This window comes from Mesocricetus auratus, unplaced genomic scaffold (genome assembly GCF_017639785.1).
Source record: "Mesocricetus auratus isolate SY011 unplaced genomic scaffold, BCM_Maur_2.0 Super-Scaffold_100020, whole genome shotgun sequence".
Taxonomy (NCBI): Eukaryota; Metazoa; Chordata; class Mammalia; order Rodentia; family Cricetidae; genus Mesocricetus; species Mesocricetus auratus.
In genome coordinates this window covers 5,387,873-5,459,961 of record NW_024429201.1, presented here as the reverse complement: position 1 = coordinate 5,459,961, position 72,089 = coordinate 5,387,873, and positions in this window count along the sequence as shown.

Genomic DNA, 72,089 nt, shown 5'->3' with positions numbered 1-72,089 from the left:
GTAGGAAAGTCCTTGCCAGGGCAAGTGTGTGTGTGGCCATTAAGACTGCACATGGTTATACTTCCGGGTTTCAGATGAAGGCAAAATAGGCAAGGACATGTGGGATGTGCTAGTCTCTGAATGAAAGAGGGCCTGAGGCTTCTATTCTCCTGGGGTGCACATGCCTGGCCCTTCTTGGTTTCTCCTGGACCCTTTTATGAGTATTATTAAACCTGCTGGACCTAACATATCTTTCTTTTTGAGGAACAGCTCTTAGCTAGAGTACATAGAATCTCCTCATTGTCTTGCTAACCCTCAAAGTGTTAACTTCCAAACAATCTCCTGGGCTTAATGCACATAGGATGAGGAAAACTGTGTTAGCCTGGTGTCAGTATGCTGTGCTGGACACATTCCTTAATGTGTGTCAACTCTGCAGCTCACTCAACTTTTCCAGATGTGGCTGGCTGGGCTGCGGAGCTGGTGACACTGCAGATGGATGGCCATGGCCCCATTGCTGGAGGATGAACATGGCACCTTTGATGTGACGGGGTGACTTTTCTCATCTCTTAGCCAGAAGGAAAAGCTATTTTCTTCAGTGGAGTTCTCTGCATTCCCACCTCATACAGGAGCTGAGATCTCAGGCTTCTCTGGCTGTGTAGCCAGCAGTCTCTGGGAGGCAGAATGAATATTAAGGAGGGCTTTCAGAAAGGGCTTTCTTAAAAGGCTATATCTACACACACACACACAGAAAAAAATAGCTCCATTTTACCTGCTTCATTAACTTGTGTTGTAATCACACAATATAAGGCATCCACGTCCCTTGCCACCGTGTATCTGTTACATTCCCCTGTCCTGCACACAGAAGTGTCCAAGTGTGATCTCTCCTTTCTACTACAACAGGAAATTATGACTGAAATCCAAAGAGGAGAACAATGTCTTTAGTCTCCCTCTTTCTGACAAAAAGACATTGTACAATGGGGGATGTGTAGAATTTTCTTCTTCAGTAGTATAAGGTGGGCTTAAGGCTTTTTTGTTTTTAGTTAGGGGTATATCATAGGACTTTATTAAGATGGACTTAATTGCAAGGAAGCTTCTTGCCTTATTCAAAACCCACGAGGTTCACATAGTCACACAAATTAAAAACAAATGGCATGTTCAAAACTGCAGGGAAATCATCGTAATGCCCAGGTGGAGAAGGCTGGGAAATGAGTCTGCACATTTATTTCAAGCTGTTAAAGAGTCTGTGGGCCACACTGGGGCCCTTGCGTGTGAGAAGTCAAAGTGTTCCTCCCCACGACCCTCCTCTGTGTGGTGGGAGGAAACAGCTCATCTGGGGCCTTTGCATACTTCTCCAGCTGCTCTCAGCACTCACTCAGTACTGATAGGCAATTCACTTCCTTCTCCTCTCTGGGACCTCTGAACACAACAGAAATATCCAGCTATGGTTCTGCCTACCGTACTAGCAGTGGTGTTGTACCCCTTCAGGATCAAGAGGGATTTGTAAAAGACCCCTGTGACTCAAGGACAAGGTTGGGACATGGGAGCTGAGGATGTGGCTCTCAATTAGCAGAGTGCTTGCCCATGCATGCAAAAGGCGCCAGGGTCAATCTTCAGGACCACATAAATGAGGAGTGGTGGTACATACCTATAATCCTAGAACAAAGGAGGTACAGGCAAGAGGATCAAAGGTCCAAGGTTATCCTTGGCTACATAGTGAGTTTGAGACCAGTCAAGACCATGAAGTCCTAGCTCTCACAAACAAGTAGGGAGGAAAGGAAAACAACAGTAAGGATGTCTGAAAGGTCATAAGGAAGGATGCTATGAACTTTCTACCTAAAAATACCTACAATACACATAAATTGGTATGTAAATATACATGTAGCATTTAAATGAAATTTTCCCATCTGAGCTAACAATGCTCCTCCCAAGAGCCAAAGACTATTTGACAAAAGCCCAACACTGGGCATGGGAAGCTCTCTCTGAGTTGTTGGTCAAGGTTACCCAAACACACCTGAAACATTATAAGCTATTGTCCTTGGTTGCCACCCCAACCTCCTAAAAGCAAGTCCCTATTGCTGAAGACACCATGCACTTCAGACACAGGACCTAGAGAACTGTCAGCTGGATCTAACCTGGAAGCCTTCTCCCTGAGGACTAGCTTTTATGGTACCAGAAGGTGCCACACAAACTTCCAAAGAGGGAAGCAATCAACAATTATGGCCAGCTATGACACTTGTGAACCACAGCAACAACTTGCACAGTCCGATAATCCTAAGGGTGTAGTAGTGGCATACATACCTCGGTAACCAACAGTTCTCTAATTGGACTTAAGATCACTCAACAAGAGGGAAGCCAGGCCTGGCCCAAGAAACCTAGCCAACTACCTAGAGCTAGTGAAGCTCTTGGAGGAGAATCTACAATCATGCTTTGCTGAACCAGCATAATCTCTAACTACAACTAAATATTTCTTCTTATACTCACAGGTCAGTGTAGTTCTTACCTCTCCTCAAGGAAATTTCTCCTTGCAACTGACAGAGACCATTACAGCAAACCACAGTCAAGCAAAATGCAGAATTGTGGAGCCTAGCTCCAACCAATACGTCTACAAGACACTCCCACACCTAAGGTTTGGGGAATGTTGTAGAAGAGGGGGTGGAAAGATTGGAAGAGGGAGTTTGCTGGGAGCTTGTGTCTCCTAGGAATGTCTAGAGCTACACTCATTAAAGTCTCCATATGACTACCTATACCCAAGGAGATTAAGGACAATAGACGTGCTCATGGAGATGGGGAGGGGGACACACATGAGGCCTCGGTCAATATAGGCAACTAAGGAAACTATAAGCAACTAAGGAAAACTAAGAGTGGAAGAAAGAGTCTTCCCCTCAGAAAAGAACGCCAACTCAGCCCTGAAAACATACATGCAAGTAACATTATACAGAAGGTTGTATTTAATTTAGGGGTTTGTATATGAGTGTGTGTGTGTGTGTGTGTGTGTGTGTGTGTGTGTGTGTGTGTGTAAAACAGAAATTAATGAAAAAGAGCCATGAATTTGGGGAAAAAACAAGGAGGAGTATATGGGAAGGTTTGATGGAGGAAAGGTAAGAGGAATTGATGTAATTATATTATAGTCTCAAAAAATAAAAGAAATAAACTGTGACATCACATTAGTCTTGGTTTGAAGTATAGTCCATTATTGACTATTTGGGAGCATTATTGAACTTTGGTTTTCCCATCTGGAAAACAGGATTAATGCTCACTTTGCCAAGACACGGTGAGCAAAGACCACACATGTAAAGCCACAGCATAATTCTTGCCACATAACCCACTCCCTGTCTTCATAGCCATTTGTAATAGCACAACGGAGTTTTCTTTTAGTTCCATACAAAATGCATGATCTGGTTTTTAAACAGGAGTGTGTTCATTCAGAAGGTATAGCGAGAGGCAACTGTAAGGCTCCTGCTGTCAACGTGACAGAAATCTAGATTATTTCAGTTCTCCTCTCAGAGTCACAATAATTAAGATCTTCCTCTGTCAGCTTGGGATAGAGCCATTATAGAGAGCTTGCCCACCATGTGCAGGGTTCAATCCCCAGCACCGCACTCACACATTCACAAAGAGCAACCCACCTCCATATTATGACTGATTGATTTCACAAGATGAATTTTTAAAAGTAATCTGTGTTTTATTAGAAAATACCCTGTCCATCATAGATATCCTTTAAAACTCACTGCTCGTTGCCACTGCAGCTTGCTTCTATTCTTTTCTGACCTTCACAGGAGCTCTAATCTGAAAAAGCAAAGGGTTAAGAACAAATGGAAAATGTGGGGGACAAAGTTATAAAGCCAGAGTCCATTGAAAATTTGACTGGAAGAAGTCTTGTAAAATTTGTGTGCCCACAAAAGAGCTAGATGTGTACAGCTTTTTGGCTGATAAAACTCATAGGAAAATGCATAGTGTCCTCACACACCTGCCTGTTCACATGCATAGGCTCCACCACGATCAACATTCTCCACCAGAGTGATACATCTGGCTGGACCTGTACTGGCACATCAGAATCATTCATAGTTCATGACTGGCATTGGGGTTCCACTTCCTACGACTCTGAAAAAATATGTCACCACACAGATCTACCATTAGAGTACCATATAGAGTGTTTTCATTGTCCCGTAAATCCTCTGCGTTCTGCCTGACCCCCCAACTCCACATCGTTCACCATCTCCATACTTCTGCATTTTTCAAAACTGTCAGAGTTGCAGTAATGGATAGCCTATTTGATGGCCTCTTTTTGTTTAGTAGTGGGCATTTAAGGCTCTATCTTTTTATGGCTGGGTAGGTCACTTCTTTGTAGTATGGGATATTATCCCATTATCTGGATGCTAACAAGTTTGGGCACTTATGAACAACACTTCTCCAATTATCTGGAGACAGGTTGTTTGGGAATATAACATTCCAATTCTTTGGAGTAAATACCAGGGAACACACTGGTTAAGCATATGGTAAGCATGTGTTTAATTTCATCAGAACCCATCAAACTGTCTTCCAGCGTATCTGTAGTGCTTTTGAAATGCCATGGGAAATGTTGGATGGTTCCCATCACTCCACATCCATGGCAGTGATGATGTTGTTTGTGTTGCAGATTTGGTCAAGTTAATGCGTGTATAGTGGCATCTTTTTTTTTAATTGCATCTCCCTAATGGCATGTGATGTGGAGTATCTCTTTTTTTACATTTATCTGTTATTCATATATGCACTTTAGTGAGCATCCATAGAGGTCTTTGGCCCTTTTATTTTTTAAACCAAATTGTTTTTCTTGTTGAGTTTTGCTGTGCTATGTTTTCATGAAGGTTAATATGTTTTTAAATCTCTTTTGAGATTTCTTCTTTGACCCATATTATTTACAAATCTGTGTACACGTTGCATGTTTGCGTATTTTTTCCCAGTTTCTATCAAGTTGATTTTCATTGTGACCTGAGAGCACACATTATATGATGTTTGTTCTTCCAATCTATTAGGCCAGCAAGATGTTAGGCTCATTGGGTAAAGGTGCTTGATGCCAAACCTGACAACTTGAACTTAATTTCTTCAACCCACGTGATTGAGGGAAAGACATGACTCCATCATGTTGTCCTCTGTTCTTTTTGGGCAAAGTTTTTTCCAAGTCTTTTAGGTGTTGAGTCCAATTGATTGAAATGTTACTGAGTTGGAGAATATTCTTAGTGATTTTTATACCACCTAATTTGTCTGTTTCAGAGAAGTATTGAAGTCTTGACGCATACATGTTTTGAGACTTTAGCTTTGTGGCCCAGGTTGGCCATGAACTTAGGATCTCGAGTGCTGGAATTGCAGATGTACACTGTCATATCTGACTCCCCCCCCCTCAGTTAAAAATAATTACTTGTTTTAATTTTACGTGTTTGGGTGTTTTGCATGTACTTATATGCACTGTGTACATGCAATTCCCACAGTAGCATTCCGGTGTCAAACGCTTGCTGGTCCTTTTTTAACTCTTGTTCCTCTTTGCTGTTTTAGGGGACCCACCATCCAGCTCCCAAATAAATACTCTGAGACTTATTCTTACCAGACTTTGGCTTGTTTCTTGCCTGCTTTTCTTACGTTAAATTATTCCATCTATCTTTGCCTCCCTCTGAACTTTTATCTTTCTCTATTCTATATACCTTTCTTTACTTCTTATTCCATGGATAGCTCTGTAGCTGGGTAGCTGGCCCCTGGAGTCCTCATCTCCTCTTTTTCTTGCTCCTCGATCTCTCTTCCTCTGTATTCTCTCTGCCTGCCAACCCCACCTATCCCTCTCTTGCCTAACTATTTGCCATTCAGCTCTTTATTAGACCAATCTGGTGTTTTAAATAGGCAAAGCATTAACACAGCTTCACAGAGTTAAACAAATGCAACATGAAAGAATGCAACACATCTTTGTATTGTTAAACAAATGTTCCACAGCATAAACAAATGCAGCACATCTTCAACTAATATTCTCCAGCAGATGGTGCCAGATCCTCTGGAACCAGAGTTACAGATGGTTCTTAACCTCCACATGGATGCTGAGAACTGAACAGGGTCCTCTGGAAGAGCAGCCTGTGCTCCTAACCACTGAGAAATCTCTATAGCCTGCCCCCTTGCTTTTGAAGAATAATTTCACAGGATACAGAATTATAGGTGTGCTTTTCTTTTCATCTCTCCCTCTACATTTTAAATATTTTAGTATGCCCTCTTCTTTCCTTCATGGTTACTGAGGATAAGTCAGATATAATGTTCATCTTTGTTTCTCTGTAGGAGGGGATTTTTGTACTTTGTCTTCTTTCAGAATTTTTTTTCTTTTTCGTTGATTTTCTGTAGCTTGAAAAATGTGGCTGTTAGTATTTGTTTTGCTGGATGCTCTCTGAACACTCGGGTTCTGTTTTAACTAATGTCTGACCTTTATTTCGGGGGAAATCTGAATCATTATTGTTTCAAACATTTCTTCCCTTCTTTCTTTATCCTTCTTCTGGTATCCCTATAACATGTATTTATACCTTTTGGAGTTGTCCTTGGATACCCTGTCATTCTCCCCCCCAAAAAAAACCCAATCTTTTATTCTCTTTGTTGTTAAGTTCTGGAGATTTCTGTTGAGATATCCTTAAATCCAGGGCTTCTTTCCCCAGTCATGCCCTGTTACTAATAAACCCATCAAAGTCATTCTTCATTTCTGGTACAGTGTTTTTGATCACTATCATTTCTTTCTGGTTCATTTTTAGGATTTCCATTGCTCTGTTTACACTACTCATCTGTTTCTGCATGTTCCCTACTTGATCCATTAAGACCCTTGGCATGTCACTCCTAGCTGTTTCAAATCCCCAGCCTGGCAAATCCAACATGCCTGCCACATCTGATTGTGATGCTTGCTCTTCTTCAAATGGTTTATTTTGCCTTCTGGCATGCCTTGCAACTGTTTTCTTGATAGCTGAAGATGGTGTACTGTGGAAGGAGAACTATCAAGAACAGACTTCTAGCCATGTGGTGAGGAGAAGGCCAGGTGGGAGCCCCACGGCCTTCGGTTGTGTCTCAGTCTTTTGTGGGCTCTGTGCCTGTGCACTGCAGACTCTCTTGCTCTGTCATTCTCACGGGTGACAAAGCAGGACTGTTGGGCATCTCCTCTTCCCTTGTCAGCTATCTCTCGTGATACCCAAGCAAGTGGATCCTGTTATGTTTCTCCTGAAGATACACCTATTGACAACAGAGAGGCATGGCATATGACAAAAGGGTTTGTTTTCCCTTCCACCTGCTACAATTACAAGGGGATTTTTTTTCCTTCACTGTTTACTGTGGGAACCTGGTCTAGCTCCTAAAGGTAAATTATACAAGATTTCTAAGTCATACAGTCAAGATACACACACACACACACACACACACACACACACACACACACACACACGTGTTTGTGTTTCCAAAATGGCATTTTTGCTTTTTTACCCTCAAACAGTAATATTTCCAGTTGCTCTGCATCCTTGCCAGAAATTGGTATTATCATCTCTTTTAATTTAATTTTTATCGATATCTCATTGTGGCTGAAGTGTGTACTACTCTCTGACAAACGACCTGGGACATTTTGTTTGCCATGGGCATGGTCTCTCTGACCAAATTCCTGCTTAGATCTTTCATGTTTAACTTTCCCTTCATATGGAGACATGGCGTGTATATGCATGTATATCAAATGTCAATTGTATCTTGCAAGTACGTTTTCCAGCGTGTGAGATATCTTTCTTCATCTTCTGAACAACATCATTAAAGAGCAGAAACATTACATTCTGACCAAGCACAATTTATCAATACCCCCTTTTCTAGTGGCACACATACATATATGTGTATGTGTGTATATATGTGTATGTGTGTGAATGTAAATGTGTGCATATGTGTGTATGTGTGTATGTGTGATGTATATATTTATGTGTGAATATATGTGTGCATGTATGTTTTGATTTGGTTGGCTGGTTGGTTTTTGGTTGTTTTCTTTTGTTCTGAAATCTGTCTTTTACCACCTTTAGAAACATTTTCGAGTTTCAGATTATAAATGTTATACGAAGGCTGGAGAGATGGCTCAGCAGTTTTGAGCACTTGCTCTTCCAGAGGTCCTGAGTCAGACCCAGTACCTGCATCAGGTAGCATAAAAGCACCTGGACTCTGGGGGATATGATCTATGGCCTCCTGCACTCACCTACACAATCAAGACAAAGCTTCTCTGTGTAGCTCTGACTATCCAGGAACTCACTCTGTAGACCAGGCTGGCTGGCCTCAAACTCACAGAGATCCACCTGGCTCTGCCTCTTGATTGCTGGGATTAAAGGTGTGTGCCACCACCACCTGGCTTTCTCTGGACCTTTCTAATTTACTGGTGTTGGGCTAGCCCATTCTCCTCTCTCTGCAATGCTGGTAATCACACTCTACTTGAAGTTACTTTGAGTTTGTAGAGACTGAGAAATCCTGTAGAGGGGACATAGACATCCCAAATATAAGTATGATCATTAATAATTATACTAATTTTCAATTAAGACTGCCCCCCAAAAAGGCTGTTCCCAAAAAGCCCACAGACAATGTCCGCAAGAAGAGGTCCATTGATTTGCATTGCTGTGAATGTATTACCATGATTATCACTTCAGCAGTCTAGGTGGTTCACTTCATAAGTGTTCCATCAGTGACCCATTTTGTTCAAGGTACTAATCTAGTAATGTTACGACCCTCCTGTGATGAAATGTCATTATTTTGCGTCGTCTGTAATTCCTCTCCCAAGGGAGGCAATCTCAATGTGTCATGGTTTCAACATATAGCATGCTCATTTAAAACTAGGATTGGGAGAAAATGAGTTGAGTTGAGTTCAAATGCTAGATTTTCTTTTCCCGTGAGAAGGTGCCTTCCCATAGATATGTCCCTGAAATGGAAAAGCATGGGAAGTGAGGTAGTGGTCTGGGTATCAGACTGAGGACTAGCAGTGCAATGTCTGGATCTGTCTTTGTGCCGGAGTCTTGGCAGTAAATACACAGGTCCAAAGCACTGACGAGGCCCTGTGTCTGAATGCAGAACAATAAAAAGAACCACCTTCAGATGACAATTGTCAAACACTCAGCACTTTGCATTTGTGGCATGCTTGCAGCCTTCACTTACTCTTTGATGCAGTCTCGTGAGTTGGGGCAGGACTCACTGCCCGTCCTCACCCCCCAAACATGCTAATCGGAGCTTTACCCATGGCTGGGTCTTTCCATCTGTGGCCACTAATACTCTGAATGACAAGCTGCCAGCAGTCAGAAGATCTTTCCATGAAGTTTTTCTTTCCAGCATTCTAATGTGAAAAATGTTTAAAACATGCAAAGTAAAAAATACAATAACCATTCATGTGCTTAGCATCAATAATTAGAAAGACAATCAATCTAATTTAGTCTGTTCCCACCCATTTCCTCCTATCCTGATGAAAGCAGGCTTTAAAACCCAGATGTGGTGTGGTTCAATCTGTAAATGTTTGACACCTAGCTCTAAAGGTAGGGATTTATTTCTTAAAACAAGAATGATCATATCTTAAAAAAAATAGCAATTCCTTTATGTAGTCAATTTACTCAAATATTTTATCATAATATATGAAATACTATCCTTCAGTTTCCCTGTTGGAACCAGGATTCTAGTGAAGTTCTAGAACACGTTATACTTAATCAACTCTTAATCCAGGGGTTCCCTGACTATCTTGTTCTCCTTCCTTGCAGTTCATTTAATAAATCAAATCATTTTTCTTGTAGGAGATGTGCTGCTCCCTGGTTCCCCACAGTGACACAATACAATTATTTTCATTTTATTCCACAGCAAGGGCACAGTAACAAGTCACAGAATAACAAATATGACTAGTTATTTCACTGATATGATTATTGTAAACAGTTCAAGGTTTTAAAAGTATTTTTGCAATTCTTTTCCCTCTCTAGCCACATTTTTCTCAGAATGCACACTGAAAGAAATGTGCTTGGTCTCATTCAGCTTTTCTACTTATAGTTATGCCACCACATTTGGTGCACAGTCAGTCTCATTAACTTTCATTTATTTCTAATTTATTGCAAGTATATGTTTTATCTTATTTGTTTGGGTGTTTTGCCTGAATACGTTTGTTTACCATATGCATGCTTGCTGCCTGAAGAGGTTTGGAAAGGGTTCCAGATCCTCCAGAGTTGGAAAGACAGCCAGTTGTGAACTGCCGTGTTGGTGCTATGAATCATACCTGGGTCCTCTACAAGACCAGTCAGTGCTTATAACCACTGAGCCATCTCTCCAGCCCTTATTTTTAATTTTTAAATATTTTTAAGAGACACAACTCTTAAGAGCAGTTCCACATTTACAGAAAAACTAATGGAAAGATACAGGAATTTGAGTGCATTCTCTGTCCCTACATATGCCCAGCATCTCTTCAGTAAAAGTCACAAGTAGGCATCCTTGTCTTTCTCCTGGTCTTAAAAGACTCTGGTCAGCCTGGTCTACAGAGCGAGTTCAGGGACAGCCTCCAAAGCCACAGAGAAAGCCCGTCTCAAAAAAAAAAAAAAAAAAAAAAAGACACTGTTCCTCTTCTGCGATTAAGTGTGAGGCTAGGTGTGCATTTTCCATGGAGATTCTTTATCAGATGGAATTCCTTTCTATTTCTAGTTTGTTGAGCTGCTACTGCTCCCCTCCTCCCCCTCCCTCCCACTCCTTCTTTTTATTTCTTCTTCAACAGGGTTTCTCTTTGTAGCCATAGCTGTCCTGGAACTCACTCTGTAGACCAGGCTGGCCTCAAACTCACAGAGATCCGCCTGCCTCTGCCTCCCAAGTACTGGGTTTAAAGACATTAGTCATGAAGCCTAGCTGTTGAATCTTGCATCTCAGAAGCCTGTTGAATTTTATCAAATGCTTTTCTTTGTCTGTTGAGATAATCATGTGGTTTATTTTGTTGTTTGTTTTGTTCTACTAATGTGATACATTACAACAATTCATTTTCAGCTGTTAAGCCAAATTTGCATTGTTGTAGTAAATTCGACTTTGTTATGTTGTACATTTTCTATATATAGATTGTCAAGCTTTGTTTTTAGTATTTGTTGAGACTTTGGTGTGGTTGTATTCACAAGATATACTGGCTGATATTTTACTTTTTTATGAGGTCTTTCTTTGGCTTATGAGTTAAGGCAATAGTAGTGTCACAGAATGAACTGCAAATTGTTCTCTCATCTTCCACTGTTTAAAAGTAACTTTCCACTTCATATTATACAAAGTTACAGGCATAATTTTGGTATTCTCGCTTTTTAAGAACATTTATTTATTGCAAGTGTGGAGGGGAGGGAAAACACATTTGTTTGTTTGTCTCATGGTGCATGTGAGGTCAGGGGGCAGCTGTGAAAGTCAATTCGCACCTTCCACCATGTGGTTCCCGAGACCTGAACTCAGGTCAGCAGGCTTGGTCTCAAGCACTTTGCCCGCTGAACCATTCCATTTGCCCCTATGATCACTTCTTATAGCTTTATAGTATTCTATCGAATAGATGTACCTATGTCGGTTCAACCACACTCCTATTTGAATTGTTGCCAGTCTTTGGCTATTAAAACTTATACTGCACCGAATCAAACTAATAATGAGTTTCTCATATTTTGGTCTGTATTTCTGTAATATATATTCCCCAAAGTAAGGTTAATGAGTTAAAGAGTAAACACGTGTGGAACACATTTGAAATTGTCAAATTCTGCTCTGTAACTATTAAACCATTTGCAGTCTTTTTTTAAAAGTCATTATACACAGTCTTTACCAATAAACTATTTTGCACAATTTTTTGTCACTGTGATAGCCACATTTACTCACAAAAACAAACAAACCAGTATATTGATGTTTTCACTTTACAATGGTTCAATCCAAATAAGTTTTAATATATTTTCATACTGCCTGCTGAACTGTCCAGATCTTTTTTAGGTTATTCATTTATAAAGTACTGAACTTTGCCTTGTTTCTTGAATATGTGCTGTTTAAGGGGTATTGAAGAGCCTCACAGTTTACAGCATATTTTCCCCAGTTGAACATTTGGCTTTGTACCACACTTATGATTTTTTTCTCTTTCTCTGCGAAAATTTTGATTTTTAATTTTTGTAATCGATCCTCTTGACTTCATGTCTGAGAAGAGAGCAGGCACAGGAATTATTTAGAAAGAAAGCATTTTGATTCTGATTTGGAAGAGTCCCAGTTCAAGCCATCAGAAGTTGATGGCCCAAAGGCCTCGAACTCAAGACCTCTCAAAGCCACTGACACCCACTTTGCCTCTAGTACCATTATCAGCACAATTATTATCAGGTAAATAAATCACAGATTTCTAAGTAATTCTATCTAACTTAGAAACTGTCACCTGCCAGAAATAAGTTCTCAGATAAAACCAAGTTGCTCTTGGCCTTTCAAAATATGACTGACATAGATTTGCTTCTAAAATCCATGCTGTAAATAGAGAGCTTCTTTTCTCTGACCACCAACTGTTATTAATATCCCATTGGCCCACTCTCTTACATTCAGGTTTCTATGGACTTCTGGAGGTACCACAGCATCATTGGGCGGAAGCATTATCCATTGTTGTCACTAGTCCTGGCTCATCTGCAAACTTCCCACTATGTCTTCATATCCTTGTCTTAGAGACACCTCATGGCATTCACCAAGACTTTTGCAGAAGTCTCTTGACATCTTTAAAGGACCTGCATAGGGATTTCTGTGCCATGGATAGTGCTGTATTTGTTTTCTGTTCAGCCTTAAAGACAACAGAGACCCTACCTACTCACCACATAAAGATCACATAGTCTACAGCTCCCAAGCTTCATGCTTTCTGCTTCCTGGGTGAGGCAGCTCAACCAAATGAACTCTATTCATGTCACACTTTTCAATTTAAACTTCTTCTTGAGACATGGTGTCACTATGTAGCTGTATCCCTGGCTGTCCTGGAACTTGCTGCGTAGCATAGGCTGCCCTCAAAATCACAGAGATCCTCCTTCCTCTGTCTCCCACGAGCTGGGATTAAAGGCACACACCCAGAAAATTTTAAGTCATTAAAAAAATCAATTGCAATTTCAAACACTCAATAACATAATAGTAACCATTTCCTACCACCTGGCCTTTAACTTAAATATCTATAGCATACATGTTTTTAAGAACAACTTTCTGCAAGACACAGAGATGTATAGAATTATATTAAAGGGCTGGTATACACCTAGTACAAATATACAATGTCTTCCATGTAGGTTTTAACAGAGATGGGGTTGTGTAATTTTTTATGACTATTTTACTTACTCCCATTATTTGGTGGTTGCCCTATACTTCTTCAGAGTCTGTCTTTTCTCTTCATTTTATGGCTTACAATAGAGAATACATGAGACATAATTTCTATGCTTCATTGACCCCAAACACACAATTGGTTTAGGAACATTGTTGTCAGTACTCACACTGACACAGAGAAAGGGTCTTGTATCTGGTTATAATTTAGAAGGGGTCCCGTTAACTTTAACATAGCCCTTGCTACTGGGTTGTGCTGAACTTCCAGGAATGTGTATTTTATCTCTACATAGAAGTTGAAAGAGATAGAGTGTAAAAGTTGCAAGCAGGTTACAATTCTGACAAATTAGTTCCTAATTATTTTGCTCCAGGCTCTGTCCATATTGCACGCAGAGAAGTTTTTACCAGGACACTTGGAGAGTTTTGTTGCCTAAACCCATTTAATTTAAAACAAATGGGTCCATGTGATTATCTCAACCACAAATACGTAACACAATGTGTAATATATTTAAAAGGCAAGAGGAAATTTGGTAATGGAATTTTAAAACTGTTTGAAAGAAAGAAACTTTGGGGAGAAAGAAAGGAAGAGGGGATTGGTGACGCCAGTTTGATTATTTTCAAACACCACCACAGCTGGACTTGGATTTGTACAATAAGAGAGCATGAAGCTATAAAGGATGCCGGCAGGATTCTAAGTGCCGGGATGCCACATGGAAAAACAAAGGACAGGACTTCTGATGCCCAGAAAACTGCAAAGTTCCCCCACTGCCAATGTGCTTCATTTTCTCAGGGGTAAATGCCCCAGTTTACATATTCTGTACAGGAAATATCCAGGTAGCAACACAGCCGTGGTGGTGAGCACTTGTGCTGTTTTTCTTACTCATTAGTTCTATACTCTCTGGTGCTTCCTAGCAAGTCCATATGTTACACTTAAATCATAGAGATCAAATCCTAAAGTTTTAATGGTACACCGCCCCTCACCAAACTCTTCGTCCACCCTGAATGTTATTCTAAACACCACGAGCCATGAGTAGTTCAGTGACACTGGTACTGCTGTAACCCTGCTCTTGCAGAAAGAAATATAGAGGTACACTGTCCCAGGTGAAGATATACAATCTCATTCTTTTTTTAATTGTTTAATTTAAATTAGAAACAAGCTTGTTTCACATGTCAATCCCAGCTCCCTTTCCCTCCCCTCCTCTCTTACCCTCCTCCAACCCCCCTACTCCCCCACCCAATCCCCACTTGGCTACCCAGGGAGGGTGAGCCCCTCCATGGGGGATCTCTAGAGCCTGTCATTTCATCCTGGGTAGGGCCTAGGCCCTCCCCCCATGTGTCCAGGGTGAGAGAGCATCCCTCCATGTGGAATGGGCTCCCAAAGCCCATTTGTATGCCAGGGGTAAATACTGAACTACTGCCCAAGGCCCCATAGATTGCCAAGGCCTCAGTGACACCCAAATTTAGAGGGTGTGGATAAATCCCATGCTGACCTCTCAGCCATTAGTCTGGGGTCTATGAGCTCCCCCTTGTTCAAGTCAGCTCTTTCTGTGAATTTCACTAGCCTGGTTTTGACCCCTTTGCTCATCCTTCTCTGCAACTGGGTTCCAGAAGTTCAGTTCAGTGTTTAGCTGTGGGTGTCTGTCTCTGCTTCCATCAGCCACTAGATGAAGGCTCTAGGATGGCATATAAGGTAGTCATCAATCTCATTATCGGGGAAGGGCATTTAAGGTAACCTCTCCACTATTGCTTGGTTTGCCAGTTGGTATCATCCTTGTAGATCTCTGGAAATCTCTCTAGTGCCAGATCTCTCCTCAAACCTATAATGGATCCCTCTATTATGGTATCTCTCATCCTGTTCTCCTCTGTTCTTCCCCTGACTCAACCTTTCTACTCCCCCCCCCCATGTCCTCCTCTCCCCTCCTCTTCTCCCCCTCTCTTTTTCCCAGCTCCCTCTCCCCTTCCCCCATGCTCCAATCTGCTCAGGAGACCCTGTCCCATTCACCTTCTCTGGGGTACCATACATATCTCTCTTAGAGTCCTCCCTGTTTCCCAGACTCTCTGGCAGTGGGATTATAGGCTGGCATTCCCCTGGTCCATGTTTAAAATCCATATTTGGGTGAGTGCATAGCATGTTTCTCTTTTTGTGACTGGGTTACCTCGCTCAGGATGGTTTCTTCTAGTGCAGTCCATTTGCCTGCAAATTTCTTAACCATTATACACTCTGTCCTTCCAGGTATGCTAGCTGTCTTGCAAATGCATCAGGTAATGAATGGACTCCAAAAGCCAAGCAATTCCAATGAATATGCAGGACTCAGTGATTGAGAACTATGTAAAAACTGGGCTCCTTACAAAGTACGTCAATTGGAATTTAAATAATACTTGTGAAGTTTGGCCTGCAGATATAGCTCAGTTGGTAAGGTGCTTAGCTAACATATATGAAGCCCTAGGTTTAACTCCCAGTATAGTATAAATTAGATGTGGCCATGCATAACTCTAATCCCAACATTTGGGAGGTGGAGGCAGAAGTTCAAAGTCGCTACATAAGACCTATTTTAAAACTACAGAAAACCCTATTTTTAAAAAAAGTGTGCCACATAATCCACTTGTTTGAAAAGCATTTCTGAACTGTCACCGGCTCTGCAATGGACTTATTAGGTTAAAGACATGAAACTGCCCATCTTTTGATGTATAAAAATTCCCACTTTGTGTGGTTATATCTAGAACTTTCACCACTATTAAAAAATGAGTTTCTTGGAGATCTAGTCATTTGTCCATCCATTCTGCAATATTCATTAAAGGTTAACCAAACTAAAAATTATGTTGGTCCTCGGGGCACAAGCCACACACTCACGAATCTTGCCCTCAAGAAATTCTGTCTTCAACAGGAGACAAACATAAAAACAATTGCAATTAGAATCAGATTAACACAGTCCTGGAGTTCTGAATAAAATATCTGGGGATACTGAAAACAGAATGTACTCAGAAGCCTAGAGAAAGCAGGGTGGTCTTACACAGAGAGGCGGGGCTGAGCAAGGCTTGCCGCCATGTCTTAATGTGAGATGCATCCAAGGGACAGAGCTTTGGAGGATAAAGAACGGCACATTCAAGTTGTTGGGACAATATTGTGGATGAGGCAGAACTGCAGACATGTTACTTAATGCAAGGGGTATGCCGAGAAATGCGTCATTAGACAATTTCATCACTGAGGGACTCTTACAAAGCTATTATAAACACCAGATCCATGTGGCTGCTGCTGACTGGCCTTCTGCATGATAGTGACACAGTTCTTCATGAAACAGAAGGAAGACTAAAGTGACAGAAAGTCATCTGGTACAGGAAATACATAAGCCAGGAGCATTCTCATTTGCTATCAAGTACTGCTGTGCACAGTATATAATGACACCGCTGTACTTTTAAATGGCAAGCACCACAGCAGTTGTGGACACTAGTATTGTTGCCAGTATGAAGATAAGGTAATGCATTGTTACATTGTTGCATTCCAATGGCTACAGTGTTGTTTGGTAACTGGAAGTTTTAAGCTTGATTTTAATCTTTAAGTACAGTACTCCTTCTAAACCAAGCTGCCCCTATGCACCATCTAACATAACTTTGAATCCAGGCATATAACATAAATCTTTATGTCTGAAAACAAGTTTCTTCTCTCAGTGTCCTAATCTGTAAGGTGGAGAAAGCAGTAACGACCTCATAAAAAGATCATGAAGATCAATTGCATAACATATGTTAAATGCTCAACAAAATGGTGTGTGTGAGGACTTAACAGATGGTGGCTACTTTTAGACTTGTTTTTTTATTTCGCTTTTGTTAGCCAGGACATCCTTGGGCCATCATCAGGGAGACTGCAGGTAGTTCTCATGAAAGCAGTGGATCATGTGGTTGTGGGGTGGGTGCTGGTATTCTTGTCTTACTAGGAGATATATGACCTTCCAGAGCCTGTGGCTTTTTGTCAGGCTACAGCATGGTACTGAATTTTCCCAGAAGTATGTGATATCTGCTTGTCATCTTGCAAGTGTGTTTGTGAGTTTCGAGAACAAACTTGTCAGCACGCAAAAGTTCCCAGATGGCTTTCTCAAGGACTTTTGAACTCTGCAGTCTTTGATTTGAAAGTTTCCAAGAGATCTGAGAGCAGATTTCGTGCTGCATCTATAAATGTGGCCATGCAAAATTGAACAAATCATTGCCTCAGTTCAGCCCACGTCTTAACTACAGACCTTAACGTCAAATCGGGTGCCATTGATAAACCATGATCCTGGCCTTGGGAGCTCTGCAGACTGCTCCGCAGAATCTTGGAAAAGAGTAGCCAGACACTGAGTGGTAGTCACCTCTAATACACGACCTTATTATAGAATCATGCCTATGAAGTCGGTGCCATGCTGGTCCTGCTCCACTCAACTCTCTTGCTCTTCGAGTGGTTTTATTAGCTTCACCCACAGTTGTAATGGATTTGAGATGGCATTTAAGAGCTGCAAATACTGAGGTCCCGGGCCACAAGCACCCGGTAAAGTCAGCCCTATTAAATAAGGCTTAGCGCAACATGCCTTCCTGGGTGGCTTTCTACAGAGAACAGAGGCTGAAAGGAAGAGCACCCACACTTCTGCATGTGGATCAGTAACTCTGGGGGGGGAGATTCTGAGTCCTTGCATCTGGGGTACAACAAAAGTAGGGCTTGGTTATCAGGGGCTCTGTTATAAATACACTAGAGGCCCTGCGGTAGAAATGCAAGGCACTGCAAAGGCTGGGGTGGAGATTACACTCAGGGTATAAAGCTGCTTGTATTTGTCACTCTTGTTTCAGTTTCTTATTTTGTTTAGCTCTAGGCAAGTATCACATCACCCTATTGTCCGAAGGGTTAACTGCAGATTCATTTTGGGGTGAAACGTACTCAGTTGTTCAAATACTCTCCCCTTATGGCTATGTTCTGGTATAATCTTAGTGCCATCCCAGGCAAAGCAGTTGGAGTGAATCCAGCTGGTTTTTTGTTCTGTTTTGTTTTGTTTTTGTTTTTCCACAGCATCTTTCTTTGTAAGTGTGTCAGATTTTAAAAATGAGGCTCCATAAAGCACATCATCACGGAGTCCTGTTGTCTTCCCGTGGGGGGTTGGAGTTCCAGACGCTTGCCTTTTTGGATCTTGATGTGGCCCTGGGGACTGGTTAGAGTGACTAAAAACAATTTTGGCACCCGATCACCTTGTGGCTAAACTGAACTGAGGATCTTGTTTAGAAGAGGTTGGGGCCACTCACCTTAGGTGCTTAAGGAAAGATAAACCTTTGACCTCCCCAACCTTTAGACTTCGGAAACTCCTTGATGGTCACACACATTCACAACCATCTTGGCAGTCTGAAACCTTTCCCCCACATCCGTGGAAATTCCTAGAAGTGGAAAGGCAAACCCAGCCCCAGGGTGTTGGCAGGATCCAATGTGTTACTAAAAATGGGGCTCCATGGATGGAGACTTAAGAGCCTTAAGTGAAGAGAGAGAGACAGAGAGAGACAGAGAGACAGAGAGAAAGGAGAAGAAGATTTATGCAATTATCAGTGACTGCAGTGACTTCAATCGTTCTGAAATAGTTCATTAGCCAAGATTGAAATAGGGGCACAAGAACACTGCTGACCACCGAGGGAGAAGCCCATCTTTCTGAAACCCTACTCCTCCCTCCCATCTCAGCCAAGAGTGTCTCCTGGGGATAGCAAGCAAACTGTTGGAGGGGTTTGGAGTTACAAACTTCAGCACTGTCTCTCTATACCACAGCCCACCTTCGCAGAAATTCCAAGTTCCCTGTCTCCTAGCTAATTGGGTCCTTTCCCAAACACTAAATAACAGGGCGAGGAGAGAAGTCGGTTTCTCTTCCAAAATGCAGAGGCGGAAGGCTGGATGACTGTGTCCCCAGCCTGGGTTGTCTCCACCCCCTGGCTGATACCTATTGTGGGTCCTTGTGCAAAAGCTACGGGCTGGATTGAACCCGAGCAAGACAGCTTGTCTGTGACAGCCTGCCTTATTCATAGTCACATTTCTCTCGGCCAAAACTGTATTTCCCGGTACCTCTCTCGGGGTTGCAAACGAGGAGCAGAGCGGTTGGATCATTTGATTAGCTCTTTCCTAGAACAGGGAGCCTCCCAGCTCTGTTTACTTCCCAGGGAGAGCAGGACAAGGCCCAAGAATGGGGCGCCTTATGGGGCTGCTCCTAGAAGAGAAACAGCCCAGAGTCGGCCTGGATTTGCTAAATGTGTCCGCCTTTCCACACCAGGTAGAGACCTCCGACCCTTTCTCTTCGTGGCGTAATCTTCCCCGGGAACACTACTTCCGGGTGGTCTTTCTGCACCTCTTCTCAGGAAGACGAAACTTAGATCACCTGCTTGAGTTTCTCTTTCTGATTGTGGTTTTCAAGTGCATGACATCAACTTGACCATTGTAAGGACTTTAAAGCTACAGGCCAACAGCACCAGCTGCTTCCACATTGTTGCACAATGATTTCTAGAAGTTTTTTTTCTCATCTTGCAGAACTACAGCTCTACACACATAGAACAAAAACTGAGCATGACAGCCACACCCTCAGCCCTGGCCACTACTATTTGCCTTTCTATGGTTTGGACTACAAAATTCATACAGGACTAGACTGTGGCCCAATGATAGATTTCTGACCTCCCATGTGTGAGGCCCTGGGTTTGATCCCAAACACTGGGAAGAGGGAGAGTTTAGACTCATACAGTGTTTTCTCCCTGTAATCGTTTATTTCACTCAAAGTTCATCTGTGTTGCAACAAGAGATATGTCTTTTTAAAGCCGAATATTTCATTGTGTGTATACATTGTGTTTTATTCATTCATTCATCTTGATATGAGTCGTTTTCATCTCCAGATTATTGTGAATAATGCCACCATGACATAAATGTGCAAACTGGTCTGTCACACTGTTCTTAATATGGGGGGGGTGATATACCTAGAATGGAATTGCTGAACCACATAGTAATTCTATTTTTGATTTTTACAATTTCCCATAGTAACTGCACCTTTTTGTATAGACTGCAGATCTTTGAAATCATTTTGATGTCCCGTGCCCATTCCATACAAGCTCTTCATAGTCATACATTGTAGAATATAGCCTTTTCCCAAGATCAGTCTCACTGAGCAAATAGAATGTCTCATTTGGGTCCAAGGGAAAATGAAAAGCATGGGTGCCTTGGTCCTTGCATTAGTGAAAAACATGAGCACTAGACTGCCAATTCCATCCCTGCAGGCCTTTTTGTTGCCTCTAGTCCTTCCCAACACTACTTCCGGGTGGTCTTTCTGCACCTCTTCTCAGGAAGACGAAACTTAGATCACCTGCTTGAGTTTCTCTTTCTGATTGTGGTTTTCAAGTGCATGACATCAACTTGACCATTGTAAGGACTTTAAAGCTACAGGCCAGGAGAAGGCTTCACCGCACTGGTCAATGTTATTTCCCTGGGTTTGACCACAGGTTCATCTTTGAGCCTATGTTGAAGGTAGGTAGATAGCTCTTGGTCTATTTCTTGTGGGAACAGTGGCTCATTGAATGTGGCTTGGTTACTCCTGCTAGACAGTCGCAGTGGAGGAAGGATGGTTGTTTATTGGCTGCCCAGCCAGGCTGAGGATCTCACATGTCACCCAAGAGGAACTCATCTCTTCTGCTGGAGAAGAGGGGGCTAAGACTTGCAGAGCAATGATTAGGGGGGTAGCTTTTTTGGACTGGCTCTGGGCGACATGGCTTTCTAGCTTAAGAACTTCTACCTTAGAAGAAGTGTGTGTCTCTTCTACTCTCCTGACTCTAACACCTCTTTAGCTATCACACACACACACACACACACACACACACACACACACACACACACACACAGGCTTCAGCCTTGAATTGTGGTTCGCTTCTCAGTTGCTCTTGTTCTGTTCCTAGCTTCTGACTAGGAATTCAGACCCAAGAACAATAAAGCAAAGTTAAAAAATCCTTAAGATCGTGTAATAATCGAAGGCATCCTGAATGCTGTCACTCTATTCTATATTCACCTTCTTTATCAAGTTTTCAGGCTTTATGTGTCACTTGAGAAATTTCCAGAACAATTAGATAACCTCCAAAGGTTCCTCTACCAATCCCCATTGGGGCCCAAAAGCTGGATTAAAGAGTTATTTCTCTGCACTCACTGTGTCCTCTCCTCACTGTACTTCTTTTTGTTTGTTTTGGGTTTTGGTTTTTCAAGACAGAGTCTCTCTGTATAGCTCTGGATGTCCAGGAACTCACTCTGTAGACCAGGCTGGTCTTGAACTCACAGAGATCCAACTGCCTCTGCCTCCTGAGTGCTGTGATTAAAGGTGTGTGCCACCACTGTCTGGCAGCATCCCTCTCCATACTTGTAAAAAATACAAACACAACTAATAGAAGTGACAAATTGTCACTAACATTTCACTGTGATTTAGTTTGTCAGGGACTGTCCTTTGGGGGAGATGTGTAGAGGGATAGTGGAGGCCCCAAAGAAAGAAATATACTGAAAGAAGAGCTGGAGAAAATCAACAACTTCCATTTATTTCCTAGTTTTCCTAAAAACAGTTCTGTAAAAATTTCAGTTGAAAGTTCATGGATTGTTGTGTTTTATGAATTGCCTATCTTAGGAAAAATGGAGTTAAATTGTTCTTGTTATCCAGTCTTATATACTGATAGCAAGTTAGAGAATATAGTAAGGGAAGGGGCTACTCCTCCATGTTTATCTGCCTTCTGTCTTTAAATCTATGTATACCCTACGTGACTTCATAATGTCAGGACCATCTCCTCCTTTTCTAGGGTATGTGTGGCTTCAGTTAGGGAAGGAACAAAGCAATGTGTGGATTCCAAAGTAAGACCCTGAAAGGGAATTGTTTGGCCCATGAATTGCTATCTGAGCTCTAAAATCATCAAGTAATTCCTGGTGATCCTTTTGAATGAAAGAAATAGGAATCACTTTGAGTTAGCTGTAGGAAATTGTGTGTGGTATAGGTGGTATAAGGATAATGGCATGTCATTGAGCCCAAAGCAGGAAGACAGCCCAGCCTGAAGGACTATGCATTGGTAACAAATTCTGCCTCCAATCTCCACTGATGTCAGGACACCTTCTCTCTCTCTCTGAAGATAATCTAACTTTCTTTGACTTTTCTGGCCAAATTGCTGAATGTGGCTTCCTATGGCTCCTGAATCAATACAACATTTTCCCAAAACACTCAAGGATTCGCTAGCTATTAGTCTGAATTCTTTGGAAGAAACACCCAATTGACCTCACTTGGATGTGGGTCTACAACAACCTCACGACTTGTGGACAAAGAATCAACACCCTGTCCTATGAAGGTGATTGTCGGGGGGGAGGGGAGAGCATACCTTGATCATCAGAGATACTTTCCAAGAGAAAGGTGCATGATCTACATCCTGAGCAGTCAGTGTCTATTCTGGAAGAGAGCAAGCCGGAATTTTCTGGTTTTATGAGTTGTAACCTGAATGTCCCTGAGTCTTCTCAGTTTAGCACACAAATAGAAGCTAACAGCAGCTGAACTTGGACTGTTCATCTGTACCCATGAGTGGATGTAACACTACTTACCAAGAGCCCTAAACCCCCACTAAATGAGATGGCCTCTGACAAGTTTCATATATACACAATACATATGAAAAACTAGATTGTTTGGGGAGATTATAGAATTTTTAGGATGTGGAGCCTTACTGAAGGGAGTACAACCCTGGAGTGGGCTTTGAGAGTTTCTAGCCTAACTCACTTCCAGACCGCCCCCCCCTACTCTGCTTCCTGTGTGATGAAAGGTGACCAGTCAGCTTCCTGCTCCAGCCACCAGTTGTCATGCCTTCCTCAATATTATAGATTCACCATCAGGAATGTTAAAAACAAAAAAGCAAACAAAAACAAAAATCAAAACAAAATAACAAAAAACAAACAAACTCTACTTTATGCTGGGCAGCACTGGAGAGTGAGAGGCAGGTGGATCTCTGTCATTTCGAGGCTAGCCTGGTCTATGAATTGCAGGATAGCCAGGACTACAGAGAAACCTTATCTCAAAAAAACAAAACAAAACCAAAACACTACTTCTATAAGTTGCATCGTGGTCATGGTATTTTATCACAGCAATAGAGCAGTAACTACGACAGTGACTATGAATTTGCACCTTACAGTGGTTGTCTGAATATATCACTTATAATACCCTCTTTATTTTCAGAAGTCTTCTGGTGTGCATGATTGTTTCATGTTTTATCTGTCTCTGGTGCACAGGTTTTACAATATTGCCTAAGGCAAGGGGATACTTGTGAATCCTGTTAGGGAGGCTCCCATTCACAGCCTCTCACAGAACAGAAGGGAGTCCTGATTTTTAACCTATAAAACTAGATTAACCTAAGGGGGGGTTATTACTACAACCAAACTAAGAAAAGAGATGCCCCTTCCTCCCCCCACCCCGTTTGAATTTAGGCACTTGTACTGGCCTGCCCTTGGGGTTCTGATAGGATACCACTCAGCTGCAGCCACTAAAAGCATCACCTGTGCCTGTTCACTATGCTCCTGTTTAAAGGGGCCCTGCCCACCTCCCATTCTCTCTCTCTCTCTCTCTCTCTCTCTCTCTCTCTCTCTCTCTCTCTCTCTCTCTCTCTCTCTCTCCCTTCCTCTCATGTTCTCCCCCTCTCCTTCTCCCTCTCTTTCTCTCTACCCTTTTCTCCTCTCTCCTGTTGATCCTGTCCAGAATCTCCCTCCCTCCCTCCCTCCCTCCCTCTCCTCCCTCCCTCCCTCTCCCCCCCCCGGCTTTTTAAAACTTACAACACCCCTCCTTCTCTTTCTTCTCCTTTTTCTATTTCTTCCTGTGTTAACTTTATTCCTCAGGACTTTCTCAGCTGCCTTGGGTACATATATTGCGCTTCACAGATGAAGAGTTCAGAACTTGTTCATTAGGAAACTTGTGTTCATCACTAGACCAATCTCAGTGGTCAGGGCATCCCACCAGCATCCTACAATAAGAAGAGGGGTGTTGATACAGGCAGATACACTGACAGAAGCCTTACCCATAGGCAGCTCTCTGTTGCCTCCAAAGCTGAGACCTGAGCACAGAGGAAGCAAGCCAAAAGTAAATGCAAGTAGCCCAACATACTTCCCTCAAACTTTCTGACAGCTCCCATTGTCCTCACGCACGTGGGCTTGGTTGGTGGCTGTGAGTTTGGTTGGCTGTTCCCCAGACTCCTAGCAATGGACATAGGTTAGGCACAAGCCTAACCATATCATTCTAAATATTAGCAAAAAACAACCAGGTTTAGTGAAATAGGTACACTGCTAAGCACCCCTGTCCTGAGTAGGTTCTTCAAATTTGGCCAATTTCACAAATCTTCCAATTTGTAACTGAATTCACAGTAAAGAAATTCTCCCTGCTCTCACTGTCCTGCCTTCTTTCTGCTTTGACATACATATGTATGTATGTATGTATATGTATGTACTGTCTTCCCAGTTCACAAAAGGTTCCACTTTGCTTCAGTGTGACTCATTAACCCAGAGAATTTTTAAGTTGTTTATTAATTTGTGGCAGAGCTTTGAGTGTGCCTCAGTAAAGTTGGGAGAGTTCAGACCTGCCCAAGAATAGGTTGTATGCCTATGTAGGTCCATGGACGAAAGGAGTGATATATGTATTGGTTGATATTTGAGATCCTTTCAACTTTAGGTTCTAAGGTTGTACTGGCTAGTTTTATATCCACTTGATACACATATAGTCATCAGGGAACTTCAGTTGTTGAGGAATGCCTCCATACGATCTAGCTATATGTATACCTGCAGGAAATTTTCTTATAATTAGTGATGTTAGTGGGCCCATTGTGGGTGGCGTCATCCTGTGGATGGTGGTTCTGGGTGCCTTAAGAAATCAGGCTGAGCAAGCTGGTAGGCAGCACTCTTCCCATCCTCTACATCAGCTCTTGCCTCCAGGTTCCTTCCCGATTTGAGTTGCCTTCCATCCCCTCAGGGGACTGTGATTCAGGATATGTGACCCAAATAAACCCTTTCCTCCCCAAGTTGCTTTTGTTTGTGGTATTTTTTTCACAGCCACATTAATCCTAAGACAAAAAGATTTTTTGTTGTTGTTGTTGTTTCTCTGTAGCTTTAGAGCCTGTCCTGGAGCTCACTTTGTAGACCAGGCTGGCCTTGAACTCACAGACATCCACCTGCCTCTGCCTCCCGAGTACTAGGACTAAAGGTGTGCGCCACCACCACCCGGCTGACAAAAGGACTTTTTAGAAGTGATTTATGTGTTTTGTTTGTACATGTGTCTGTGTACCACATGCACCAATTTGAAACTGTTGTGGGTCACCATGTGGGTGCTGGGAATTGAACCCAGGTCCTCTGGAAGAGCAGTCAGTGCTCTTAACCATAAGCCATCTCTTTAGCCCCTTAAGGGCGTTTTTGAAGTTTTATTTTTATTTATATGTATGTCAGCAAGCGTGTGTGTATATATGTATACATGAAAGTGCGGTGCCTTGGAAGCCAAAAGAGGCCGTTGGGTCCCTTTGAGTGAGAGTAATAGGTAGTAGTAAGCTGCTGATGGGGGTGCTAGGAACATAACTCTAGTTCCCTACAAGAGCAGAAAGAGCTCTTTTAGTTTCTAGTTCCCTAAAAGAGCTCTATCTCCAGTCTCTGGTTCTCCGTTTTATAAACAGCAGATGAAGTCAATCTAGTTTGTGTGTGATATCCACCTCATTTAAACTTGTTTTTATCTCCTTCTTAAACATATTTTGGAATATTGTTATAAAGAGTCTAGTGAAATAGATATTTTCCAATATCGGAAATAAAGTTTTAGATAGCCAAGCCATCAACGGCTGAGCTCCAGCCTTGTTTGGTGGAGTTAGCATTGTATATCCGTCATGTTTGGAAAAGAGTGATTCGGTTGCACTGCTGACAGCCGGGGCATTCCCTCACTCACGAGCCGTGAGCACCCGCTCTTCAGGTGGTTTGCTGGCCTCACACCCTCCTGAGACCCGGTCCTGACTCCCATAGCCAAGTCCAAAATTGGTCAGCGAATTGCCCTGGTATACCAGATGGCAATCTGAGATCCATCCTCCACTGAGGACGCACATCAAGGCCTGACTTTTCTGAGGCTACACAGCTCCTGCCAAGAAGTAATTTTGCCACAGCTTTTGAACATATGATGCAAGGGTTTTTTTTTTCCCCTATGAAAAGTACCCATTTCAAATTTAAGTATTTTTGTTCAGAAGGATAAAAGAAAAGACAACAAACACATAAGCCTTAACACAGGGTCTGTTTATGACAGAGGATCAGGCAGGTCTCAGACCCTCTACTCCATCCCTGACTGCCTGTAACTATGTAAATTAGCATAAAAGGAGCTTCAGATCTGCTTAGTAATGAAAAAAGCAAAGCCTTCTGGGATTAATTATGTACAATAGTCACTTAGCCCCCCCCCCCGCCCTGTGAGGCTGGAACCCAGGGTCTTGAGCATGTGCGGCAAGCTCTCTACCACTGAGCCATGAACCTTCAATAACCCAGGCCAGATTTGAACTCAGCTTCTTCTTGCCTCCACCAGTGGGAATGTGGGATTATGGGTGTGGCCTACCACCCCGAGGTCAGCCTTCAGTTTTCCCCTCACCACTCACCATACTGGCTTTCTACCTTCTTGTTTGTTTGTTTGTTTGTTTGCTCATTTATAATCAATCCTTGGGAAACATACCTATTGACTTTCAGGCTGCTTCTAGGAAATCATCTGAAATGCCCTTTAAAACAAAACAATCTTTGTTCTTCTGCTAATTTTCTGAAGAGAAGCACAAAACCGGAGACAGCAATGATTGCATGTGTGGTGCCCAGCAGACACCCCCAGCTTAGAAGAGTAAATGTGAAAAGAAAAAGCAATTCTAAGCCATTAGCCGGGTCTTGGCTAAACATCAGCAATGTGTCCACCGTGCACCCCAAGCCTCCCCAGCCATGGGCACCAGCCTCCCGCTCAGCTTTCTCCCCACAGCTCCATTTCCAGTTAGGAAAGAAGAGAGAGCCCCTCTTTTGCATTGTTTCTCTGGAATTAGACTTGCCAGGCTTTTCCCTTCATCTGATGATCATTGTAGTTTCTGTCCCCCTCCTACCCCCACCCTCCCCGCCGAGTAATTTTACTGGAAAATCTCTTGGCACCAAGCGTCTTTTTCTTCCTTCCTTTCTTCCTTTCTTTCTTTTATTCTTTTCCAGTTATAGCAGCTTCAAGTTCTCATTGACTCACACATAATGCCACTGGCTGAGTGTGAGTCCAAGTAAATGTATTTCTCTTAAGACACTCAGCATTTTCACTGCAGATAGCCCATCACTACTAGCAAGATCACCTTCATCCTGGGGACCTCACAGGAGCTCAGAAGCCAGAGCCTGATTGGCAGATTGTTTCATTGTTGATTTTTTTTTCTTTTGGTTTTATGAGACAGGGTTTCTCTGTACTGTCGGTCCAGCCCGGCCTCGAACTCGCAGAGATCTGCCTGCCTCTGCCTCCCAAGTGCTGGGATTAAAGGCGTGTGCCACCACCGCCCGGCTCATTGTTGATTCTTTAAGCACCAATCAGGATGGGATTGATGTTTGACAGGAGCAAGGTGCATGCTCTTGGGAAGCTTGGTCGGGCAGTTTCCCTCTTGGCTCTCCACGGGAAATACTGGCAACCTGTTGGGTCTCTTTTTGTCTTGCTTCCCTGGTTGGTGAGTTTGGGCTAAGGGATGTGTTCAAGCCTTCCCACTCCCTGGGAGAAGCCACCTTAAGAGGCATTTTCTCTTCTCTGGAAGTTTCCTGGGATTGGGCTGTGCCTCAGCAGCGGTCAGGCCCTGCCATTTGAACAGAAGCTGTCAGGTTGGGCTTTTGAGAAGTGTGAGGAGACAAGCTGTGTTTTGTCAGCAACAGCCACACATTTTTGTTCCAAGCTTAGGCCTCCTTTGTCTAGACTCAGCCACTTCAGGGCTTGGGAGAGAGAAAGAAGTAAAGCAATCATGTCTCTCAGAGTCCAGGGCGACCCTCATTCGTGAAGAGAGGAGCCGGGAAACTCCTGTCCTAACTTCCTGTAAAGATCAGGAGAGCCAAAGGATTGAAATACAAGGAAGTGACATGGGAAAGAAACTGACCCCTCGCAAAAGACTGAGAGAGAGAGAGAGACTCCAAGGGACATAGGAAACCTGGGTCTTTGGGGTTTTCTTCTAGGACCATGGTTCTCAGCCTGTGGGTCGAGACCCCTTTGGAGGTCCAACGACTCTTTCACAGGCGTTGCATTTCAGATACCATGCACATCAGGTATTTACGTTATGAGTCATGCCAGCAAATCACAGTTATAAATAAACAACGAAAATCTCTTTATGGCCGGGGGTCAGTACAACATGAAGAGTTGAATTAAAAGGTCACAGCAGCGGGAAGTTTGAGAACAACTGCTCTATGGTACGTGAAACACGAAGGTCTTGTCAAGGTCTCTGCTGCACCTTGTGGAGCTGTGTGTGTTTGGTTCTGGGTTTTAAACAATGGCACCTTTCATAATTAATTCCTTGGCAAACCTTATTAAAGGCAGTCACCTGTTACAGTATTTCCTTTTACTGTTTCACCTAGGGGTAGCTGAGTTTGATTTACACACATGTTCTAGTGTTCACTGGAGGGCGGTAGACACTGGTGGGGAATAAGGAATTTAAAGTCTTCCAGATGCAAGCGATTAGCCCTGCAGGAGAAATAAGAGATTATGGAGGCAGGGAGCACACTCCATCATCCTTAGGGCCAATCCTAAATCCAAGTTCTCCACTCTTTAGAGCAATCTCGGGACATTTCAACTCAACTCAATTCCAAAGCTAGTGTCTCTTCCCCATCATTCAAACTACACACACTTTCTTGAGTATGGGCCAGGGGATCAATACCACCATCACAATGACCTAACTTCTCCTGGTTTTTAGACAAACAAGACTAGAAATGTGTCCAAGACAAAGGCCGTTCAGCCTTGGTGCCTAGAGGCAGCCACAGGTGGTGGTGAGTGGGGTTGATACACACTTTCTTGAAAGATTCTAAAGCTCCGTTATTTAAAGGGTGGCCAGCTGTGTCACCCTCACCTGGAACCTTCTTCCACAACAAAGAATGTGGTTGACCTCAAGTTCTGCTCACTTAGAACTGCAGTGGGGAAATGTTTCTAAACTTTACTGTGTATAGGAAACACCTGGAATCCTGTAAAATGCAGATTCTGTTTCAGTAGGTCTGGGGCGCCGTCCAAGAACCTCCATTTCTAACAAGCTCCCAAATGATTCTACCACTGCCAATCTGTGGACCACACTTTGAGCTTCAGCAGAGGACTTGGAACGGCAACAGATGGAAGTTGCTCAAAACACCAGCACTCTGACATGAAACTGCTCTGTAGGAATGGGGTGTGTATGGGGTGGGGCATCCACACAGAGTGTCTTCAAGAGCATAAAGGACCCAGAAACCACTCTATAGGTGAAGCTGCCGTCCCCAGAGCTGTAGACAGTAATTACCACCACCAGGAGACTCCCTTGCTGGGAACTTCCAGGAACTGCCAATTGGAACTGGCATTGAACTACAAGGATCGAATCAAGTCAACGGGATTACTTAGCAATTGGAACCCTCTTTGCATCCCAGGCCAAGTCACACTTGAGAATAAGGGAACTGGCTCTTTTTATCACTTATTGTCTAGAGGAGAAAATCAGTCTCTTTGAGCACTCCATACTGAATTTTAAAAATATTCATTTCCCATCAAGTCCCTTCTGGGGCTTATACATTCTTTTTTTTTAACCCACAAATGTTTATGAAGTACCTGTTTTGTACTTGGCACTGCGCTAAGATTTAGACTTGAGTGTCTAGAAACTAACAGGGTTCTAGCCAGCAGACCTGGAGTTGCAACCTGATCCTATTGGAGAGGATGCTGTGGCTTGAGAGAAGACAGTTATACTGGCACGATGCTCATAAACATCTTAGCTATTATACAAATCCCACGCCTAACATCAATGGATGTCCGTTTCAGAAATAAGAGCATATATGATTCATTTGGAATCAGGCACTGGAAAAGCCAGTGCTGTTACTGGAAGGAATCTGACACCACTGAGCTACTCTAGGATAAAGGCTAAGTACACAATGTTGTGGAATGGAATGGCAGCCATAAAGGGTATCGTGTGACTGTGTTGGGCTGCAATACCATAACCAATTTGAGAGTTTGGTTCTGGACAGGGAACATAAGGATGTGAGCTTGACCCTTTGGGCAGCAGTTCTCCTAATATAGAAGGCATCTTCCTGTGGCGCGTGGGAGGTCTTTTCTATCCCACCCTATGAACTGTGTTCTCAGAAGAGCCCACAGACACTCTATAAAAAGTGCTGCCTATGACTTGCATCAGGCAAAGGCCTTCCTATTTGTCAAGGCTGGACTCACCTACTGTCAAGGCTGGAGGAAGACATTTCAGACAATGCGAACCATAAATAGACCAGCTTCAGGAGAACATGCAGCCACAACAACAAAATAAAAAACATGGATGAATTAACCTCAGCAGCTCTAGAAGCAAATTGAGCTGGTCATTTGCAGTAGCGACCAGGAACCCTGTGGGAAAGTCATTATCTTTTTCCCCTTGCAAAGATGTGTTAGAACGCAGAGCTCACTGACATTAAATGCCTTGGATAAAGTTACAAGGCTGTAGGTGTAAGTGGAGAAGAATAGAGGTTTTCTGCATTAGTATACCAAAACTCCATCCAAAACCTTGTACAATTGAAGTTAATGGGGAGGGAAATGAGAAGTTATTAAGAAACAGAAACTTTAGAGGGGGGAAGCTGTCATTATAGTCGGGCATGTATATGCAAAAGGAAACAAGCGATCTCCTCCATTTGAGGAGCCTCCATGTGTGGGCACAGAACACACTGTGGGAAGCTACTAAGGAAATGAAAGTTGGGGCTCCTCTGGTCAAAGGATTGTGCAGGAGAACTATAGAAGTAGAACAGATATAATGGATATACACGATAACCAAGTAACACAAGTATAAAATATGTACCTAAGTGATGACAGCTGTGTGAGGAGCCGGGCGGGACGCAGAGGAGAAGGGAAGTAATTGGAAAAGTGTGGGCAGAAAGAACCCGAACAGAAAGCAGCAGTATTTGCGTCCACCTGAGACATGCACGCTGCCGGGCGCATGGAAGTAAGTCCCCAGGGGACCAAGAGAGAGCCCTGCAAGGGGCTTCAAGTTGCGAGGACTTCTTAGAGTAGGCCAGGCCATTTCCTCCCAAGTACAGCCTGGTTAGAAAAGAAAGAGGTAGGAAAAAAGTGAGAGTTCCTTTGTGACCCACCCAAAGAATGGGAAAGTAAGACAAGCATGGGGATTGGGCTGAAACCACATAGAAACTGGAACAACCTTGTGAGCAGAAGTGGGAGAGATGAGTTCATCTCCTTCCCGTCATTTTCTGAAGCATCCTCTGTTCCATTTGAAATTATTCAGATGAAATTTTGATTCCTGTTAAATATGCTAGCTACCAAATAGTAACCACTGCTGCGTTTTTTTTAAAACAAACATTTCTGTGAAGGCTCAGACAAAGCTGTAGATGTATGAGTAGGATGCTTATTTTCCCACAAACAAAATCCTCCTGCCCAGACCTGAGAGATTCGTTTAGAAACATGAGTGCACATGTTTAGCAAGACTATTGCTCCATCAAAAGCCTGACTTCAGTTATGTCACACATTGCCAGTGACATTTCCACACCAAGCAGCAGTAAGGGTTTCAGAAATTCATGTCTTTGTCAAGCCTTCATATATCAGACTAACATCTGTGTGTGTGCGCGCATGCATGTGCGCTTGCTTGTGTGTGTGTGTGTGTGAGAGAGAGAGAGAGAGAGAGAGAGAGAGAGAGAGAGAGAGAGAGAGAGAGAGAGAGGGATGGGAAGGAGGGAAGGAGAGGGAAGGAGAGAGATGTATGCATATGTTGGTGTGCGTATGTGCATGTATGAAGGGGCCAGAGGAGGACACTTAGTGTCCAACTCTGTCACTGTTTGCTTTATTCCTTTGAGACAGGTCTCTCACCAACCCTGGAACTACGCCAACAAGCCCCAGTGATCCTCCTGTCTCCAACCTCTCTCTCCCTACAGAGCTGAGATTATTACACAGCCATTTATGTGGGTTCTGTGGATTTGAACTCAGGTCCTCAAGCTTGCCCAGCAAGAGCTCGCACCCACTAAGCCACTGCCACAGCCTCAGACATCTTTTATATTATTTTGCGTGACATGTTTTCTAAGGCAGCCAGTACAAATCAGCATTCCTTCACAAGTAGTAAAGCTAGGTACAGTTTTTGAAGCAGTTTTTTTCAGTTCTATGAACTACTTGTTCACACATTTCCCCTTGTCTTTATTTTGCACTAGCTTTTTTTTAAACAGATAATCAAAATGGCGTCTCCTTGTCATTCATATTGAAACTATTTGTTGCAGGTGTTTGACAGTATGAAGGTACAATTATTATTAGTTATTTTAGCACTGCATATAATATTTCTGAACTGACTATATCTTAACACGGAAATTACCTTCAAAACAACTTAGGAAACCCATTTTTTCTTATAAATAATGGTATCTGCTCAGCTTCAGAAGTCAGCATTGTGTTTTATAGCATTATTAAGGGAAGGAAGTAATGCAACTGCTCTAATTGACAAAAGAATTAAACTTGTCCTTTGACGTTTCTGTGTGTGTATAAAATATATTCTAGTTACTCTCACCTCCTACTCCTGCCAACCCTCCCCTTCATCTCCCAAATCTCTTTCCCCTAGTCATGCCTTTTGTTTTGTGACCCACTGGATGTAACTGGTGAGCTCCCTGTCCTCCAGCTCTTACATTCTTTCTGACCTCTCTTCTGTGATGTTCCCTGAGTCTTAGAAAGTCTTTCAGGCTGGGCAGTGGTGGCACACGCCTTTAATTCCAGCACTTGGGAGGCAGAGGCAGGTGGATCTCTGTGAATTCGAGACCAAGCCTGATCTACCGAGTGAGTTCCAGGACAGCCTCCAAAACAATACAGAGAAACCCTGTCTCGAAAAAACAACAACAACAACAAAAGAAAGAAAGAAAGAAAGAAAAAAAAAGAAAGAAAGCCTTTCAGACTGAATGCTCATCTGTCTCTACTCTCAGCACCTTGAGTAGCTTTGAGTCTCTGCATTCACTACGGAGAGAAACTTCACTCAAGGCCAAGAGTAGTATTTATCTGAGTATACCATAGCTATTTAGAAGGGAGTTTAACTAAACAAGAGTAGTAGATTCTCCACTAGGGGCCTATGATTTCTCCAGCCATATTTTTTGTTGTTGTTGTTTGGTTTCTCTGTATTGTTTTGGAGGCTGTCCTGGAACTCGCTCTGTAGATCAGGCTGGCCTCAAACTCACAGAGATTCGCCTGCCTCTGCCTCCCAAGTGCTGGGATTAAAGGCATGCACCATCAATGCTCAACTCTCCAGCCATATGTTTTTGACTAGGTTTACATTACGGAGCTTGGGTTCTCTCCTATGGAGCAGGCCTCAAATCCAGTCAGATTGGTTTTGTGCTGTCATGTTACAACTGCACAAATAAACACAGCTTTTAATTTGGTGTTGGACTTTGTGAGGTCTTTTCCTCCCACTAGCCCATGTAGCACCTGACAGTATGAAGCCATCCCACAGGGAGGGCATTTCTAGCTCAGCTTTAATTGTTTTCTCCATATGTATATAGGTGTTTGGCATCTTCAGCAACTGGGTCTTTTCAGCAGTTCTGGTGGCAACAAAGAAGAATGACAAGAGCCTGTATTATTCTGGGGACTCATGGAGCCTCCCTGACAAACACCTCATAAACAGGTGTCCCATACCAGGTCCTGGGATTTTTTTTATTTAGTAATCCATAACTTCCAGGGGCAGCATTTCTTTCTCTAACTCTTTGAAAATAAGTTACTCTCCCTCCCTCCCTGTTCTCATTTTCCCTATGTTGTAACCCTTCACTCCAATGGAATTCTACTAGTTCTGGCTTCTATGTGTATCCCAAGTTAGATACACATAGCTACAAAATAGGCTCTACATAGAAGAGAGAGCATGTCTTTCTGGGCCAGTGTTACTCATTCAGTATAACTCCAGTCAGAATGGCCACCATAAAGAATACAAATGGCAGCATATACTGGCATGGATATGTGGGAAGGTGGACCCTGTACACTGGTAATGGGGGGATAAGCTAGCATGACTACTTTGGAAAGTAGTCTGGAGGTTGCTCAAAACACTGGAAATAAAACTATCATGTGGTCCAGCCATTCCATCGCTGGCATGTACCTAAAGGAGATTATATCCTACCACAGAGACATTCTACCATAAGGAGATCATCTGAGGATCGGATAAAGAAAATATGCAGACTCACAAAGGAATTTTAATCATCTATAAATAAACATGAAATTATGAAATCCGCAGGTAAATGGAGACACTGGAAGTTTGGCCCTTTGTTTTTCAAAGCTGTAAATCACCTTTATTATTTTTTAAATTTTCCACAGTAAATACTGTTTGTTGACATCTTTTGCAATGATTTCAATATTGATCCCTTTCATTATCATCAGAGATTAAAAATAATTAAAATATGACATTTATAAACTGAGGAATGTTAGAAAATAAGGCGATATTAGATGGTTGGTTCTTATTTGGAATACTTTTATATGCTTTATAAGCTATTTTGGAATTATATATACAGGTTCAAATACACAAATGACTATTTGGACAAGCATGCATGTTTTATACATGTAGACAGTACCACTGAGAATTGGAAAAATGTGATGGCTATTGTTTTATATGCAAAAGAAAATAACCTTACTTTCTAAACATTTGTTGGTTGAAATTATAATCCATTTTTTAAAATCACGAGCTGGCAGAGGACTGCAGTTCTGGACATGATCTGACTTCATTTAAATGCTGGCTCAGGCTTTGGCACTTGACACTTTGGCCAACTCAACTGATCTTTCTATGACAGTTCTTCCTCTGGGACGATTTGATTGGAGCCTCTGCCATCCAGGACCCAGTTCCCTGCTGCAACTTGAAGATAAACTCAGGCTTGGAATGCACTTCCCCAAGGTCACCACAGCAGGCTGCTGGAGTTTTCCAGCATCGTGTCTCTGCAGAGGTTTCCTTAAGCATCATCCAGGGGCCTATCACATGTGCCAGTGAAACCCACAGATACATTCTCAAGTCACATCAACCTCAGAGTGGTACTCATTTTCTTTGCTCTTGGAAACACACACACAGGATTCTGAGGTTAAATATTTCCTGACTTCAATGTTGTACAGTGTTTTCTCCCCCTGGGTCTCTCAAGCGATTGGCAGGGCAACAAATCCCATGACAGAGACACATCGGCTTCCCAGGCAGAGGACACAGAGCCTGAGAGGTATTGTTAATGTTGCTGATAGATCCAAATCAAAGGGAATGATAACACACAGACCTATCCACACATTAGCTAGACTCCCTTCTGTAACAAGAAGCCAAGCTGCTCACTGACCTGTGAGAGGTGAAACTCTCCTACACTCTCTTCTACTTTCCTGTTATTTGTTCAAAGAAACAGAGTGTGTGTCCCTCAGTGAGCGTGGAAGCCATGCTCCTTTAGAAAAGGTGGACTCCTATGTTCATTTGAGCCATGCTTCCATTGAGTAGACAGTGGTACAGCATGGTTGCACTGCAGACAGGAAGGAAAGGCTCTGGTTGCATATTTAAGATCAAGATTTTAGTATGTTTGATTGGTTTAAAATTTCAGAGATTAATGCCTTAGAAATAGGTCAAATAATTTACCTGCTTCCAGCATAACTAATGTGATACATGCCTTTATGTGTTCAGGAATTGTGCTGCCCATGTCTCTTTTCTGGTCATAGACCTACGCTGATGGAACCTGCACCCCCATGGACATGCAATGCTTGATTGGTCATGGGATGTGTCCAGAAGTCAACCTCATACATCCCCAGGTGATCCTCATATCTTTAGAACTGACGACTTAACAGGGACTAACAGTAGAAATAACTCACTGTAAAACCAAACATTAAATTGTTAACACATTGAATGTAACATATAGCCTCAGCAAAACCGGAATAAAAAGTCACAGATGGGAACATTCTAAAGGTGAATGACCAACAATGCAGCCACCGTGTCATGGGATACACCATAAAGTGGACACACTGAGAAGAAAAGAGAACCAGGAACAAAGGGACAGTGAGAAAACGACGATGCTAAATGCACAAGTAAAATCTGCATCAGAGTCGGATGTAATGGTGGACGCCTTTAATCCCAGCAGAGACAAGTGGATCTTTGTGACTTTGAGGCCAGCCTGGTCTACATAGACAGTTCCAAGACAGACCGAGTTACATAGACAGACATTGTCTCAAAAAAAAAACTGTATTGATGCATAAACAGCAGAAATGATAGAGCTCAGGTCTAGAAATTGTTTCAGAGCAGAAAAAAGGGGGAGGAAGCCATTGTTAAGTGAGAAGAAAAATGGTGGTTAAGAAGGTATAACTCAGGGAATGGAGATCAGTAACCGTGAGCCCTGGATTTCCTGGAAAACAAAAACAAATTTAGAGAACTTAGAAAAAGTGATACTCTACAGCGTGGAGAATAAACAGTGTTTTTGAGAGCAGAAAAAAAAGTCCCGAATTTGCACATAAAAACAAAGAACCTTATTGTAGCCAAGAATTACTCTTTTAAAGAAAAATCTAGGAAAACTTTGAATTACAAGGGTAAGTGAGTCAATCGACATGAATCTAGCCAGAAAAACAGACCACAAATGAGCAAAATCAGACGTGAGTTCAACTTCTTTCCATAGCTATACATGCCAGAAAAGTAACAGTGCTGTGATCACAAGAGTTTGAGAGGAAAAAAACTATAAAGCAAGAATACCACACTCCCTGGCTTTCATCTGTGAAGGCAACAGAAATTAATTTCTACACAGGTTCCTACCTATACCTCTCATGCACAGTTCCCCTATGCCAGGAGTGTCACTTTACATGGTTTCAGTGACCTGTAGTCAACCATAGTCTGAAAATGTTGCATGGAAAATTCCAGAAATAAGTCATTCAGAAGATATGTAGAGACTCTTAAATTCCAGGAGAACAAGGATGCTGTCATATGTTTGTCCTGTGTTATTCGAAGCATCACTATATGCTCAACTGTCTTCAGTTAAAGTGAGAACAGTGTTCTTCTTTGCTTCAGTTGGAATTTAAGAAAAACCAGATTTTTCTTTCTTATTTTTTAATTTTCATTTGTCTTAGATGAGCACTGGTTCCCTTAGATGAACTGGTTACTTGGGAGCTAAGTGTGCCTTCTGTTACTTCATGCTACTTCATGTTTGGTTGGTTGTTTTTCCTGGATCCTTTCAGAAGCAGGTGCCAAGTTGGAGTTAGACATGTGAGCGGTGACCTGGGGAAACATCTGTGAAGGGAAACAGGAAAGAACAGCAGAAGGCAGAGCCTTCAGACAGAGCCAGAGGATGGAAGGAAGGCCAGGGAGGATGTAGAGTTCTGAAAAGGTCTTGACAGGACGGACATGGCTTCGACCAGCAAAGATGCCTATTGCAGAAGTTCTACAGTGGGCAGGGCCAGTCCTGGCCCCAGAACCTCTGTACACATAGGCACTGGCGGGCAACAGCCCGGAACACACATAGTCTCAGCATGACTGTAGTGCATCCCAAGTGGCAGCTGTGGACTCTCAACAAGCTGTGCCTTTCTGGAAGGGAGCTCTGAATGGCATATCCCCATGGCTGCCATGGTGAGTCAACACTGTAGGGTACAGGTCTGAAGCAATCAAATGGAAAATTCTGGAAATAAAAATGTGGGAACTGTGTGCTGTTCTGAGAAGCAGAGTGAAACTTGGGATTGCCCTGATCCCTCCTGGAGAGTGGATCATCTGTCTAGTATATCCATGCTGACTAGACTCTCAGTCCACCTGTCACTCAGTGGCCATATTGGTTATCTGATCAACTATCATAGTGTTTCTGTGTAAAGTGGGGTAGGGCATAACTTTATTAGAGTGTATTACAGTTTTTCTATTGTGTTACCATTAATTTCTTGTAAATTAAAATGTATCTTATGTGGATTATATAGGAAAAAGATAGCATATGGGGAGTTCAGTAACCAGGTGTCCACTGGGAATCATTGACTATATTCCTTGTGGATGGGGGAACTTTTTTGTTACATCCTGAAAAAGTTACCTGAGGGTGTTCTCCAGATGAGTAAACAATGAATCAAAAATTGATTAATCAAAATTGATTAATCTACCACAAAAGAATGACAGTGAGAGGAAGAATGTAAGACGCCAAAGGAAATAGTTAAATCTAAATAGCTGTTAAAACGTATAGGTAAATTCTCTAACCCCACACTCCTACATAGAAAAATTAGAGACTAAGGTTTACATATGAGAGAAAACCTGCGGTGTTTGTCTCTCTGAGCCTTAGCCACCTCACTTAATGTATTTTCCAGTTCTGCCCATTTTCCTAAATAGTTCATAATTTTGTTTTTCTTTACAGGTGAATGAAATTCCGTTGTATATATGTGTATATTTTATTTATCCATTCACCAATTTTCAGAAATCTAGGCTGATTCTACTTCCCTTCTGTTGTGAACAGAGAAGTAATGAACCAGTATTCACAAGTATCTCTGTGGTAGGATATAGAGGCTGTGGCTATATGCCCAGGAGTGGAAGACCTGGGCCACAAGGCAGCTCTACTTTTAGCTTTGAGATCCCTTCACAGTGATTTCTGTGGTGATGGACCAGTTTGCAGTCCGGCCAATAGATCCCTCTTTCCACACATCTTCACCAGCATTTGTTACCACTTGTTTTCTCGTTGATAGTCATTCTAGTTGGGATGGAATGTAATCTCAAAGTAGTTTTAATTTCCGTTCCCCTGATGGTGGACAATATATATTTGGCATTTGGGAACTGTCTGTTCAGTTCAGTATTTTTGAATCAGCTTGTTTCCTTTTTAGTTGTTTTTGTTCTTCCTATAGTCTGGATACTAACCCTGTGTCAGAAGTACAGTTGGGAAAATATTTTCCCATTTTGCAAGCTGTCTCTTTATTCAATTAACTGTTTCCTTTGCTGTAAGGAGCTTTAGTTTTATGAGGTGTCATTTGTCAATCATTGCCCTTATTCTCTGAGTGACTGGAGTCCTATTCAGAAAGTCCCTGGCTATAACTCTGTCTTGAAGTGTTTTCTTTATTTTCCCTCCAGTGGTTTCAGAGTTTCAGGTCCAGGGTAAAGTTGTTAATCTATTTGGAGTTGATCTGGGAGGAGAATGACAGATATGAATCCAGTTTCATTCTTCAACACGTGGCTATCCAGTTTTCCCAGCACCATTTGAATTAATAGTTCCTTTCAAATGCTTTTATTTCACCTTCATGTTTTACCATTTTATTTTTTAAATATTTATTCATTTAGTGTGTGTGTGTGTGTGTGTGTGTGTGTGTGTGTGTGTGTGTGTGTGTGTCTGCACCCACATGCCATGATTCATGTGTGGAGATCAGAGGGCAGCTTGTATGAATTGATTCTCTCCCCCTACCACACGGATCCTGGGTATTGAACACAAGTCACCAGACTTGACAGCAAACACCTTGATCAACTGAGCCATCTCACTGGCCCTGGAATATTAATAATCTTTAAGCCCTTAAGATGAAGGCTACAGTAAGAATAGAAGGAAAACGACTATGATAAAACAGAGGGAATAAAAACACCAAAAACTGGAAGCAAAGTAAAATGTCAATCTTAAAGTGCTTTGATTAATTTTCACAGAGAAATAAGAAAAAAATACCATGTCTATAATAGGATGTAGTTTTAAAAATTAGGATGGCCCCTAAATAGCTGAAATTTAAAAATCAGTAATAGGATTGAATAGACATTTCCAGAAATTAGAATTCAAAGATGAGCTGGAAAATAGCCAAAAAATACAAAGACAATTAACTAAAGAAATTCAATGTAAAACTAATTGGAGTTCCAAATATGCCAAAGGTAGGTAAAATGGGAGTGCAGTATCCGAAGATGTGGGGAAGAAATGTTTTACAGAACTGGCAGAGTGGTGGCTGACTCGGGAATAAATGGCCCGTGCAACAAATGGGGAAAGAAAGATGGACATGGAGAAAGATGGACATGCAGAGTATTCTAGGGAGGCTTCAGAACAGCAGAGATAGTCTGCTGTTACAATGTAAGACCTTCCCTCAAGGAAACACAGTCTATATACCTGGTGTCAGCATGGCATCGGAATGTGCTAGAAACTGGGTGCACTGGAAACCAGGCAAAAATGAAACAATTGCTTACAGCATGGAGGTGGTACGTTTTTACCCTGTAATTCTTTGCCTGATTTTTCTCTTCCTCCCAATTCCTTCTTCCTCATTTTCTGCCCTTCTCTGTTAGAATATCTGAATGCTAAGGATTACTGCTGACGTTTCTGTGTAGTAATAGATTTATTGCAATTATTTTACTCTTTGTTTCACCATTTTCAATTCCCCCTGCCATTCTTTAAGCTGTGACTTACTTCTCTGGGGGCTGGGATGTAGACAGACTAATGATATTTTCAAAGACTCCAAGACTGAAAAACATTTAACTCTTAGGATTTTTTCCCCTCAGGGAGCTTCTAGAAGAGGATTGCTGTGCTAAAATGGGGAAGCAAATTTGCTGTAGTGCTCCTCACAAACTGATCACCCCAAGAACATGCATCAAGAATGAGTGAACCCAAACATGGGTGAATTATAATTCTGAGTGGAATGCTCTTTCCGGTATATTGAAATATCAGACACTGGTACCAAGGCTATCCTCCACCTCTTCCATCTTCCTACATGGCCCTCACTCCAGATTACAGACCCAGAAACTGCCCAGAGCTCTTTCAGTTGGCATCCCATTGGTCAGCTCTATTCTACACACTACTTCCTTCGGGGACAAGGGCTTTGGTCCCCTAAAGCGAGCAAGTAGCATGGGCTAACTGATTTGAACTGTAAGCTACTCGAGAACAGAAGCCATGGCATGCTAATTCCTGCTTTATCCCCACTGTCCAGCTTGTGCTCATCCACTGGACCCTTCTCAGGGGCACGCATCTGAACTGTGGTCATCCATTGGATGGCATGTATTTACTGATTCACTTTTCCCTTAGACTTGTTTCAGTGTCTAGACATTTGAATTCTAACATTCTGGCTGGGAGATGGGAGATCTTGAACAGAATGAGTGAAGAGTGGTAATATAAAATGTTCAGGAGATGACAGTAAATTCTTTAGTAAGCCCACACAACCCTCATCTCCCCAGCCAATTAAAAAAAAAAGCAGCATTTCCATGACCTGTAGGCTATGAACCTCTACTCTGGGCACCAAGGGACAGGTCTGTCTCTATTTTTCTAAGGGTCAAATGGGGAGAGGTTAACCTGTCTCTAACCCAGAAAATCAGCCAGCGTCTCGCCTGTTTCCCAGCATCTGAAGGGCCTGCAGAGGTGGAGGGTGTGAGTTTGAGACCAGAGTTGGTCAAGTAGTGGGGTACCTCTCTCTTTCAGGCTCAGAAAACTCCACTCTTCATGCGGCCTGTCCTCTTAAGATTATTAATTCTTGGTAGTTTCTGGAAAACAGATCCCCAATTCTTGGAGGGTGTGGTAGCTTGAATGTAATTGGCTCTCATAATCTCATAGGAAATGGTGCTATTAGGAGATGTGCTGACCCCGGCCATAAAATGATTTTCATTGCTACTTCATAACTGTAATTTTGTTGCTGTTGTGAATCATAATGTAAATATCTGTGTTTTCCAAAGTCTTAGACCATTTCTGTGCAAGGGTTGTTGGATCCCCAAAGGGGTTGCGACTCACAGGTTGAGAACCACTGCACTAAACTAAGTGAGCTAGGCGTGGCAGAGGGAATAACTAACAGTGAGGCCCAGGCTGAGTGTCTTTCCATGGCAGAGCCATGGAACATTGAGAATGCCACCAAATGCAATGTTGTCCACCCTACAGACGCATTAGAATAATCTAGAGGTTAAAAAAGAAATACAAATAACGTGTATGCCAACCACCAAATCGATTAAAACAGAAACTCTGGGTATGCAGACTGACTGGATTTTGCCAGCTGGGAAACAGTGTCTAGCTGATTCTACTATCTACTCTTCTCATGAAAGGGTACTTGGAGGCAGGTGTCTATCAAGACGTGTGGTCTTTTCAAAGACCAGCCCTAAACCCTAAATTAGAATTCTCATCTTAGCAAGGTCCTCTGAGCATTTGAAGGGACTTGAAAATTTGCATGTCAATGAGAGAGGGAACACGTGTCCTCAGCTGTGACTTGTTAAAATACTTACACAGACTCTTAGCTAGTCCCACCTCCCATCTCAAACTTGCCAAGCAGGAGCAGGGATTCCCTACCATTGCTAGGTGGGTAGAACTCTATGCTCTGGCTCCCTTGCTACCATGTGTATTCACAAGTTCATCTAATCAAGCCATGGCATGAGTTTTAGCAGGAAAATGTGCCATTTCCTTTGGAAGGTCACAAGACAGTCTGCACCTTAGAGTGTCCTACTGTCTAGTGGAGAGTTCGGTCACACGCCTAGAGGAATGTTGTCCTTTTATTTTACTGCCAGCCCCGAGGCTCAATCTACTTAGATAGCTATTAGTCACAGTCACTTAATTCACAGGCCCCACCCTCCTTACTGGAACCGAGCAGAGCAGTGAATACCAGGCAGAACTGCATGCCAGTATCGCGGACGACAAGGACCTTAGACTTGGATGGAGGAGAAAGCAGGAATAAACCAAGACTGACATACAACCCCACTAGAGAAGAAATCCAACAATATAGCTCAGCTGCAACTTGGCCCCAGCTGACATCACCCTGGGAAATCGTTTCTCCTTAAGTGTTGGCAACCCATTGCTGTTTCATAAGTTGCGTTTCGAGGTAGTGAAATGGTTGGTGTTTGTCTTGACTGGTTTAAGGAATACCCAGAGAGCTGGTCTGGCACTGAGTCTGGGTATGTGTGTGAGGATGTCTCTAGAAGAGACTGACACATGAGTGACTGCGTTTGCTGAGAGAGACTTTCCTTCTCCCCTGCAGAGGTGGGCAACAGCCAATCTGCCGATGGATGGGATGGAACTAAAAGGAAGGGTCTGGCAAGTTCTCAGTCTTTGCTGGAGCCAGGATGTGCATTTCCTCTCGTCCGTCAGACACCAGAACTCCACATCTTTGGGCCTTACAGACTCTGGAATTTACATCAGTGCCCTGACATGTCTCAAGTCTTCTGCTCTGCGCTGATGATACCAGTTTCCCTGGTTCTCAGGTCTTAGGGCAAACCCGACTTCCACCACCACCTTTCCCGATCCTCCATCTTGAGATGGCTGCTGTGGGACTTCTCAACCTCCATAGTTAGGTAAGCCAATTCTCATAACAAATCTCCTCTTGTGCCTCTTGTGTTTCTGTCTGCCTATCTGTCTGTCTATCTGATTATAGGGGAAATATTTTACTAGTATAGTAAGCAAAAAGATACACTACAGGGCAGATTAATCAGTATACCCATATTTAGCAAAGAGACCCCACCCTAAGATGGGGTGCACACATTTTAATATAATCCCAATTTCCTGCTTTAAAACATCTTTTATGTAGCCAGGCATGCTATATAAAAGCAAGCAGTGGGGATACATCTTTAATCCCAGCACTTGGGAGGCAGAGGCAGGAGGATCTCTGAGTTCAATGCCAGCCTGGTCTACAGAGCAAGTTACAAGACAGCCATGACTATGTAGAAAGACCATGTTTCCACAAAAAAAACAAACAAAAACAAAAGCATCCATCCATCCAAACAAAAACTAATCTTTTTATGTAATGTGACTGCTAAGTCTTGTGGAGCTCTGGATCCACGGCAGGGGGAAATGTCTCTCAGGCTCAGAAAGCATTTCTCTGCAGAGGCAATGAAGCAGCTCACATTTGCTATCCAGTTGTGTTGAGTATTTTTAGCAATATTCATTCAGACCAAACCTTTCAGCATTCGCTCTACAACAGGCTTGCTTGGAAAGTCTGGGCCAGGTGACAATAATGACACCAAGAGCTTATGTTCCCAAGTGAAGTCAAAACATTCACCGAGGAACCGCATAAATTAGCTAGACTGAACAGTGAAGGGAAGGTGAGGGGACCACAAGCCCCTGAGGGAAAAGAAAGCAGGGGAGGAACTTGATGCAAAGAGAAAGCAGGAGGCAGGGATGGTTGAACCAGCCAGTAAGTCAACATCTGGTGTCTCTTCCTGCTTCAGCAGGAATTTATTCAGTATCTACTAGGTGGCAGACATAGCTGTCCATAGTAAAGATTCCACTTTGAGCCAGACTGGCCAAAATCAAGCCCAGTGGAGCTCACACCTTTTTTACACCATGTACCCTGCACCCCCCCCAGTCTCTTTATCTATCACTGCCTCCCGTCTTCATACCACAACAAACACCCCAGTTCTAAGTTGTTACAACATCCTTGCAGTTTTGCATGGCTTCCCCATTAACTATCCTGGACTCCAGGGATCTTGACAGACTTTGGTCTCCTCCAAAACTTGGAAAACCCTCAGGCTCTAATATTACTGTTGTCACCACAAGCTCCACATGTCCTATGCAGTGGGGAGAGTACCCTAGTGTAATTCATACCATTGTCAGTCCATGCGATTTGGGTTGGAGTACTTGGCAGAATTTATTGTCTTGTGTCCTCCACCTGAACTGTCAGATGTTTCATTCCAAATTTCCAACTCCTGTGACTTCTAAATTAAACCTGACAAGCTTGGAGAGGAAACAGCCATCGGTAGCTCCAAGTGTTCTCTTGGTCACATGTTTCACTTCACAGCACCCTTGTGAAGACACATAACTTCATGCTGAAACGTAATCACTTCAGCTTGTTAGAGAGGACAATGGCAGTTCCCTCAAGAACGGACATAATAATCATGTGTGATAGTTGCCTCTGTTTATCAAGAAAGAAACGGTGGTCTGTGACCCATGAGAAGCCTTGGGAAATTCTCATTGTTTACATCTGTAGAGGTAAATGTCTGTGGACAATACTATTAATTCCCATTGCATGGGTAAATATCTGCATCCATATGAACAACAGTAAATCACTTAATTCACCCACTGGGCATTAATAATAGATGTGGTTATTTTTCTGGGAATTCACTTTATTTTCCCTTTAAGTATTTCTAGTTTATTCAAATTTCTTTTGACTACAGTCACAATGACAGAATTCAACCCTGTCTGTTTAATCTGACATACCCACGAGGCCCAAATGTCTATTATAAAAGGGCCATGGTGCCAGAACATTGCTTCTTGTAGGGGCTGAGGCCTTGAGTCCTCTGTAATTTGTGTTGGAAGCACAAAACCAGATCCAACTGACAGTTGTAAAACAGAACCCTGAAGTCTCTGTTCTGATAAGTGGCTTTTTCTTTCTGATGGTGGGAGGTGAGTCACATTCATTGGCTGGACAGACAGAAGTGTGAAACATCTAGGTATTGAAGTCCTGGACTAGATGAACATAGACCTCCCAATAAAGAATATTCACAGGCAAATCCATGAGGCTGACTACTCTATATCCTAGATACTCCTCTTGGTACAATGTCTAGTACATGGATAGTCTTCCATGGACATTTGCCAAACCTTCTACTTAGCAAGATCTCCTTCATGTTTCTTGCTCATCCCTGGCCTCCCTTGGCAGGTGCTTCTGGTTGTGCTGGCTATGCAACAGCTATTTTTCCCAGTTTTTGTTGTTGATAGGAATCTGACATTTTCATAAGTGACCTCTGGAAAACTGAGGCCACATTCAAAACCACAGTTGATATCATATCTTGAGATGAGGCAGAAGCATGGGTGACCCTCAGTAGAGGATGCCAATCATATTTCCTGTGCTAGAAACTGATTTAGAGAAGGGTTTAGGAACAAGTCTCCTGAGATACTATGAGTTACAGAGACCTAGAGAGTGAGGGTGGCTTTTGGTCCATCCTAGTAATCCAATACAACCAAGAGAAGTCACTGCTTGGCTCTGGGAGTTTTGAAATTCCCAGAAGAGATAACAGCTCTTACTGAAGTGCAGTTGACTTTTATGGTCTTCCCAGAGTCAATTTACTGGAGAAAATCTGGTTATCTAAAGCCAAGGCAGAAAGCTTATCACATGGAATTTGCATATTAAACTTGAGAGAAGCAGCCACACTTGACTAAGTACAGATATTTGGTTTATCCAAATAAACAAAGCCCTCTATGGGTAGATGCAGGAGTAGGGAGATGATGGGAAGACGGGTGAGCCTTTCACTGCTGGTTTTATCCCTATTCCCTGTCAACCACATCATTCAACTCACCCAGCATGAAACTCTAATGGCAAAACCAGAAATCTTGTTAAGCGCCATGTTCTACATACACACATCCAGGTAATATGAAGCCTCTGAACTGCCTTGCACTGTTTAAATGCTTGCCATGTAACTATACACAACTGTTTTCTCAGGCTTGTTCTCTAACCCAGGAGAACAAATAGAATCATCCAGCATCATATAGAAGCTGTTCAGTGTGCTCTGGTAATAAAAGGAAAAGTGGAAGGGGGCAGAGTCCATGCAGGACTGGAGTCCACAACATCAACTCTTTACCACTTCATTGTCATACTCTACTGTAGTTCTTTGACCATGGGAAATCAACAAAGAAGCTGTTTTCATTAGTGACAATGAGCAGCTGGGCCTGGGTCCCTCCTGAGGCAAGGAAGACACATATGTGTGGCATGACTTGACTATAATGAGAATCACCCATGAAAATATTTAAGGATGGCAAACAGGCCCCAGTGGAGGCCACAACTCAGCAACACATCCCGTAGTCTTAAATTCCCTCTGTGTTCTAAGCTCTGTTTTTGGAAAAGGAAAAGGACACTTACAAATCCAATCCAAACCCCCAACAAAATGGCTTGAAGAGTGGGCAATGGTGTGCATCTAATTTATACTCATGTCAGCTGTGGGAGTGGGCATACTGTCAGCTAAACCAGAGCTATACTCTGTAGGGCTTTTCTCATTTGTGAATACAAACCCACTCCTGGCCTCTTCCCATCAGTCCCTGCCTTACATGACAGGCACTTCCCGAAACATTCATTTGTGTTTTCATCTTCTTTTTTTTTCTTCTTCTTCTTCTTTCTCAACTCACAGGCAAGAAAATATTCAGTAAGTAAAATTACCCACGGCATATAATTTTATCCACATTTCTCACAAAGGTTGTCTCCTCCAGACTTCAGCAACTAGTTGAAGCCATCAGGAAGGGATTAGCATTGTTATGAAATGTGTATAATTGATTATGCCAGATCCTCATTAGGGTTGGCATCTGGCGGGCTCCCCATGTGTCTAAGGGTTGGTGTGCATGCACACACAGAATGTGGAAAGAGATAAATAGACCAGTGCCTCCCACAGAGTAGGTGATCAGCAAATGCAGAACTGACTTGTAAAATGCCAGAGCCTTGCCATTCGGTCTAAAAAGCTAACTTACCCTGAGGAAAGAGAGTAAATGTCTGAAGATGTGTAGCAGATATATTGCTGGTCTCGGGGTGGGGGTGTTGAGCCATGCATTACTCACAGATGGGGCACAAGATTCCAGCCCAGTCAATGATGAGGTATGGAAATTGGCTCGAAGAAGGATGGAACCTTAGCCTGGCCAATGGATCTTCCCTGAAGCTGTCCTGACACAACACTGTCTGCTCTTCCATGCCCCTCTAAACTGGTAGAATGTGAACCTGGACTCTGGCAGCTTTGCCTTGAGGACAAAGCCAGAATATGAGCAGTCACTTGAGTTCCTGGCTACAGCTGTCACCCTCAACAAGGTTCAGCTGAGTTTTTGTCACTTGAAAAAAAGTCATTGCCAGTTCACAAATGATCATGATAATGTGGCTATCACTTTATTATCTACCATGTGACAGGTCCTTTAGAAAAAGTATCTCATTGCTTCTGTGGAGGCATGCTTTTGTTACACAATGTCACATTTCAGGACAGAGGTGACCAGGGAAGTAAATAGGATGGGGCCTTCCCCAGAAATGTTCGGTCTATTGACACTGGGACATGACACTGGGACATGACACTGTGGGTCATCTACAGAATTCACTTAAAAAAAAAGGTATGGTCAATTGCTCCCCCCAAACTTATGCACACACAAATTCCATAACATTTTAATTAGGTTTTGTGGGGGGCTGCATTCACAGCTAGACTTGGCCAGGAGTTAGTCATGCCTGCATGGTGGCACTGTGCACGGCAAGTGATCCAGGCTGCCCAGTCCATGCTTTTTCTACCCTTATGTCCTATCACTAGCCACCAGCTCTAGCATGACAGGAAATGAAGTCTTTTGGTTTCAGATGACCAAGGGCCACGTAACAGTGACTCATGGATATTCATTACTTATTTGTAAGTGAGAATTCAGAATATGCCATTAAGTAAATAATATGAATAAGACGGTAGAATATTCATCTATTATCAATGTTCCTTTTGAAAAATGGTTTCATGGGGGAGTCTGGTTCCCCTATAAAACTCATTTGGAAGAGTACTTGCTTACCATGCACAAGGTTTAGTCACTGTGGTGGTACACACTCACAGTCCTAGAACGTGGTGGGCAGGGTCATTACTCCACTTTCCATCTCCACAGGTCTTAATTTACTAGACTTGCATGCAAATGAGAACATATTGGTGTGGCCTTTTGTGACTGATCCCTTTTATTCCAAGTAATATCAAGGTTCACACATGCTAAAACATTCTTTATTCTGATGTTCTCAACTTCTTTCGGGCTTAAGGAGCCTTGCAGAATCTGATGAAAGCAGAGTGCTCTTCGTCCTGAAAATACTCCATATGCAACTGTTTCTAAGTGTTCCTAGAGCCTGGAATCCCATCTACAGAACTCTGTGTAAACATAATTCTCATTAAAATAGTTGGGTGTGATTTTACATGGCAATTCCCTTCAATGGACTAGTCTCTTGTGGATCTGTAACTCTGAGGTGACATATAGGGGGGGCAGCTTGTCTGGGAACCCACTGGGTCACACCATGATCACTAACGACAGCTGCAGAGTCCTTCTCTGGGGACTTTATGGAGACACAAGAGGATTAAATGTGAATGCTAATCACAGTGTGAAATAAGAAGTGTGCATGCTTACTGCGCGGTAAACTCAAACACACACGGCATGTTTATATAATAGGCTATAAATGAGACACAGAGCAGTCTGGTAAGAGTTTCCAGTCGCTCCATATAGTTACTGCTGGAATCTTATCAAGTGTGGCAGAGAAGAGTTTTTTTCCTAGATGGGTTGTGGCTCTGGTGAAATTTAGTTTCTCACTAAGCAGCAGTCTGCTCCTAGACGATAGATTCTTCATCTCAAGGCCTCAAGTGCCACCATAGAATCCTTCCATATTGATAGAGTAGGAGCTGCTCAGATCATTGAAAATGTTGTAGGGTTTTTGTTTCTGTTTTTCAGTGTCAGGGATTCAATCCTGGGCATTGTACATGCTAACCAAATAGTCTGTCACCGGGCTACACCCCTAACCCAAAATATTATTTTAAGAGGGAGTTGTATAAGGTAAACATAATATATATGTATATATTTAGTATATTATAAATATATAAAATGAATTTTTATACATGTTTTATTTTTTACTTAAAACGTACATTATTAGGTCCATATAAATGTATATATTTAATGAATACTATACTATTTCTGGCATTCGAAATAGCATTTGCAAGCTGTGTTTGGTGGCATGTCTGTAAGCCTAGCACTTGGCAGTAGGATATCTACATAGTCAAAATTAGCTAGGGCTACATATTGAGATTCTGTCTCAACAAACCAACCAACCACTTGCACTGGGTTCAATGTAAAACAGGTATTCGTTTTATACAGGCATTTTGATCAGGGCTCCAAACCATTTTATTTTTATTGACTATACCCATAATGCCTCACAACTCTTGTCTCACTGAAGTGGGCCATAGATTACAAGCATTTACTCAATGGTATAAGTGATTTTTTTGGTTCCCCCGCCGCTTTCTAATCTTTACTGTCTCCTTGCCTACATCTGATTTGACACCAGCTCTTTTCTTTTGTGACTTGCCTTTGTTAAATCCTTTTTAAATTTCAGAATGACTATTATGGAAATGGCTATTCTTTGCCTCCATGTTTCACTGAATAGCATTCAAATAAATTACTTGATTATGGTTAAAGACCATGCCATTGGCTTAACCTTTTCAAGTGAACTCTTAGTAAGTCTATAGCATCACTGTTAGACTCAGTAATGAATGGTGGGGGAAAGTCTACTAACTACTGGGTTTAAAGGAATGGATAGATAACAAATATGGAACATATATATGTACACACATATGTGTGTGTATGGTCATATGAGCATGCCCATGTTCGTGTGACCCACCTTCAGAAGATAGGATGTGATGGTCATACTGCTCTCTTGATTGCCTCTACACTGTCTCTGGGCCCCATGGGAGCTTTACTGTAAATGCCTGAGTATTAGGACATACACACTTGGTTTTCTGCAAGCTGTCATCACTTCCCATGTGGACTCTGGCAACACCTCCTTCATATCTATCTGTCTGTATGTCTATCTATCATCTGTATCTGTCTGTCTATCTATCTGTCTATCGTCACACACATCCCTTGACTTGAGTGCACATGCATATCTGTGCTGGGCTTGGATATATATAAAACTTGAGACTCGCAAATCATTTTGTATTTGGAATATAAATGGGATTTCCTTCTAAAGACTTTGTAGAATCTTTTTCTGTTCTCACTGAATTCTTCCTAGCATAACTTAGAAATAACAAAAATGGTTGGTCATCTTCAGAGCATTTTTTCAAACCCCCTCCTCACCTTCTTGTCTGACCTCTGGTCATATGAATGTGCCAAGACCCACCTTGAAAAGACAGGAGGTGATGGTTGCACCGCTCTCTTGCCTCTACACTGTCTCTGGGTCCCATTGGAGCTTTGCTATAAATGCCCAAGTGTTAGGACATACACGCTTGCTTCTCTGAAAGCCACCTTCACTTCCCACGTGGACTCTGGCAACACCTTCTTTGTTTCCCTGAAAGCCTTTCCAACCCAGTCCAACACTGTTCCTGCTCAGTCACACACCAGTAACAGGGGACGTTTCTGGCACATAGATCTGCCCCTGCTTCCTTCAAAGTGCATCCTGCTGTGGCTTCCCAGTCTCTCCAAACAGAAGCCAGACTTCTGGACAATACCCAAGAAGTCTTTCGTGAGAACGCCTATCCACCTTTCCAGCCACCTTTATGTCGCAGTGTCTGTGCTAACCCTTTCGAACATTCTTCCGATAGGCAGATCCTAACCCAACATCTGACTCCCTCGATAGACTTCAAGGCCAGCTAAGGTGCTGACAGTGCCTGTGTGATTATTGCTGAATCTCTAATCTAGTACCTGGTTTACTTGAGACTCACAAGTTGTCTCATATGAATGTTCATCTACTGGGTTGACAATTGCATCATGCCATCTTTTCAGAATAACTTGTCTTTTGGTGGGATCTCAGGGTAGCACAGAATCCTAATGCCTTCACCCAAGCAGTCCAATGGGTAAGGTATTCAATGCAGGAGAGTTTCTTCTACATGTACCTTCTAGATAGTCACACTGTGGGACCAAGAGTCCAATAGGTCACAAATATTTATTATTAATTCATATCTTTTAAATGCCATCTCTAATTGTATTAATAGATCAGAGTATTCAAACTGCCCAGGGAATCCTGGGCTCCTTTTCTTGAGGGGGTCTTGAAAGTCTCACAATTTAATTTGCGTTCATGTTGGCCACCCACAGAGCACATTAAAGGGACAGTGACCGTGGTAAAAACACAGCTGTGGAGAAACAAGTGTGGCAGGCATGAGACCCAGGCTTCCTTGTCTGGATGCCCTGGCTCTGCCTGAGCACGGTAGCCTCTAGTTTTCAGGTGACAGAGTGAACTCTGGGCAACAGCCCGGGTGTTGGACTTAGGTGTCTTGTCTGCAGTTACACATCATCTCTCACCCCCTCTTTTTTCAAATTGGAATCTGGAAAAAGTTATTTCAGATATTTCAACAGGAAGGCTGAAGAGCTAGGGGTAGTATCATACACCTATCACATCAGCTCTGGATGGGCAGAGACAGGAGGACTGTGTACTTGAGGTCAGCCTGAGCTATCCAGCGAAAACTTGTGAAAAGATAAAGATAGGAAGGAGAAAGCTGACAGACGCCCACAGCCAATCCTGTCTCCATTGCAACATCCTGTATCAGAATATGCACTCCTTCCCTCTTGATCCATGATATTCATGGAAACCCACTCAGTGACTTTCTGTGTCTGATAGCCAGAGGCTTCTGTACAGCCACATGTGGGAGGACCATAGAAACTCCAGACCTCGTGCTCCTGTCAGTGAGGAAGACTGGCTTCATTTCCTCTATAGCATTTCTGGCTGTTCTATTTCCATTTCATTTTATTTTGTTTTGTTTTGTTTTGACATTATGTGAGGCTGTGTCTTTAGAAGAGAAAGAAACTCACACAGTGAAGTATGATCTCATGTTTGAGATGACTACTGAAACGAGGCCTCCTTGGTCTATTCATTTTCTACATCACTTTCCATTTTAAGAGCTATCAGTAACTTCCTATGTCTTCCTGTAAGCAGACAGATGTCCATGCCAAAGGGGGAATGGTTCATTTTAAAAGAGCCAGATATATTTGCTGATATTTCAAAAAGCATACTATAGACCTGTGATGCATTGCTGTGGAGTTGGGTTCTGTTTATGTCTTCCATCTTCCTTAGGCAGACAGAAGAAATAACCCAGTTTATGATGAGTTCTGCATATGTTTATGGGAAAATGTTCTGTTTTAAAGAGACCTTTCACCTTAGCCAAATGCTCATTTCCAGGACAGTCTGAATCAACCTGTCTGTGTGTGTTTGCACTATGGGAAATTTCAGACATACACACAGAGGGTGTAGCTTTTCTCCTGTGTTTGAAAAGCTGAGTCTCATGTGTTCTCAGATACCAGGATGAGGAAGATTCATAGTCTTCTGGTTTTAATCAGCCTCAGTTGTTCATCAACTGATGAGGTACTCATCCGTGCTGGTACCTTTAAAAACTTTAGGAAATAATGAAAAGGTTAGGGCAAATAATCTAAAACCAACCACGTGAACATAAAGTCTGAGTGGAGGTATTGTTTGTATGTTTAGGTATGTTTGTTTCAGCAGCCTGTATGCATAGAGGTTATTAAATGAAAGATGCATCAGAGGGTCCTTCCACAAGAACACTCCAGACACGACTCACCCATATTCCACAGAATAGCTATAGGACATCTCTATCTTGTCCATATCAAAAGTTAGCCTGTCTTAACCTCCTTTGCAAATGGAGCCATTTTATTTTCTGAATTTTCCTTCCATGCTTGACACTTAGTGTGTCTTTCATGTTTTCAGTTTGGCAAAATGAGATATATAAGACGAGAGTTTGACCCTGCTTGTTTGGAATGTATTGTAGGTGGCATCACTGCTGAATTTTTCTTTTGTCCTTTTTTTTTGTCCACACCTGTATCTGCACACACATCTGTGCCTCTGCCTTCCAAGACATCATGGCTTCTAGAGAGGAAGAAGGAGCTGGAGAGATGACTCAGTGGTTGAGCAGGACCCCAGTTTGGTTCCTAGCCTCCATGTCTGTCAGCTCACAACAGCCTATAACTCCAGCTTCAGAGAATCTGATGCCTTTGGCCTCTTCATGTGTCTGTTCTTACATGCACATACCCACACAGAGGCCACGAGTACAAACATCATGTAAAATAAATCTTAAGTGTAAGTAAGGCCAGGTTGTTTAACCCCCTCTCTCCAGACTGGGCATCTGGGTGTAGCCTTGTGCCATGAGCAGGTCAGCAGGGAAGCGGCAGCAGCACGGATGTGGTGAGAGCATCCAGTCTGGAGGACTGCATCTGTTGGGGTCACTCGCCTTTCTGCAGTCAGAAAGTGCCCAGTGAAAGGCTTAATGGGGAAATTCAATGCAGTTTCCTTTTATCAGTCTCTCCAATTGATGTCTGTACAGAGCAAGCCAGGCTTCCCAAATACACCAGTCTGTTTCAGATACACAAGATTAAGTAGCTAGTGACATTCAAGACCAATTGGCCCACCCAGGAGGACTGAAACCAGCAGAAAAGCTGTCAGATTTTGCCTTTTCTCCATTAATCTTGAAGCTTTTCAGTGGTGCCAGGTCGCATCTCCATCAGACAGGAGGAGAAGGGTAACCAGCCACTTTCTGTACCCCTACCCAGCACCCTGGAGTAACCCCTTCATTGCTGAGCACACCAACTCAGCATTTCAGAGTTTCTTTCCAGGGCTAGGAACAAATCTTTACTGGGGGTCTGGAGCGATGGCTCAGCAGTTATGATCTTTACTGGGCCTATTGCCTTACCACAGCAAGAAAGATGGGAGACCACACAGATCTGGACCACTCCCTGGAGGCTGTTTCTAAGGGAGCAGGCTTTGAGAGCCACTGAAGGTAAGGAAATAGGCTTTCCCTCAGGAATGCAGATGGCCCACTGGACAGATGCAAAATGAATAAGGAAGCTGGTACCAAGGCCAGGAAATGAGATCTGGATTTATAACGCTGCTCCAACCCCTCTTAGTCCTAAGTCCCTTTCAGAGTTTGTGACCTGGGTAACAGGTCACCAGTGAGGAGCAGAGAGATAACTACCATACGTAAGAGGAAATGTCCACTGGACCAGAATTGTCAATAGTTCCTGGCTCAGCTCCTGGCTGGGGCCACTTAGGCTGGGGCGATGTGTGCAGGCATCAGGATAGACAGTCAGCCCTTAGGCCGGACAGGGGATTCTCAGTGCTGGCAGGGTGGGTTTTGCTTTTGAGGAAGGAGCTCAGAGAACTGCTGGCCAGAAGAGGCGCCATATTGTCTTTTTTTTCTAGGGAACATCTTTTTGGTAGCATTAGTCCCACTGTTCAGCCCAAGCAGCTTCCCAAAGATTGATTTCTGAAAACTGTGGGCCAGATTCTGTGAGCTGGATGCTTTGTGTCAGTAGGTATAGACTGACCTGAATCAGAAACTGAGTACAAGCCTTCCCTGAAGCCATTCACAGCTCATAGTTTTAATGCAGTCTCACTCAAAATGAGTAGCATGGATCACCCACAACAGCCTGTTGTGTATAGCCCCCACTGTCCCTGGGCGTCTACACATCTCTAGGTGGGAACAGAGGGCTTACCTTTTCTCACTACAGCCTTTAGCATCAGGGATAATTTGCATAGAACCCCTTTCCACCAGAACAGTCTGTGGGCTCCCTTTCCACAGCTGTCTGGGTGAATTAGAAGTATACAGAGGTAGGGCTGCGTCTTACCTGCCTCACCCACCTGTTGGAAACAGATACACCTATTGTCAGTTTTACTGACATCTCTCTTCAGAGAAATATTAAGCCCAACTCAAAGAAATCATAGGCATTATTATATCTAGCATAACGATGTGTGTAGCAAATATTGTCTTACAAACACAGGTATCCTAGTTGACTATCATTTAATATTTCACTATGAAGAAACACTATGGAAAGGGTGCCCAACACAGGGTGTGTCATGTTGATACTTGGTGCTTTTCAACTTTATTATGTGCACGCTCTAACTAATGCATTTGGGTATACAAAGCCCTTGAGTATTTGTAAGGAATGCAAGTGTCTAGCATCAGTATGATCCATCGTGTAATATTACACTTAAGAAACGATAAGGAGTCCCACAAAGGGAACCTAAGCCCTGAGGGCAGATGTTTTGTCTGGGAATTTAACAAACAGGCTTTGTGTGAGCAGGGCCTCTTTAGGAAGGACCAGCACTCCAGATCATAATCGCCCTGTAAGCTGGGGGCCAGCCTGTGTGGCTAGACCCCAAGACCATGCTGCTTGACACCCACTCCTTAGCACCTGCAAAATTCTGAGGACGGGAAACCTGGGGTGGGTGACTGGGCCGACCTGACAGAAGTCTGGTGAGCAGTTGGCTTCTAGCCACAGGTGCTCAGTGTCCACTGCTTCGGCTTCCTCTCAAGGTGACAACACATCCTTACCTCCCATAGAAATTCAGAATTTGGTAAGTACCACCCACTAGGAGGAAAGTGGACTCACCTCCTGACTGCTGGTACCCAAAGAAGATGAAGGTTCTGAGATCCATCCAGCACCATCCCTCAGACAACCCCACCTCTTAGGGAAGTTGTCTCCACGCTATAGAGAGGGAGGAGAAAAGTCAGACAGCGTTCTTCCCCAGACAAGATGCTGCTTAAGGAAGTTCAGTGACCTGATAGGGAGTGCTTGACATGTGGGCCTTCAAGCTATGGGACAGGCACCGTCTTCGTGCACATCTTTAGACTCCAAGGATGCAAACTGCAGAATTAGATGCTACCCTTTGGAATTCTACTGTTTGGAACTGAAAACCCCCTCTCCAACCTCCTTTTCTTCTATTCAGGGAAATTTGGCATGGGTAGAAATCTACCTTGTCTTTATTTCAGCAAAGGCAGATGTTGCTTCTGGAGATAACCCTGAGTGCTGTTGCCTAGTTGTGTTAGCAGTCGCTTCTACCCACTAAGACGCCTCACTGATACTGTTCCTGCTTTTTAAGTCATGTTTTCCTCCTCTTCTTCCGATCCATAGTCTTCAAAGGGAAAGACTCATAAGCAAGTGTAAAAGGGCAGTCAACCCTGAAACCCAAATGGCTTACCAAAGATAAGATGTTTGGGATCCTCAGGATGCTTGCCTGCAAGCCTGATGATCTGACTTCAGTTCTCAGGACCCATGTGCTATAGCATGCACACATGTGCACACACACACACACACACACAAATGAGGAAATAATTGTTTAAAATATAAGATTTTTTAAAATAATCATTGAATTTTTAGTATAGAATTTCTTTTACATGGGCACACATTAATTTACAATTTGTTGTTGTTGTTTTGGTTTTTCGAGACAGGGTTTCTCTTTGTAGCTTTGTTGACCAGGCTGGCCTGGAACTCAAAGAGATCTGCCTGCCTCTGCCTCCAGAGTGCTGGGATTAAAGGCATGAGCAACCACAGCCAGGCTAAGTCAGTCCTACAGCTTGCTCATGACTTTGTATTATTGAAAGAAAAATGTAATCGATTCAGGTTTAGAAAGTAGCAGGTAAACAGAGTAAAATGGTGTGTGTGTGTGTGTGTGTGTGTGTGTACACATAACTAAGACACAACAAGGCCCATTGTTTTGGATGTTAACTTAAAAAGAAAGCAAGACTTGGGATGATGGCATATGACTTTAATCTGAGCAACTGGGCAGCAGGGGCAGAGGGTGAGTGGATTTTTGTGAGTGTGGGGACGCAGCCTGGTCTACATAGTTCCAATATAGCCAGAGCTGTTGTGGTGACAGGGGGGCCAGGGGCATTGGGTTAGTTATTTTTCCTATGATTGCAAAGAACTTGAGGCTTTGGATAACAATTATTTGTTCTCTTCTTCTTTTCCTTCTGTCTCCTCCCCACCCCCTGCTTCTTCCTTGTTCTTGTGAGCCGGAGTTTTGCTAGATAGCCCAGGCTAGCTTTAAATCCAGGATCTTTCTGCCTGTTTCTTGAAGTGCTATGTTTACAGGCATGTACCACCATGTTCAGCTCATCATTCATTTTTCACAAAGTGTATCATACACATACAAACCCCAGATAACAACTTGGGGGAGTCACCTATTTTCTTCCAGAGATGGAACTTGTGTCATTAGCCTTGTCAGCAAGTGCCTTCACCTGCTAAGCCATCTCACTGGCCCTCCTCTTCCATTTTAAGCTGCGTTTCCCACCTCCTTTATGTTCCATCAACAATCATTTGCTCTCTCCTCTTTACCGGTTCTTTGTACTTGATGCCGCATTCTAAGGGCATGCCCATCAGCTCTCCCTTCCACATGCTCTGAGCACAATCACCTCACAATTGTCAAGGGGCAACAGCTAGTTTTGATTACATTGAAATGTGCATCCACATCCCACTGGGTAACGTGCACTAAATCTGCACTATGAGTTGACCTATTTTGCACTCAACATTCCTTTGTAGGCCCATGCCATTAGCATACCATTTCTAACAAAATGTGCTAGAGGCATTTGGAAATGGTCCATGTTCTGGGATGTTGACTTCTGTGTCTTACCATATACCAGCCAAGAGTTTCAACTGAGGGCTTATGGGAGCCAGGCAAGGCAGGGTTTCCAAATAGAAAACCTGGCCAGTCAGGAGGACAGGGCCTCGCCTCCTCTGGGAGGGTACTAATACAAGTTAGCTTGTGCATTGTTTATGCTAAAGATGGGTCTTTAGGGCCCACATACATGATGTCCACAGCAACAGGTAATCATTGACAGCACAGGGGAGTTGTGAGCCTAATACATAAGTTGTTGTTGACTTACACTGTCTGGCAAAATGGCTTCTATGAAGTCATGACAAGGCGAGGGGCAGTCTTCAGGGATAGTTTAATTCAATGAGGCAATTCTCACTGTTTCAAAAAGCATGTTGGAAAAGGAAACATTTGTTCATAATTAGGCATGAACATTGAAAAGCACTTAAAAGTACATTTGTTTAGCTGGCCAAAATTTTTCAAAATACTTGACTCAATTGGATCTGGAGACATGATTAAAAGGAGCTGGAGTGGTGAGAAGATTGAGAGACCCAACCGGAGTGACCTAATAACCTTCATAAGAAATGCCCCGATCACCAGAAAACTTCATTCTGGATCATAGATCTCTGAACCACCACTACCAACACGTGTATACATACCAAATGTATACACACAGCACACATGCACACATGTATCACACAAACCATATGTGTACATATACTGCACACACCAACCACATGTGAATATACATCCCCACACCAAATATACACAAGCCACATGTGCACACACACCATATGTAGCACATGTACACACACACACACACCACACACACACACAGAGCAAGTCCACAGAGGATTACTTTTATAGAGTCAGGCTTTATAAACCTTAGCAGTCCAGGAATGATCATACAAGAAAGCCAATAGAGCCTCTGTCTTCATGTATGTCTGAGTATGTGTTCAGAGCCACACTGCCTCATACAAGTCCAGAGATAGGAACATACTTATGCCAACCACCTAGTAACAGAGTTCTTCAGCCACTGGCTTCTGCTTAGATTTGAGCTACAGGCTCAAATTCAGGTTCCAATGCTGTTTTTCTTTGGCCAGACTTTTATGGTATGACTTTTTGCCTTTGTTCTTTTTACCTGTGTTTACAGGATCTTTGCTTTGTTCTTATGGTGGTTTGAATAAGGGTGGTCACAATAGGTTCATATATTTGGAAGCTTAGTAATCAGTGAGTGGCACGATTTGAAATGTAATAGGAGGTGTGGTCTCATTGGAGTGGGTGTGGTCTCATTGGAGTGGGTGTAGCCTTGTTGGAAGAAGTCTGTCACTGAGGGTGGGCTTTGAGGTTTCAAAAGCCCAGTAGATCTGGATGTAGAACTCTCAGCTACTTCTCCAGTGCCATGATTGCCTGCCTGCCATCCTTCGCCCTGCCACGATGATCATGGACTAACCCTTTGAAACTGTAAGCAAGCCCCAATTGGATGTTTTCTTTTATGAGAGTTGCCTTGGTCATGGTGTCTTCCCAGCAACAGGACAGTGACTAAGACAGTTCTATTTATGCTCCTGAGTTTGGTTGCAAACAATCTCAAATCCTGTAGGGAAGAAATTAAGTATGACGTTGTATGAAATGACCTGACACTGCTTTGCTCATGGGCTCTAAAGTCATGTCAAGATAAGGCTGTATCTGGTCCAGAGTTCCCCATGGCCTTGCCAAGAAGGCCATGTGCTGGGTTGTGTGCGGTACTGTGGAAGCATGTGGGAAGAATTGGAAACACTCTGAAGCCACTTGTTTGCCTTAACACACAAAGTGTGGACAAATAATGAGCCCCTCTCCCTCACACACTGGAGTACCTGGAGAACTTTCTCCAGGCACCAGTGCAGTAGAAGATCTCTGACTCAGCGTTCAGCAGGGCTGCTGTCCTCTGTGGACTGCCCTCTTTCAACTCACTTTGTAACCCAGACTTCTTCTCAGGAAGCAGCCTTGTACTGCTTCTCTGACTGCTCGGCTGTTCAGAGGCATGGCTCTTTGGGATTTTCTGTCTCTTAGGCTGTCTTTGAGACGTTTTCTGACCACCATGCCTACAACTGCCTGCTTTCTGCCTCCAGCAACAGCTGGAGTCTGCCACCATTGGCTCTGTGCATGGCATACACTGTATCCTAGGGTTCCTGGCACGGTGATAAAGCGACATGACCAAAAGCGACCTGAAGAGGAAAGAATTTATTTCCTCTTGCACTTCCACAACACAGTCAACACACCAGAGAGGTCAGGGCTGGAGCTCAAGGCGTGAGCCTGATGGCAGAAGCCTGCAGGAGCCACGGAAGTCAAGCTTCTCACTTGCTTCCCATCGCCAGCTCAGCCTGCTTTCTTATGGCATCCAGGACCAGGGATGTCACCACCCCCAGTAAGCTGGGACCTCCAATATCACTCATCAATCAAGACAATGCCCTCTCCAGTTTGTCTCCCTGCCCAAGCGATTCCAGCTGGTGTCAAGTTGACATAAATCTAGCCAGCCTGCACAGAGTCCTGCAGCTCACATCTCTCCTGTAGGTGTTGGTTTGCTGGCTGTGGTCCAGAACTGGGTAGACAATACAAGAAAACAAATAGGTTGTGAGCACAAAGCCCTTTGCTCAAGGTCACTAAAGTTGCTAATAGGGCCTTCTTATTCACCATGATGACTTTCAGTCTCTAGAAGTGCTTTGATATCAGGAACCCTTTTATGTGCTGATAACTTCCAAAAGACACATGTATTCTTGAAGGCTGTTTACACACTATGGCATAGTTGTGCTTGTCCTAAAAAGCCTGCAGACCTGGTCCTGTTGGTTACAAAAGGAGCAATTACAAACTTCAGTCCAAAAGCTGATCTCTCTACCAACCCTTAAGTTGCCTTGCAGTTAAAGTTTAAGTGTGGGACTGGGGGTAGAACACTTATCCTTGTAGCCTTTGACTGGGAGCAGGAGGCAGGAACAGGAAAATAACCGTTGGTGAGGGTGGTGGCATGGGCTCCCATCTCACTGAGTCCCTTCTCTGTTTCAGACATAGTTTCTTCCCGTCGCTTTCGGAGTGAGGCTGGGAATGAGAGAACGCCAGCACCCCTGAACTCTACCATTTGTATTCGATTTTAACCAAACTCAGCTTCCCTGTCATAGAAGGCTCCTGAGGGTCAGGCCTCAACTCTGGAGGCCACATTCTGGGGTATATGTATAATGGGAACCAAAGGTAGATGAAGACAAGAGTGAAGAGGGGGAAGAGGTGTTGGGAATGAAAAGCAAGTGAGAGTGTGACTTAGCACCCACCCAGGGAGGGCTTCAGAGGATTGGAGAAAGCCAGGTGGTGGCACTTGGGACACAGAGGCAGTTCCAGGAGAGGGAGTTCCCGGAGAGCCAAGGCTATTTGGAGAAACCCTGTCTCAAAAAACCAGAGAGAAAGGGGAGGGGGGATAGGCAGGCAGGTGGGCACTGTTTGTGAGTAGCATTGGAGAGGGGAGAGACTGACTCTAGTTCTTCTGGTTCAGCAGGTCCAGGTTGGCTGAACAGGAAAGGCCAACATTAATAGATAAAAGCTTGCCATCTTTGTAGGTGAGGGGAGCAATGTTGAAATCCCCACATTGGCTTTCTCGGTGGAGAAAGGCAGAATGTTAGGCAAGACCATGTTCTCTTTCTCTCTACACTTATGATCTAAGGGTAATATCTGGGATCTATTGCATTAAAGCAAAAGCCACACAACTCTATTGCAATCCAAAGATAAGCTGTGTATATGCAAACACACATACTCGCGCCCGTGCACACACACACACACACACATACACACACACACACACACACACACACACACACACACACACACACGGCTGGAAAAATCTAAAAGTGCCAGATATCTTCTCAAGATAGGTAAAACACTTAGTAATATCTCAGTTGTGAGCAAAAATTGAGAAAAGCCTATATGCGTGTACGTGTGTGTGTGTGTGTGTGTGAGCGTGTGTGTGCATGTGTGTATTAGGTGTGGGTGGGTCAAATGAAGCAAGATTTCATTTGAATTAGAAACAGAATACAGCTACGGTGTAACCTGAAGGCCAGAGAACAGTTTTGGAGTTTCACCTCAGACTGAGGTAGGTATGTGGTAGCCCATTGTTGGAATCAACTCCAGTTCCCTCTTCATCCTGTTGCTGTTCAGAAGAGCAGCTCAGGCAGTAGGAAAACCATGTCATAGATTTCCTTGTTGCTTTTCTAAGTAATGGGAGAATTCATTCTTTCATATGTTCATCCATTCAGGTGTTCACTCGTGGAGGGAATATTTAATAAGTCCCTTAGGTGTGTCTCCATTGTCAGCAATTTTCTTACCCTGGTGGTTGAATTAATTCTGTCTCAACCAACACAGTAGCCCCTAGACAGGTCCATTCACTGACCCATTTTACAGATGGGGAAACTGAAACAGCTTATCCAAACAGAGTCTGTCAAGGGCATGGGTGTTGTGGGCACTGTCCGTACCTTAAAGGGTATCTCAGCCTGGGTAGAAGGAAACCAATGGGAAGAGATCGGTTGCCCACATACTTCCTCCACAGTCAGGGAAGGGCAGGTCAGGTTGTGTGTCCCTTGGGTGTCCCATGAAGTTGTTAGACTCTTCCAAAAGTGCGATGGAGCAAGCACAGGGACATTCAGTGTGTTGTGTTTACTGCACGAGTGATATTTTGTCAAACAGTGGCACTATACCAGCTCACAAGGATTTGCCACTTAGCCTGAGGTCCCTCTAGGCTCTCTTCCGCCTCTATAAAGGGAGGAAGATATGCAAACGGAACTCTTTTGATGTTCTTAAGTAAAATAAATGATGATATGGAGCAGAGGATAAATATGAGCACTTTCTTATCCAGTGAAGAGCTCCAGACATATTTTGCCTTCATTTAAAACAGTTATATAAATATGTGCTGGCAGATTTTTTTTTCTAAACCAAATACCCTGAAGGATTTTCACTGTCTCTGTCCAACTTGCTTCTGGAAAATGTTGACCTCTGGATTGCTTAGACTCTTTACGCTCACCTTGGAGTCATGCTTTTGTGGTAGCTTTTATTATGGTTTAGCTACATTGGCTGCCCAGTGGCAGGATGTGATGTTTTTATTGGGAGTAATATAAATTACAGCCTGCATCTTTCCACATACATCTTCCTATAGGAGCAGAGGGAATGGGGGCTCCACATGGTGTCTGTAGCCTCAGGAATACTGGGATTTCCTTGAAAGGGATAGGCAATGGCAGCAACGGAGAGCTTTCTTGGTGTTTCTTTGACCCTTGGTAATGCCCATCAGTGGGTTTGGAATGGGAAACATAATTTGTAGTCTTCAGGATTTTTGAGAGAGAGAGAGAGAGAGAGAGAGAGAGAGAGAGAGAGAGAGAGAGAGAGAGGAGGGAGGGAGGGAGGGAGGGAGGGAGGGAGGGAGGGAGGGAGGGAGGGAGGGAGTCTGTGTATGTGTGTGTGTGTGTGTGTGTGTGTGTGTGTATGTGTGTGTAAACCAACAGATAACATTGGGTCTTGTTGTTCAGGTCCTGACTACCTTCGTCATTGTTTGAGAGGAGCCCTCATTACTGTGTAGGCTTGGCTGAGGGCATAACTTTTGTCTGACATGTTCTCCCATTTTTACACTTGCAAAAATACTCTGGTCTGTTCTTCAAAGTGAAACTGATGATTTGCATAGCAGACATTCCAGCTATGTTGTGAATGTCCTTATGTTGTAGATAGAACCGGAACTACTTGTGGAATACAAAACTTAACCGTGGTTGCTTTGAGTTTAGTTTTAATTTTGAAATAACCTTAGAGAAAAGTGCAAAGATGGCAGAGTGTTTCAGGATGCCTTCCCCCAAACGTGTCCTGAAGTTAACAGCTTATGGAATCACTGTCCATTTCCCAAGCAGGGAAATTAACAGTTTATTACTACTAAGCTTCAGGCTCTATTCGGACCTCAACAATTTTCCATTCATATTCATTTTTAGTTTCCAGACAGCATACTGTATTGCATTTGGCTAGATTTTTTTTAAACCTAGCTTATCTGTCTGTTCATTTTTGTTGATAATGACCGATGTCTGTTTGTTTGCTCAGCATCATTGGAGTCTGGTGTATACAAGGTAATCATAAGAAAAGGAGCTTCAATTTTGTTATTGCTTTTTCATTTCATATCTGTGCTGTTTCGTTCCTTCTGCTGTCTTGGATTTTTTTAATCTCTTGAATTGACCAGTTACTGCACCAAAGTTTCCTTAGAAATTGTATATAGTGTATCTTTATGTCCATATGTTCAAGGTTCTCTGACTTTCTCTGCATCCTGCTTTGTATATTTCAGAGTATCGATAGAGGTTTTCTACTCATATTTGAAATTTTATGATGTTTTTTTCTTAGTTCTTCAACCTCTCAGAGATATACGGGGCTTTTTTGTGTAATAAAAATAGGATATCCAATTTCCTGGCATATGATTTTCATAGTTGCCTCTTCCAAACCTTTGTCTCCTTGTGCTGTCAGCTGGTGTTTCCTCTCTCCTTCACTTTATTCATCCGATCCCATTCTTTGTGTGTGTGTGTGTGTGTGTGTGTGTGTGCATGGGTATACATATGTGCACATGTGTGGGAGCATGCATATAGTTACACATGTGGGCATGAATGTGTAATCACATATGTACCTACATGTGGAGGCTCCAGTTGATATCAGGTTTTCCTCAATCACACCCCATGCTGATATTTGAGGCACGGGTCTCTCACTGAACCTAAAGCTCCCTGATTTCAGCTCCTGAACTCACTAGTTTGCTTTGGGAATACTTTGTCTGCCTCCTAAGAGACAGGATTACAGGCAACCACCACACTTGCCTGCTTTTACATGGGTCCTGGGGCTCCAAACTCAAGCCCCCAAGCTTCCAAGGGAAATATTATATTCAGTTGGCCATCTTTTCCTCCCCAACTCATGCTTTCTTATTAAATATTTATCTTTGAAAAAAAAACAATTCTAGCTTTGTTGACCTTTCTATTGGTCTGGTTGCTTTTACACTTATTTCTGCCTCTAGGCTGGTTATCTTGAATCTTTGCTTTGACATAGGCATTTATTACTATAATCTCCTCTGCCTGCTGCTTCTTCCATGTCACGTGTTTAGTATGTTATATGTTCGTTTTCATTTGTCTCAACACATTTTAAATTTCCTGTTTTTTGTTTGTTTGGTTTTCGTTTTTTGTGTTTTGGTCCATGGGATTTTTAGGAGCAGATTCCCTGAGTCTTGTGTCTCGTGTACTTACGAATTTTCCAAGATTCTTCCTGTTCTTGATCTTTAGTTTCATACCGCTATAACTGGAGAAGATGCTTGATATGATGTCAGTATTCCTAAATGCACTGACTTACTTTGTGGCCTAACAGATAATCTATTCTGGAGCCAGATGCACACATTTCCCATTGCTTGAGAAGAATGTGCATTCTGTTGCTGCCAGATAGTGGTGTGTGTGTGTGTGTGTGTGTGTGTGTGTGTGTGTGTGTGTGTGTGTGTGTTAGGCCTGTCATCAAGGTGTAATGGAAGGCTGTATTTCTCTCTTGGTTTCTGTCTGGATGTTCATTTCATCACCAAAACTGCTGCGTCAAAGTCCCCTACTGTATTTGTCTGACAATCTGTTTTTCTGATTAATCAATATATATCTTCTGCAATTAGGTCCTCTGATATTATACATTTCTTTATAATTGTTATATACTCCAGCTGATCTTTTTACCACTGTGCAGTGATATTCTTGTCTCATTTTGCAGTTTTTGATCTGAAATCAGTTTCATATAATATTAATGTAGTCACCTGCGTTCTTTAGTTTCTATTTGCACTGTTAGTCTGTGCTTGTCCCTAAGGTCAGTGTCATTTAGAGATGGTATCTGGCTGTGTCGGGTTGTATTTGGTTTCCATGGTGGTTTTTATGTTGTTGGTGGTGTGTATACACATGTACACTTGTATTTAATGCAGTCAACTATCCTCTGGTTATTATCATAACCTTTCTCTTCCTCATTATCCTTTCTTGTTCCCTCCCCCTTTATATCTTCCTTCCCAATAGTTCCCCTTCTGTTTTCATGTCACATACATCAAAAAACTCAATATGACAACAATAAAAGCCAGATGTATTTAAAATCTAGCTATCGATATGATAGAAAATGTGATATTTGACTCTCTGAGTCCTTGATTGGAGTGTCTATGAGACAGGAGTAAACCGTCTTACAGTAGCTGGGTGTGGAGGCACACGCCTTCAATCCCAGCACTCAGGAGGCAGTAGCAGGCAGATCTCTGAGTTCAAGGCCAACCTGGTCTACATTAGCAAGTTCCTGGGCAGCTAGTGTTACAGGATGAGTCCTTGTCTCAAAACAAACAAATAAACAAACAAGAACAAAAAAAAACCCTCAACAAACGTACAATAATCTTATATTAGGCTATTTTAAACGGCTAACATTTTAACCTGCATTATTATAAAAGAAAATTGTACCACCTACATTTTATATTTTAATCTCATGATTCACATCTTTATGTCTTGTGTATCCCTTAAAAACTGTTGTAAATATAATGCATTTATTTTTAAAGTTTATTATTTTATACATAGAGTATTTTTCCCACATGTATATCTGCACACCATATGCATGCCTGGTACCCTTGGAGGCCAGAAGAGGGTGTCAGAGCCCCTGGAACTGGAGTTACAGACAGTGGAGAGTGGCCATCCTGGGAACTGAACTCAGGCCCTCTTGGCAAGTAGTCAGTTCTCTTAACCCCGAGCTTTTGCTCTACCCCCTTTTCAATACTTTTGGCTTTTAATATTCATGCCAGACATAGGAATGGTTTACGCACCACTGCATTGTTTGACATTCTGAGTTGGACTTTATACTTACATATGTCCTTGCATTAGTAATCTCTACACCTTCCTTTCCCCATGATCAACTACCATTAGCATTTCTGTTGAAACAGATCTGGTGGTCACACAGTTCCTACACTTTGGTCTGGAGAGGCCTTTATTTCTTCCTTCCTGAAGGACAGCTTTTCCAGGTAGAGTGCTCCTGGTCAGAGTTTTCTTGATCCATATAGTTTCTACAGCTGTATGGTGACACCCCTTTTGCATGTGCTATGTCCTTTCCCCTTGCAGCTTTCGGGACCTTCTCTGTGTCTTTAGGTGTCAACAGATGATATGTCCACTTGTACTATTGGAACTGAATTTTATTGTAATCCCTCAACTTTCTAGTACCAGAATATTTACATGTCTTTACAGATTTATTGTTCTTCTACGTGATTTTTCTGGCCTTTCATCTTTTCTCCTGCCTTTTGAAACTTCTATAATTTGAAACTTTGCTCTTTTGAGTTCTTTATTTCTCTTTACTCATTTTCCTTTTTGTTCCTCTAACTGGGTGATTTCAGTGTTTTGTCTTTTTAGCTCACTGGTTCATTCTTCTACTCCATCGACTGTTGTTCAAGTTCGCTGTGGAATTTAGTCCTAGAATTTCTATTTTGTCTTCCCCTGTGGCTTCTGTCTTTTTACTGAACTTCCCATGTTGTTGATGGATTGATACTCTGATTCTGCTTAGTTGTTTACCTGTAGTCTGCTGTAACTAATTTGGCTTCTTTAAAATTGTTTTGAATTCTTTGTCAGTTAGTTTATAAACTTTCATTTCTTTCCTTAGGGTCACTTTGCTAGTACTTTACTTTCTGTCTCTGGGGGTGTCATGTTTCCTGATTGTTCATGATCTTTCTTGCTGGGCATTGGTGTTTATGCAGGGAAAGAAACAGGCATTCGTTTTTGTCTGTAGAAACTGAGAAAGCATCTCAGCTTAGGGCATGTAGAGATGCCAGACTGGCATGATCTCCGGGTAGCTTGTCTGAGGAATCCTCAAGCAGGTTTGCGTATGTGTCTAGGCCAGCAGGAGGGTGAGTGGCTCCTGTTCCACAGACATATTGGATGGGCCTACTGATAAGACCATGGAAGTGGGCCTAGAGTCTGAGTCTACAGTGGCGTGTCTGGTCTATAGTACTTTCCTGGAAGCTTGTTCTACAAGTTTGGTTTGGAGCCATAGTCTCCAGAGTTACCTATACTTGGGTACACTAGGGTGAACTCAGATGCCAGGCTTGCTGAAGAAGTTCTAAATAATAGAGTCATGAATATTGGCCTAGTACTAGGAGATGGCCTGATGTAACAGCCAGCATGGGTCCTGGATTTACAGGGGCCAGTCTGAAGCTGGAGTTATGCTGGTCAGGTGTATAGGCCAGCCTAGAGCTTAAAGCCATGGAGACTGAAGAAGAGGAGGAGGAGGAGGAGAAGGGGAGAAGGAGAAGAAGAAGTTGTTAATTTTGCTTCTTTTTTATATCCTCTTATTCTTTGGAGATTCTCTCTTTTCTTTGTTTTTTTGTTTTGTTTTTTGTCTTAAACAACCTTAACTCTTACAACACAGTAATAGTTGGTTTTTCTTTCAGACACTTCCATTAGCTTCAGAAATTATAATGGTACTTCTCGTGTCTGTTGAGTCCACTAAAGTCTGTGTGTGCTCACAGCATGATGCACTCTCATGGAGTCTAATTAATTTTCATTTGAAGCTCATTTTCACTCATGATCTGCAGTGGTGGGGTGTAGGGATTCTGTCTGCTTTGGTTGTAGAAACATTGCTTAGACAAGAGCTTCAGGTGTTCAGACTTCCTTTAAGCAATGAATTCTTGGAACGTCTTTCCCTGAAGCAAGATCACCTAGGCAAGCTTACCCAGGTGGAGTCCTTTGATCTTTCTTTTGGGGAGAGATCTGTCTAAATGCTTCTAAATGTCTACCATAGCCAGGCCAATGCCTTGGTGTATTTCCAGGAGCCTTGGTAGTAAGGCTCACCCCTTCCCAAACTCTGAGAGCATCCTGATTCCTGATAATAGCCCAAGCTTCAAGTTACTCCTCCATTTCTGGTTGAAGATCTGACCTCTCTATTTTTTAATTCAACTTTGTAATTAACATTTTCTATGTGGTTTTTATGGCTTACCTAGGTATTTGTAACTGGAATGTTTGCTATTATCAATAATGGGGGGGAGGTACTGGGGTAAATGACTGAAATTGGGGCATTTCAGGGGCAAGGTAGAAACCTAGTGCAATGAAAACTACGAGAGTAGCCATAGCAAAGACTCCAAGTAATAGGAGACATGGAGCCTGAACCAGCTATCTTCTGTAATCAGGCAAAGCCTCAAGCAGAGGTTAGTACATGAACCCAGTCAAAAATCCTTCAACCTACAGTGTGTAGTGCCTTCAGGGTGTTCTCGGACCAAAGAGACTTCATGCAGCAACTGATGAGAGCAGATGCTGAGTCCCACAGCCAAGCATTAGGTGGAGCTCGGGGAGGAACAATTGGAGGAAACCAGAGGGGTCAGCAATACCATAGGAAAGCAGCCACAGAATCAATTGACCAGGACTCTTGGGGGTCTGCAGAGATCAGGGAGCCTATAGTGGTCTGACCTAAGTCTTCTGCATATATGTTACAACTGAGTAGCTTGGTGTTCTTTTGGGATTCTTAACAGGGGAATCAGGGGCTGTCTCTGACTCTTTTTGCCTACTTGTAGCACCATTTTTCCTCTTGCTGGGTTGCCTCATCCAGTCTTGATGTGATAATATGTGCCTAGTCTATTGTAGCATGTTATTCCATGTTTGGTTAGTGTCTCTGGGAGGCCTGATCTTCTCTGATCAAAACAGAGAGGAGTGGATCTGGGAGAGTGGAGAGGTGGTGGTGGGAGTCTGGAGGAGGGGAGAGAGGGGAAATTGCCATTGGGATGTGTAACGTGTAGTCTTCCCGCCAGTTGCCTGGGCCCTGCTGAGCTCTCTGAACCCGCAAATAACACACTGGATGCTATATTAATTATAAGCTGTTGGCCATTTGCTTGGTTTCTTACTGGCTAGCTCTGACTTAAGTTTTTAACGCATAATTGCTAATCTGAGTTTTTCCATGTGGTCTTTGCTTATGGGAGAAGGGTTCACATGTTGCTTCTCCCACAGTGACTGATTGTGCCTCTGTTTTCCAGAATCCTTCTTGACTCCTAGTCCCACCTATCTTGCTTCTCTATTGGTCAACAGTGCTGTATTCAACAACAAGACAGACATATTTACAGAATGACATTACCCATCAGGGATGTAATAAATGAGAGAAGAATTTAAAAAAAACTAGAAATATTTAATTGCATTTGTTTACATTTCACCTTTTTCTTTGTATTGGTTAGTCAAATGGTTTTTAAAATCTCTGCATCACTGTGAAGATTTTCTAGGATATACAAATGAGAAGTAAATAAACTGCTGACATTTAACAAGCATCAGGGATAGCTCAGTGTAAGTCCAATGCATATTCTGTGTGACACACAAACTTGTCTGAGTTAATGATGCTATGATCAAGCTGTTTTTCAGATGGAGACAGAGAAGCCTTGGGGAAATGAACTTTCTGAGGGTCACATAGCTACTGAGCACTTTATTATGCTGGAGTCCATGATCGCAACTCCAAGGCACTATTGCCTGGTGCCTTGGACCTCAGGGTCTTGTTCATTGTCATACCTGTTTGTGGTTGTTGTTGTTTGGTTTTGATTTTGATCTTCTGTCTGTCAGAGCATCCTGGCTAGTACTGACACATTATTGCTACAAACAAAGGGAGAGATCCCTGGCCTTAGAGATAATTGCTTTTGTGTCTTTGTTTTTTTCCTCATTGACAAAGCTGAAAAATTCAAGATAGGCTTAAGGTTTGCCCCACTCTGGGAGTAGCTTACTCCATGTAGTTGCTAACCTAAAAACTAAGATCCATCGATAGGGGATGAGCTCAGGTGGTAGAGTGTCTCTCTACCCAGCATGTGTGAAGCTTGAGATTCAGTCCCCAGAACCCCACCAGATATGGTAACACATGCCTACCATCCAAAAGAGGTGAAACAGGAGAATTGGAAGCTCAAGGTCATCCTCAGCTAATGCCAAATTTGAGGCCAACCTGAAATAAGTGAGAACTTAATCTTGAAAACAAAGCAAACAACAAAATCCCTACTGTGTCCTTACTGCTGTGAATCCTTTTGTCTGCCTGATGGATTCCTGATTTGTGAAGTGTAGGCCAGATGGCAACAACATCTCTGGGAGAGCCCTCCTCACCTTCAACTCTTCTTTTATTACACTGTTGCTCACTCATTTCTGGAGTGTGCACATGTGTTGGGTATTCTCAAGCCATAGCCCACATGTGGAGGCCAGAGAGTAACCTGCAAGAGTTGGTTCTCTCCTTTCTCCATGTAAGTCCCTGGATGCAGCTCCATGCTCAGTGAACCATCTCAGGACCCAGCCCTCCCTCCCCTTCAGGGAAAGGATGGGTGGTGCTGAGTAATAGCAACAGCCTCTGATGAGAACATGAGCTTCAACTTCAGTCTTGTTCCATTTAAGCCATGTCAGCTCCTGAAGTTCTAAGCAAGTCTGGGATTCTTTATGGTAGGATTGGAGATGACAGTGGGAGAAACCGCAAAAAGCTAATGCCCTTCTCTAAGTACATTTCCAGGCAGTGCTGAGCCACAATAGAGAATGCAGCCTAAGAAACTGAGACTCAGTAGGTTTTGGGGAAAAATAATTTGGCAATTTGTTTTTATGGATTAATTATGCTGACCATCAAATAACACTAAACACTGTTTTCATTAATTGCATTGTAATTTTGGTCACTCATATGGGATGTTTGGGAAAATAAGTGAAGCATGTATAGCTATCTATTTTGTAAGATTCAGTACTAAATTTACAGTATGCAGAGACAATAGAAAGAGAAAATTTTCTGTATCAGACCGCATTGATGAGA